At 33.6% G+C, this 55546-nt stretch overlaps 3 protein-coding genes across 3 annotated transcripts; 2 read left to right on the top strand and 1 right to left on the bottom strand.

Moving 5' to 3' along the window:
- Positions 1-29996: 29996 nt before the first annotated feature.
- LOC145619550 (gamma-glutamyl peptidase 5-like) lies at positions 29997-33715 on the top strand. Its single transcript, XM_081674265.1, has 4 exons — positions 29997-30552; positions 32751-32906; positions 33026-33193; positions 33338-33715. Exons 1-4 carry the CDS (start codon positions 30148-30150, stop codon positions 33440-33442), a joined length of 834 nt encoding a protein of 277 aa, XP_081530391.1. The 5' UTR covers positions 29997-30147; the 3' UTR covers positions 33443-33715.
- A 2625-nt stretch (positions 33716-36340) lies between these two features.
- On the top strand, positions 36341-48672 carry LOC145619167 (dynamin-related protein 3A-like). The gene is made up of 20 exons (XM_081673798.1): positions 36341-36879; positions 40884-41166; positions 41265-41293; positions 41379-41480; positions 42797-42865; positions 42975-43034; positions 43135-43248; positions 43468-43516; positions 43606-43715; positions 43892-43984; positions 44092-44184; positions 44262-44399; positions 44971-45084; positions 45167-45262; positions 45450-45492; positions 45621-45766; positions 45854-46000; positions 47005-47057; positions 47155-47254; positions 47929-48672. The coding sequence occupies exons 1-20, from the start codon at positions 36514-36516 to the stop codon at positions 48205-48207; spliced, it is 2484 nt and encodes an 827-aa protein (XP_081529924.1). The 5' UTR covers positions 36341-36513; the 3' UTR covers positions 48208-48672.
- A 570-nt stretch (positions 48673-49242) lies between these two features.
- LOC145620816 (GATA transcription factor 17-like) lies at positions 49243-54787 on the bottom strand. Its single transcript, XM_081675532.1, has 10 exons — positions 54400-54787; positions 53664-53750; positions 53449-53582; positions 52498-52599; positions 52239-52353; positions 52087-52143; positions 51656-51724; positions 51173-51241; positions 50575-50655; positions 49243-49655 (listed from the first exon to the last, which is right to left on the bottom strand). The coding sequence occupies exons 1-10, from the start codon at positions 54667-54669 to the stop codon at positions 49569-49571; spliced, it is 1071 nt and encodes a 356-aa protein (XP_081531658.1). The 5' UTR covers positions 54670-54787; the 3' UTR covers positions 49243-49568.
- Positions 54788-55546: the final 759 nt, after the last annotated feature.

The following is a 55546-nucleotide window of genomic DNA, read 5'->3' as shown; positions in this document are numbered from 1 at the left end:
ATAATACAAGTAACCATTATAATTTTGAGGTTACATGTAATGGTTTTATGGTTACTTGTAAGATGTACACTTACAAATTTTAACAATAGTTTTATGGTTACTTGTATAGTTTAGACCTGACCATTACTTATAAATTTAACAAGTAACCATAAACTTTAACAAGTACCTATTACTTATATACTTTTAACCAGTAACCATAATTATACTTTTATTCTTAATTATTTGTATTCTAAACCATTACTTATAAATTTGAATTTACATATATGCTGGGATTCTATGATTGCCAAATACAAACTTGAAAACAATAAATGGTTTAAAAGGTTGTATGGTCTGAGAGAAAAATGGTGTACAACATTAAGTAAAGACTTTTTTTCTGCTGGTATACTATCATCACAAAGAAGTGAAAATGCAAATAATGCAGTTGGGTTTAAGGCCAACAAAAACACAAGCATGACAGATTTCTTCAAAATTTTCAATCAAACAGTGAAGAGGTGGAGAAAGAATGAGTCTGATGCTGATTTTAAATGTTCAAATTCAAACCCAACTTCAAGTATTCCTTTTATTGGATTACTTAAACATGCTTCTGAAGTATACACACAAACTATTTTTAGATATTTTGAAACAGAATTCATGTACTCAATTGGATGCATAACCTATCATCATGGTACTGTGGGAGATTTTTATCTTTATCAGGTGCAGATTGAGTATGATGACAGCAACAGGCAATATGTTACATTTAACAGAGCTGAAAACAAAATAGGATGCTCTTGCAAGAATTTTGAAGAAATTGGATGGCTTTGTTATCATTGTATAAAGATTTTGCATCATCATAATGTGACAAGAATTCCTAGCATATACATTTCATCAAGATGGTGTAAAATGGCAAAAGCACATGTTTGGAAAAAGAAAGATGATGATGCAGCAGGAAAAGAATCTCATTCAGACAAATTAATGCCTTGGAGACATACAATGGCTAGAAGAAGCTACAATATACTTTTACAATGTCAAGAGCACAAAGAAACGGGACAATTGGTTGAAGCACATTTCAGAATGATAATAGAGAAGGCAGATGAATTCAAAAAGGAATTGCAAAAGAAGAAAGAGAAAGAAACTTTATCTGCTCAACAGGAAGCTACAAGTAATCCACAGAACACTTCAACTGATCAGCAAAATGAGGAAGAAATTCCTACAGTCATGGATCCTGAAAAAGCAAACACAAAGGGAAGAAGCAAAAGAATAAAGGGGCACTTTGAGAAGGGCAAACAACCTAAAGCAAAAAAAACAAAAGCTATGCAAGCCAAAGGAAATACTAGAGAATTTGGAACAATAACTCCAATTCAAAATCCAAAGTTATTTTAGACTCCTACTGATGTAATATTTCTAATTACTGACTTACAGGTTTTTGTTCAATTTTTATATTATAGACATTTTGAATTATTGAGTAAACTTCATTATTTGAATCATATGTATCACAGGTAACTAACTTCAATCCTATTTAAATACAAGTAACCTATTAACAAAACTTTTACAAGTAACATTTCTCATTCATAACTTATACAAGTAACTAATACATACAAGTAACTCTACTATTATTCATATTATATATGTAAATAAAAAACGAGTAACTCATAACAAGTAACCCTAAAACAAGTAACTCATAACAAGTAACCCATAAAACAAGTAACTTCCAAAAAAAGTAACACCCAAAACAAGTATCCCCAAAACAAGTATCCCCAAAACAAGTAATTCCAAAACAAGTAACCCCAAAACAAGTAACCTCAATTGCTGAAAAATAAATACTATTGCACATGTTGTTTGTCAGCAATAACATCAAATTTGTCAGGAAAATAAATTATTTCTGAAAAAATTCAATTATAGATCTGAAAAGAATAAATAATTGCTGAAAAAGTTATACAAAAACAACAAAAATCATGAGAAAGTTAACTAAAATTGAAAAAGTAAACCCAAAATCAAGTAAACCCAAACAAGTAATACACAAAAGAAACCACAGAACAATTACCCCAAAACAAGTAACCACAAGTCAAGTATTTTATAACAAGTAATTGCAAAAGAACAAGGAAAGGAAATCTTATCTGATCATTAGGAAGCAACAAGTAATCAACAGCAAACTTCAAATGATCATCAAGAAGCTTTACCAGATTCAGAAATTCCTGCATTCATGGATACAGAAAAAGCAAACACAAAAGAGAGAAACAAAAGAATAAAATAGAAAAACAAGTAACCAATAATACAAGTAATGATGCAAAACAAGTAACCAATAATACAAGTAATCAAGTAACTTCTAATACTATTAGCCAATACAAGTAACCAATAAAAGAAAACAAGTAACAATACAAGTAACCAAAAATACAAATATCTACAAGTAACCAAAAATACCAGTAATCAAAAATTTAAAAATATTTAAGCAACCACAACATGTAACCAATAAAAAATATAAGTAACCATAACATGTAACCATAACTATATATATACATAAAATAATGTAGTTTTAATAATGTAATTACAAACTTTACTATAAAAAATTTAAAAATAAAGTTTTCAACATATAAAAAAAAAAATTGTTCAATATTAGTAACTGAATTTTTTTTTTCAGAAGTTCTTACTTCTTTCTTGCAGCAGCATCTTTAATCTTCTTTGCCATTTTCTCTCCACCTATAGTTGCAGCAATCAAAACTGCTTCTTCTCTCTTCTCTTTGGCTCTGATTTCTTTTTCCTTTTCTGCTACATTCCCCTGTTTAGCCATCTTTGCCATTAAACTCCTCCTCCTGCTTTTACTCTGAGTAGCCTTCTTAGCCTTCAAACTTTGCTGAGAAACCTTCTTAGCTTTTGCAATTTCCTCATTCAGAATGACTTCAGCATAAATCTCTTGATTGTTGTCGCAAAAACCATCCACACTTTTCAAAACATCAGTTCGACACAAATTCAAATTACATAAAACCAGAGATGCACATATTTCTGCTCTAAAACGACGTCTCTCCAATGCCTATAAAACAATATACATTTAGAATAAATAAGTATTAATGCAAATAAAACAAAATAAAATAAAACAAAAAGTAAAAGATAAATATTTTACCTGAGTCAAACTTTTACATTTAAAAGGTTTCCCTTCATAAGTGGCACAATGGTACAAACAAAAAATTCCACAGTCATTTGTTTCAGAAGCACACTTTTGAGAATCAAGGGGAATCATACGAATCTCGAAATCCTTGACAAATTCTCCATTATCATGGCCTTTTGAAACCAAATATTTTGACATATAAAGTCTCTGGAAAAAAAAATATATATTAACTACAGTTTTGGTAAAACTGATGCAAACTAAGTAATCCACAGTACAAGTAACCCTTTAAGTAAACCATATATGTAACACATATATAAACCTATGACTTATACAAGTAACACATTCTTAAACCTATGACTGATACAAATAACACATACATGTAATAAGTTCTATAACTGCTACAAGTAGTCCAAATACAAGTAACCACTGTAATTCCAAATATAAGTAACCCCTAAACCTATAACAAATACAAGTAATCCCCAGTACAAGTAACCCCAGTTATTCAAACATATGACAAGTAATACATATATAAAATTATGACTGATTCAAGTAATCCCCAGTACAAGTAACACCTAAACCTATAACAGATATAACTAATCCCCAGTATAAATAACCATAGTAATTCCCAATACAAGTAACTACAGTTATTTAAACACAGGACAAGTAAACCATACAAATAACACATACTAGTAATATCCCTCAAAAAAAAAAATTATACTAGTAATACCCAGAACAAGTAACCACAGTAATTCCAAACACAAGTATTCAAGTATTACTTTAAAATCTTACCAAGTGCCATGTGAGAGTATAAAAAGCAATGTGAAATTCATCAAAATTTGTTGAAATTCTGAATTTTTTGGCACCCACTGTGTTTGCACATTTCCCTTTCTTTTCCTTATTTTCAACTTCTACATGCATTGAATATGTTTGATTGTCCAAGTAATCAACAGTTTGAGTGTAGAAATTTATACAAACAGCTGAATAATGATTGTCGTAGTAGATTGGTATGAATATCTACACAAGAAAAAACAACACAACTTAAGTATCCTATACAACAATATAAACAAAATTCAATCAAGTGAGAAAACAGTAAAAAGAGAAAACATACCAACAATGCATCTACTAGTTCACAACATTGAACTGATTCAATCCACATATCCCATGCCCCAAATATTTCATTATCATAGATGCTGCCTTCTCCATTATAGATACAACACAAAAGGGGCAACTGTATAAAAAAAATATATATAAAACTTTGAAATAGAAACATAAATAAAAAAAAAAATTTATATCAAAGTAATATAAAATTACCATATGTTCACCACCAAAAAAGAATCTTGGTTTTTCATTATCTTGTTTAACCTCAACATAGTTCAGCAAGATAAAAAAACAATCCAAAATTCGACTTGAAATCAATTCCTTCTGGAACAATGTCAAAAATTCTTCTCTAGGCAAACTGTAAAATTCATTATAATACACGAGAATCTCCCTGTTTCAACATAAACAATAAATAAGTAAGTAACATTACAAGTAAAAGTAGTATTCATAACAAATATACAAGTGATTCTAGAATAACAAGTAACTCCTAAATCTTAGAAGTAACCCTAGAGCAATAACCTTAGTGAACTATAACAAGTAACTCTTACAAGTAACATTAGTAAATTCTTACAAGTAATTAGTAAATTATTACAAGTAATTAGTAAATTCTTACAAGTAACCTTACAAGTGGCATTAGAATATCATAACAAGTACTCAAGGGGTTCTAGGATTAAAAGTAACACCTAAAACTTAAAAGTAAACGTAGGTCACTAAACTTAGTGAACTATAACAAGTAACCATAAGGCACTAACCTTAAAGACCTATAACAAGTAACCCTACTGAACTATAACAAGTAACCCTTAAAACTATAACAAGTATTCCTAAGGCAATTTAACTAGTAATCCTAAGGTACTTTAACAAATAACCTTAGTGAACTATAACAAGTAACCATAAGGCACTAACCTTAAAGACCTATAACAAGTAACCCTACTGAACTATAACAAGTAACCCTTAAAACTATAACAAGTATCCCTAAGGCAATATAACTAGTAATCCTAAGGTACTGTAACAAGTAACCTTAGTGAACTATAACAAGTAATACTAGTGGAATATATCAAGTAACATTAATAAAATATACAAATAACCACTAATTCAACAAGTAACATTAGTAAAATATACAACTAACCCCTAGTGCAATATTTAAAGAAAAAATGATAAAAATGACTTACGACATATCCACTCCGGAATAATTCTGAGCAAAACAATAATCTGCAACCATCAACCGTAGGCTCCTCATAGTTGATAATCTCTTGCAGTTAAGCCTTGCAAATTTTGATATTAACTGTAATTTATAAGCACCATGTGCACCACAGTCAATATCACAGCTAATTATCTCAGCAGATTGTACTGCACTATCATCAGAAGTACTTCTCATCTCCTCAACATTAGGCACCCCAGCTTCATCAGAAGCCTTTGTCTGAGGATTATTCTTCTGAGTATTCATTTTCTGAGGAGCATCATCAGAAGAAGTAGCAGGTTTGGCAGACACCTTTTTCTGAAGAGAATCAGATTTGTCACTTTTCTTTATTTCCCTAATTTCATCAAGATATTGTTCAGTTGTCATATGAACCACTTCTTCAGCATTTTGTTGACTATTATCTTGAGTTGAAATAGGAATAACTTCTGAAAGATCCTCAGTAGATGGATTAAACTACTGGCTTGACACGCCAATAATCTCAGTTGGAAAAACATCCTGGCTTGACAAAATAATCTTAGTTGAAGTTATGTCTTGACTTGGAAGGGTAGCAAATGTTTCAAGACTCTGAAAAATATCTTGACTTATCTCAACTTGGCTAGTTGATACAAGATTCTGGCTTGAGACAATGGGACTGAAGGGAACTATTGCCATTAAATTAACTGCAGGAACAGAAGCAACAACAGATTTTTCTTCAACAAGAACAGAAGAAGATTCAGGAACATCTGATTTAGGAACAACAGAATCTGTATCAACTTACATATCTGAAGTTCCGTCTTCTGCATTCAAATCTTGTGCATCATTAGTTGGTTCACTATCATTAATCTCTTGAAGATTAATACTTTTTAAAACATCTTCAACAACTAATTTTGCACTATTAGCACCCAATGAATTATCAAGAACAGAATCCTCTTCAACTGGAATTTGTTCAGCACCAACATTTTTCATAGTATTCTGAAAATCATTAACAGGTAACAGATTTTCATATGTACCAAGTTGAGGATCAGTTGAAGAAAAGAGATTAAATATTGGCATTTCATCAACAACTTTCTTCATTTCAAGATTCTGTTTCACAATCTTATCAATTTGATCCCAAAATGTCTGATCATTATATATCGGATCTAGCTGAGAAAGCATAGGAGATTTCTCCTTTTCAGGTAATTGAGAATTAACTTCAACAGCTTTCCATTGCTGTTTCATTGACTCAACGTAATGCTCAAATTGAAAAGACATTAACTTCATGTCCCTCTGCATTAGCATGTAATTTTTTTTCCACATCCTACAAATAAAATAGATTCATAAATTAAAACAAGTAATACCACTGAATACCTAAAACAAGTAACAATATATACAAGTAACTCAAATTAAAACAAGTAACATCACTTTAATACATAAATCAAGTAACTATACATACAAGTAACCCCATTATAATCTATAAAAGGTACTGTAATACAGTAATCCCATACAAGTAATCAGTACAAGTAAATATAATAAAACATAAATAAATACAAGTAATCAATATAATTAACTCTAAATACAAGTAACCAATACAAGTAACAAATACAAGTAACCAATACAAGTAACTCTAAATACAAGTAACCAATGCAAGTAATCAATAAATATACAAATAAAAATAATAAAACATAAATAAATACAAGTAACTCTAAATACAGGTAATTTCTATTAACATTAACAAAAATACAAGTAACAGTAATAGAACATTCAAGTAATCCCATACAAGTAACTCTAAATACAATTAACAGTAATATAAATAAAAAGTAACTTCAAATACAAGTAACTCCAAATAAAAACAAAATATACAAGTAACTCCAACAGCCTTTAAAAAAAAAAAAGTAACTCCAAATTAAATCAAAAAATATAAAAAAACATACATATACAAGTAACTACATATACTAACTATAAAAAACATACAAGTAACTCAAAAAACATACAAGTAACTACATATACTAATTCTAAAAAGCACTAAAAATAATACAAAGTAACTCAATATACTAACTTCTCAATTTACACCAATAATAATAAAAAAAAAGTTAGAAAACTCACATTCTTTGCAATTTGACATATTTCATCATTTGTCTGAATTTCAGCAGGAACTTCAAACGAAACAAGACGAGAAGGACCACCAACTTCTAAATTATGAGAAGTACCAGCATCCAAACCTTGAGAAGCAAACTCTTGAAAACCAAAATCTTGAGAACTAAAGTCTTCAAGTCCAGGATCTTCAGCCAAACGCCTTCTCTTCATATCATTGTCTTCGGCCTCAGTAACATAAAAATCAGCTTTCCTTAGAAATCGCCTTCTCTTTTTTTCTTTTGGTTGTTGTTCTTCAGCAACAACAACAGCATCAGCTTCAGCAACAACATCAGGAACCACATCCTTTTTCCTTTTAACACTCTTTTTCTGTTCATCTTTTTTCTGTTCTTTTTTCTCTTCCACTTTCTTTTTTTCATTCTCTTCCTTTTCCTTTTTTTCCATTCTTTTTTTCATCTTTCTTCTTATCTTTCTTTTTTTGTTCTTTCTTCTTATCAGCTTCAACAACCTTCTCAGCCTCAACAACCTTCTCAGCCTCACCAACCATCTCTTTCTTTTTTTCTTTCTTTTTCTTTACTTCTTTCTCTTCTTTTTTCTTAGGAACAGAAGACATTTTTTCCTTCTTTTGCAGCTTCTTAGAATCTACTGCCTCATGAACATCAGTTAGGATAAGTATTTTCATCTAACTGTCCTTCACCATACTTTCCATTTTCCTTGCCCAGCCTTTCCCTAAAAATTTCTTCAGTCCAATGCTGAATTAAAGGTAATGAACTATGCATTACACTCCCCTCAACCTGTAGTCTATGGAAATAACATATCTGCAGCAACAGAACACATCCAGGCAAAAACTTTTGTGTTAGAGAACAACTTGATAATTTTTCACACAAATCATCTAACACATACTGACACCAATTCAAATTATGGATTTCTTTAACATTGTCCAAAGCCAAAACCAATTTGAAGTCAGCAGATCGATTTGATGTAGGAGCAAGCAATGTAACCATTACAAACATGACAAAGCATCTTTTAAAATCATCATTGCCCTTTTTCATCCCATCATCACTTGTCATCTTATTCAACAGAAGAGGGACTGATATGTCTAGATTTTTACTCTTATACATTGACCTCCAAGCAGCCTTCAGATCAGAATTCTGTCTTTTAAGGGAAATAGGAACTTCTGTTTCTCCCATAGGAATCATGAAAACATCATGGACATCAGCAGCAGTAAGCTGATAGCTCTGTCCAGAAGGCAAATGAAACTGACAAGTCGATGGATCAAAACAACTGCACAGCCATCGAATCATTTCTGTTGGAAATGTATCTAACTTGATCAATGACAAGCTCTCAAACCCAATATCTTGAACAACTTTTCTTTGATCTTTAGTTAACTTTTTAAACAAGTCTATAACACCATTAGGTCTACATCGTAAAACGATAACATTATCCCTACAACAAAAAAAAAGTAATATTTTAAATTAACAAAATTTACAAGTAATCCATAATCACAAAACAAGTAACCACTTAACAAGTAACACTCATATAAAAACCATGAATCCAAAATCACAAAACAAGTAACCACCTAACAAGTAACAATCATATAAAATCAGTAACCCATTTATTCTTACCCACTACAAATAACAAGTAACCCATATATCACTTACAAGTAACCACCTTACAAGTAACACTCATATAAAACAAGTAACCCAATACCACTAAACAAGTAACCTATTTATCTTTACCCACTACAAATAACAAGTAACCCATATATCACTTACAAGTAACCACCTAACAAGTAACACTCATATAAAAACCATAATCCCAAAATCACAAAACAAGTAACCACCTAACAAGTAACACTCATATAAAATCAGTAACCCATTTATTCTTACCCACTACAAATAATAAGGAACCCCTATATCACTTACAAGTAACCACCTAACAAGTAACACCCATATAAAACCAGTAACACAATATCACCAAACAAGTAACCTGTTTATCCCTACCCGCTACAAATAACAAGTCACCCCTATAATACTTACAAGTAACCACCTAACAAGTAACACTCATATAAACCAGTGACCCAATACCACCAAACAAGTAACCTAATTATCTTTACCCACTACAAATAACAAGTAACCCCTATATCACTTACAAGTAACCACCTAACAAGTAACATTCATATAAAACCCAATATCACAAAACAAGTAACTTGTTTATCCTTACCCACTACAAATAACAAGTAACCCCTATATCTAACCCCTATATGACTTACAAGTAACCACCTAACAAGTAACACTTATATAAAACCCAATATCACCAAACAAGTAACTAAAATAACAAGTAACAATAATAAAAGCAATACATTTAGAAATATAAAAAACCTTAAACAAGTAACCTAGCAAACAAACTACACATGCACAAAAGAACAATAAATAAATAAATAAAATAAAAATCAGTAATGTTCATACCCTTCTTCAACTTTAACAACTTCAATAACTTGACTAACTTGACTAGAAGTTCCAGCAGGTTTACGACCTTTACGCGCTCTAGTAACTTTTGGTTTCACATCAGGTTTAACATCCTCCTCAGCAATTACATCCTTTACTTGAGGCACATCCACTTCTGCATCCATTTCTGCATTCTCCTCAGCTTTATCCTCAGCATTATCCTCTGCATTCACCTCTGCATTCACCTCTGCACACCCCTCAGCATTCACATCAGCCTGAGCATTCGCCTCATCCTCAGCATTCACCTCAGCCTCAGCATTTACCTCAGCCTCAGCATTCACAACATTTGCTTCAGTATTCAGAGCACTCAAATTCTCATCATTCAATTGTTCCTCTGGTTCTATATCAGAACACAAATAAACAAAATCAAAAAGCAATAAATAAAGCCAGAACACAAATAACACAAATACAAGTAACACATAAAAGACACTCAACTTTTACCAAAATTAAGAATTATCCTACAATAACAAGTAACATTATTATCCTACAACAAAAAGTAACATTAGTGTAAAACTAATGTTACTAAACATAGCAATTAAACTCAACAAACAGACAAAATTAGGCAATTGAAACAACAGAATACCAGTAACCATGATATACATACAAGTAACAATAAAATGAACTCCTAAACAAATAACAACACAAATGAAATCAATGACACAATCAAGTAACCCTAGAATTCAACAAAACAGAACAAATAAAAACATTTACAAGTAACCCTAACTATCGCAACACAAAAATACATGCAAGTAACAGTAATAGTTAATCCTAAACAAATAGCAAACTAAACAAAATCCACTAATCAAACAAGTAATCCTAAATTCAACAAAATGAAACAAAATAGAGCAGTTACAACAAGTAACCGTAAAAATCACAACATAATTCCGAAAACAATAAAAACCCTAGCATCAAACAAGTAACCCTAAAATCCAAAATAACACACATCAATTAAGAATAAACACAAAAAATGATGAAATTAAAATCAAAATTTAGATTAAAGACTAAAAACCTAGGTCGAAACACTATCAAAATCAACAATAATGTAAAAATTAAAAAGAAATACCTATAATTTAGATCAAAACAATTAAAAAACAACGATCAAAACACTCGAAAAACAACAACAAAGAACAAATTCTTTAAAAAGTACAAATTAAAATATTACCTGTTTCATTAACATTTTTACAAGTAGACGATCCTTTCTTTCCCTTAGGTTTGATGATCTTCAATTTAACCATTTTTAATCCGTTCAATAATTCAGGAAATAACTAGAATAAAGAAATTTAGAGAGAGAAAACAAAGAATTTAGAGAGAAAACAAAGAATTTAGAAAGAGAAAACAAAGAGAAAACAAAGAATTTAGAGAGAGAAAACAAAGAATTTAGAGAGAGAAAGAACGAAAGAAAATGCAGAAAGAGAGAGAAACTGTAATTATGGCGGTTGATTAGACTTCTCGTCGATAATAATGGCGGTTTGGAGAAGTGGGAAATATAAACTGGCGTCGTTTCAAAAAAAAGAAAAAAAAAAAAAAAAAAACTGGAGAATTCAAATCAAACGGTTGAATATGTAAAATAACGGGGAAAGAAATGGGCCCGTTATTTTTGTATTCAAGTCCCGTTATTTTTTTGGGCCTTATTTATATGGGCCCGTTACATGTGCTGGCCACACCATGTGGCCAGCCACATACAAAAGATTGTGATATATATATATATACCCTTCTTTTGTTACCAATTTTAAATTTCGACATTTTCCCTCTCAAAAAAACCCTAAATTTTGCTCAATTCTTAAATTCTTATATAAATGCAAGCATTGTAATTACGGAGTACTTCGATATATTATTGATAATATAGAGTTTAGGCATTTAGCAAACTAAGCAAAAAAATGCAGCAATTAGGATTAATATGTGATTTACGGATGGTGTTACAATTAATCACTTCATTTTCCTCTAAAACATGCACTTAAAGTATAGCCTCCAAATCTAAACCCAAATCCAAAATCAAATCTAATACCTCTAATTCAAATCCTAGTGCCACATCCGTCATTTCGTCTCTAAATCCACTAGGACCGCCACCATCACCATCATCGTCACCACCATTGCCAACACTATTTATTCCGAAGAAGGGTACGACTACGACATCGTTGCCTAATAATCATTCACAAAATTCCTTTACTTGTACTCCTCCAACTACACCTAAGTCAAGGTATGTGTCTCAGTTCCCTTGGTCATACCCACTGCCACATTCGTCATCGTCGTCATCAACATGTTCGCTACCAACCTCATCTTCATCATCACCACTGTCGTCGAAGGGTACGACAACAACGACGTCAACGACAACGACGACAACATTAACGACGGATGTTTGTAGGAAGTCGTTATGGCGTGCCATGAAGACTAGTTGCATGGCTTGTTTTAAGCCCAACAAACGAAAATCATGTAAGAAAATTTGACATAATGATGATAATAATCATGATTTGAGTCTTAATGAGGAAATGAGAGAGCAGAAAGTGGGGAGCAATTTAAAGTACACTAGGTGTACAAAAGGAATCTTGTACACTACCTTCCCATTGGTTGATTGAGAATATTCTTTTTTTGTGGGCCACCTTCATTTTCATTTGAATTTCAAACCTTGTTTTTTAAATTTTAACTTTTGAATTTCAAATTTATCAAACATTTTATCTACCTAAATTAATATATTATATAATCCCAAAAAAAATTAACTCTGATTTTTTCCCCTCATTTTTTCTCTCTCCTTATGTTTCCCCTCATATTTATCTATCTCCATAACGAATGGAGAACACTAAAGAAATCTTAATTTCTTAATTTCTTCATTGAATAGTTTGACCCCGGTGTGATAGGTATTGATTTATCCGGTGAATATCTTAACGTCGTCGGTCAATTTTATGTATTCTTCCTGTCGTTTCCGGCCGTACTCGCGGTGGCTTACAATTATTAAAATGATTTTTAGTGATAATATATATGAAGCTTCATACAATACTGTTAATTACATAAATTTATTTGAATAAAAGTTTTGTTGATGTGTGAAAAACAAAAATAAATTTAGAATTATATGTTGCAAGTAAGTAAATTTGGTTAATGTTGATGTTGTAAAATTTTTGTATAATTGTAGCAGGCACATGATTTAATGTTTGCTGCCGGAAATTGAAATTTGACACAAAAAAATTTGCCGGAATTGTAATTGACATCAAAGTTTCGCCGGAACGCTGATAGATACATTTTAATAAATAAATTGTTTTTCGCATAATGAATGTGCTGATACCCCTTAGTCCAATGGTATAGAATTAAAGCTACCTGTGTATACAAGATACCACAGTTCGAACTCTGTGACGGTATATAATGTATTTTTTTTTTTGGTTTTACAATTTTTTTCACTTTTACAGAATCATAACTAATTTTAAAATATCAAAATAACAAAAACATAGTTTTAATTTTTTTTTTTAATTTCTGTGAAGGAAACAAACTTATACGTTTAGATATAAATTTTTTATATTTAATAACCATTTTATTAAATTTAAAAAGTATGTTAATAAGTTAAAATTTTTCAAATTTGATTAGATATAAAAAGAGGACCTATTGGTAATATATGTTTATATGCATGTAATCCAATGAATGTGCTGATACCCCCTTAGTCCGATGGTCTAGACATTATCAAAATATTGTATTACTGAAAGGCATTCAGTGTTCGAACCTTGCGACCATGAAAAATCCTTTTTTTTTTCCCTTTAAAACATTTATTATTTTAAAGAATCATTAATCTGTTTATAAAATCTAATTTAATAAACGTAATATATACTTTGAGATCTCCGTACAAAATGTTTTAAATTCTAATACACACTATAGTTTTAAATGAAATTAATAAAACTAGTGCTATATATTGTGGAACATGTGGACCAAACTTCAAACTGCCATCACCTCCCAATCCACTTTGCTGTTTGTTTCCCTATTACATATTTTTTTTTCTCTATTTCTTAGATTACCTGCGAATACTTGAATTTCAAACCTTAATTTTCCAATGGTCTAATAAACAAACCCTTTGAGTAATGATGGATAGTCATCTTGTGTTCGAATCTTGTGGAGGTATAAAGAAACATGTTTTGATTTTTTATTTTTTATAAATTTTCATTTTAAGTATCATTTTTGTATTAAATAACTCAAAAATAATTATTATCAATTTTAAAGGAATCATATTTGTATTTGTAAAATCAAAACTTACACAGTATTTCAAAGTCGTGAAACTTATTGGAACTTTGTAAGAATTTATCAAACTTATTATACCGTATTGAACTTATTAAACCTTATATTACTGAACTTATTCGAACTTATTATACCTTATTATTACTGGTATCCATCATTCGGATTAAAATCGAAATTTAATCAAATCAAAACTGAATTATTGGTTCGGTTCAGATCCGAACTTTAAATCAAATCGGATCGGATTGAATTTTGTTTGAAAATTCGGACGTTCGAATTGGATTGGATTGCCTTTTTTAATCCAAAAAACCGTAATTAATTAAATATAAATCGTTAGTTTACCAAATAATTAATGTTTAGGGTAAAAATACCACATAAACGTGGTTCAATCCCGTACTGACACGTGGCCCAATCAAAGGGTGATACGTGTCCCTATGGGAAGATGATGCGTGTCTAATGCTCAAAAGAGCACCTAGCATCAGCATAAACGGACCTTGTCACATCATGGCCCAAATCCCGAGAGATACTCCTTGAAAGTCGCAAAGCAGTGCCCCCGTAATACACGTGGCACCTCCTGATTGCGCAGCCAATCAGGTCACGGAATTTTAGGGTACAAACCCTAAATGGGCACAAACTCCCACCCCTATAAATACCCCAATCATTTATGATAGATGGGAGAGGTGGATTGTGACATTACATTAAAAAGAGCACTCAATAGCTTCAACTTCTCTCTACTTTCTCTCTTTAGCCTTTCCGTTTCAGATCTCTAACTTGATCGTCGGAGGTGAATATTCCGATAAAGGAATATTTATTCATTTTGCAGGTGTCCGAGTCTCATTGGCTGAAGAGCGTGACCGGTATCCGAGGAAATCCAAAAATCACCCGAAATAATTAATATACATATTTCACTTTAGTGGATGTGCTTGAATGTGATGAATTTAATACATGTATGATTTCAAACCAAACTGAAATAAATGAAAACTATATACTAATGGATAACATATAATTTATATAGGGAATACTTACAATTTAACTCTCTGTTAATACATATTATTAAAAGAAACGTACAATTTGAACTCCGTGGTAATATATAAAACGTACAATTATAAGTTACTAAACGAATAACACGCTTTTTTAAAAAAAAATTTGAAATTTCAATCCTAAACCCTTATACCAACCCTAAGAACATTTATATGCAACAATATTCAGATCATCATAATATATTATTAAGTGTCCTATTAACATTTAAGGAATCGTATTGTCTTTAATAGAATCATCCAATATATTTGACATAAATATAAATAGTACAAATAAATAAATAAATAATACGATAACATACGTGTTAATACCCCTTGGTGTAGTTGGTGAATGCTTACGTATTATGCATAAGTGATATGTGTTCGAATCCAAACTACATCAATTTTTTTTTTGGTTTTATTTTAGTTTTCATTCACATAATAGCCATAAATACTAATGTATCCCAGTTTAAATTAGACTTTTAAATACCAATGATACTAATTATCAATAAAACAATTCGAGTCATGATTGATTTAAATTCAATATACTAATTATTATTATTTTTGTTTGCATTTTATTTTTCATTCACCTATTAGCCATAAATAGTAATGTCCTGATAAAAATTAGTACTTTTAAATACTAATGTCACCAATCGTCAATAAAACAATTCGAGATCTGATTTCTCTAAATCCGAAATTATGAAACTCCCACTACAAAACCAAAACCTTTTCATATTTCTGAGTATCAAATTTCATAAAACAACATCTTTATAAATTTAAACAGCTTCAAAATAATCTTAACAGGATCAATATAAATATTTGCTTACTGATTCATATATGATTCATACAAAATACAAATGTTTTCTCAAAGGCATACATATGGCAAAACCTTGTAAATTCTTCACCGCTTGCATGCAAAATACATACCCACAGCCGGAGCACGACAGGCTTGTTCTTCTCCGTTTGACTGATTATGGAAATCATGTTCATTTATATTGTTATTAACCTCAACCTCTTCATTACCAATGTTATTAACCTCAGCTTCTTCATTAAGATTGAATGGCATTGTTGCTTCTTCTGTTACATCGTTTGATTTTGCATCTCCGATTAAGCTAATCACATCGTTTATCACTTCATTAAGATCAATGTTCAAATGAGGGGACATGTTTTCGCTTTCCATTTTACTGCCACAATGTCAAACACACTACTGTATTTTATTTCAGATTCAATAAAATAAAAAAAGATACTGTAAAATTATATTTTTATTTAATATTGACAAAATGATCCTACGTATAAAAAACGGATCTTATCTAATTATTGACAGCAAATAAACCTCGATTCCATTTAACAAAGCTTCCATTATAATGGAACCCAGAAACACTCCTTCAATTAAAAAACATCTTACTAGAGACAATTAAAAAGAAACAAAACCAAAGACAAAATACAAATCAATATATTAATCTAAATGATTTACCCTTTCAATTCAATGTTTGTAAACCCCAATTTTTACCCAAAAATCATTTACTTCAAAATCAAACAATGAAACCCCTAAATTATCAAAATCATCAAATTGAAATAATCTAACTACAACAAATTTAAATACCTTTATCATCCTATTATATTTAACACCCTAAACCCTTAATCCTAAACCCTTACTACAATAATTTGCACTAATAAAAGATCATATTATATTTAACAGTATCATACAGTATTTTAACGGTGTAATGAAATTCATTTGACATCCGCACACATGGTGTCATACATAAAAATATATATTTCATTCAAAACACGTGTTATACCCAGTACATGGTTGGTTTATAGAATTATTGTTTGCTACGTGATCCAAGTTCGAATCCAATCCAAAGCTATTTTCATAATTTTTTCATGACCATTTACTTTAGGCCTAAGCGCTATAAAAATTGAAGCTTTGAAAACAAATTCCCAAGGCATGTAATTTGAACGTGACAAATGTAATAATTCATATTAATTTACATTTTTTTTATATAAAAATAAAATTATTATATCATACTCGTATTTGCGGAATCACATAGTTTTAACTTTTAAGTTTGTTTCCTTAAAAGTAGGGTGTTGTATAAGTTTACATTATATGTAGAGACTGTTCCTCGCTAGCCAATTAATTGCCACAAATTTCATCTCCTTCAAATAATGTAATTATGATACTACAAAAAACATAAAAACCCTATTAAAAAATAAATACTCCGATTTTTCATTTGTTTTTTTTTTTTGACGAAAACCTAGGGAGGTATATTAATTACAAGTAGTAGACAAATTGTCCACGAGTACATACGGAGTAATATCTTCTGGACAATGATTGACCCATACTTATTCAACCTCGAATGTACTATATCTAAATGATGAGCTACGAAATTACCCTCTTGCTTTACATTAGACCAAGACCAACCCACAAAATCGAAAGACATACACAACAAGAGAATATTTTCTAGGATATTATCAAAGTCAGTAAAGAAAATAGATGCTTTTGTCTAGCCTTGAAACAATAGCTTTGCAATCTAATTCCACTAGATTTTTTGTCACATTGTAGCGTATACTAGCGTTTCCCAAGCCTTTGCCCAAATTCAACAATATCAGGTGGCTTGTAACCACGAAGCCTCTTGGAACCCGCAAGGCCGCAAACAAGTGAAACAACACTTATCCCCTGACATTGCTAGGTGTCTTCGCCATTGTTGCTGCCATTGCTAATCCTCAAAAAAAAAAAAAAAAAAGCTCCAATTAATCTCAACTTCAATCTTTTTCACTTTTAATTGCAACAATATAAATTCTTTTTTTCTTATTGCAATTCTATCTTTATAAAATCAAAACCATGACACCCTATATTAATAAACATTCAATTTAATCGAAAACTTAATCGACAAAAAATTACTTACCTATGATTTTTTCTTTAACAGAATTTCTTTCCCCTTCGTATAGTTGTTATATTCAAATTGTCATGTCGATCGAAATAATTTTGGGGAAGAAGATGAATGTTGCCTGAGATATTCATAAGAATTTTGGGAAAGTTAATTCTCTATTTCACATTAATTGTTTGCTGTAGTTGCCGCCCAAGTGAAAATAATACCGCCACAATCTGTATAAGCGGTAAATGGGTGAAATTATTCCCGCCCAAGCTTCCCTCTTTTTCCCTCTTCTATTTTTAATTTCCCTCTTAAGCTAGCTGATTTGGCATAATTTAATTGGTGGTGTACAAAAGAATATTGTACACTTAGTGTACCTCTAGCCTTTTACCAGAAAGTGAAAGAGGCTATCCTCTATTGTAAACATTCTTGTAACATTAATTAAACTCTTGTTGAAACTTGAGATGTCTAGCAACTTTTAGGGTTTTGACTTTTTTAAAATACAAATTTAGGGTTTGACTTTAATTTACTTTTTTTAATCTTTATTACTATTAATTTTAATTAGTTTGTTTTTTAATGTGAATAAATGCATAATAATTTGTGATTTATATAATTCATCAGCTCAGGACATTGGTGGCTCCTCAGTAATTGAATTATGTACATATTGATTCATTCTGATTTTTTTTTTTTTTTTTTTTTATTGGCTGTATTATATACACACCATAGAAGTACTAAGTTGTGCACCCATTATTTTTTTTACTCATTTTAATTAAATGAGCAATTGTTATCAAAATTAGCGAAATGCATGTCTTTGGAGTACCTTGCCTTCAAGTGCAAATAACAATCCCTAAAAAGTAAAAACTTTAAGACTCTAGTGTTTCAGCTAGATAATACAAACCATGACACGCACCATTCGTCCAACAATTCTCACCAACAATATATTAGGAATTTGAAAATCAATGGTATACTATAGAGTATGTATTTATGGCCTGTTCTGATTGATTGAATTGAACTTATTGGAGCTGAACTGAACTGAATATTTTATGAGAGAAGAAAATTAAAGATAAGAATTGAACTGAACTTATTGGAGCTGAACTGAAATGAAAATAAGCTGAAGAGAACAGACCCTTAGTTAAGCCTTTAAGGAGTGTATTAATTACTTAACTCATGCGCCTGGTGCATAGGACATGGAAAAAAAAAAAGGAAATCGGGCACGCACATGTTGCAACTCATTAGGAATCCAGCAAATACTAAACTGTTGAGCATGAATTAATGCTGAAATTTAGAAGTTATACATCACCTTCTCACGATTAAAGTAAGTAAACTGACATGTTTATATTATACTCTTCTATAAACAGTTCTATTAAACAATTTCAAGGTTTTTCTAATTTTCTTGTATATTAAGGCATGTATAGGATTATTGTGGCCTTAATTTGGGAAAAGTTTAACCTTAAATTAAGGCTTAAATTGGTAAATTACTAACCTCTAGTAGCCTAGTACGTAGTATCTTTCTTTTTTTGGTGTAAATTAAAACTTTCAATATTTAAACTCTTAGAGTTAGAAATTAGAATAGACCAACCCTACAAGCTTGTTATTCTCCATAACCACACAAATTAATGACAAACTTTGTTGGAGTTAATAATTAAGTAACAAATTTGGTTGACGAAAAATTAAGTGATTCATCATTCACATCTAACAGAATTATATTATTATTGTTGCTAATAGTTTGATATTTAGACGTTATAAATGCTTGCAATACTAATTAATTGACTAAATGGAGTATATATGTTTTCATTGATTAAAGACAGCAAAGTACATAGGGTTATATGGAATTTGATAACTGTACTTTTGAATTGAAAGCTCCACTTTTAATACTACCTTCGGTCCAATTTACTCGCAACAAAGGAATATTTTATGTCTCACAAATAATACCCCTTTGTTGCGAGTAAATTGGACCGGAGGTACTATAATGCTTACAAAAGCAACTCTATTAGTTCATGTTTGTTGTTCTTTAGTGACTTTAATTTTAATAATTTGTCTCACAAAAAGTTTTCAAATGAACAAACCACAAATAAAACTGTGTGTCAATTTGAAAGGTAAAATAAAATAAAAAATACTACTGTTGTATTATAGTATTTCTCCACAGTTGCTATCGTTCTGAATTACGGACATTACAATTAGAATATGGAGAGCCGGATTTGTATTATGTATATCAACATATCGTACATACAATCCTTCAATTTTTATCAATAATTATTCTATACACAAGCCTACAGTCTTTGTCAATAATCTTTCATGAATACTCAGTACTATAAATATAAAATGTCACATAATCACAATCATTAATCTTAACGAGCAAATTCAATAATTTGCAATCCTACATGATTGTTCTCAATAACATGACACGTGGCTCCCATATTGTGGTCATCTCTTCCAAGATCATTATTTAAACAAAGAAACAGATTACTACAGAAATATATTTACCTTTTCTTATTGGCCAGTAAGTTCAAAGATTCTTTTGTTTTTAGCCTGACCTTTTTAAACTTTGCTATTTAATAATTCATATGATTTGTTTCGTATGACATATACTGTACATTTGTTTCATTATTGGCCAGCTGATCACGATAAGGTGCATTATTTTATTTATATTATTATGTAAATCTTATGATAACGTAAAGATAATAATTTAGTATAAAGTAGACATTCATTATAAAAGATTTTCCATCTTTATATTTGTCGATTAGATGAATTAATTGAACAAGCTAAATAGAGTTACGTGATTCCACTCATAAGATTCACAACAATGTAAATTATGTAGAGTATTGAGATCCCCTCTCCTCCCCAAAAAAAAAGAAAGTGGACTATCAAAAAGAAACGAAGGGAGTATTTAAAAGATGCATGAACAAGGTTAATAATGTTACTCAATCACTACGTTTGCTATCTAATAACAAGACACACTTGTATTCAAATTAACTTGGATCGTTTGAAAAATTGCAACGATGAAGGGAAAAACTTTTTTGAATTATTGTGTACAATCACAAGGTTGACAATCGAAGAAATGGTTCATCAAGCACACGACAAGGCTTCAATGAGATTGCAATCAACCAATTGTATGATGTTTCTTTCATATTTCCTCATCATAATAAAATAAATAAAGAGGACAATTTCCCGTGATAGCAAAGGATATACTTAATGTGTTGAATCGGGATATTTGTAAGTGTACTCTTGAATCTATGGTACTTTAGTAACTTTACCTATACTTATATGATAGGTTAGTTTATCAAAACGAGCTCAATCTATTTTTCAATAAAAAAAATATGATGTTATAAAATTAAAGATAAATGCATCTGGTACCCACACGATTTCTCCAGCTATTATAATTTTGGCTGATATAGGTGGTACGTAGTAGGTGATATGATTTTCAAACGTGGGTCTTGGATATACCATCATTTTGAGGCCTCAATAGTTTAATTATCAATCATATGAAAGGTACTAATCCATGTACAATCTAACCTAATAAAGTTATCCTACTACAACATTAAATATTTGGGCATGAAATCACATTGATCCAAAAATATTTGGACATAAAGAAATTAGTTCGAAGGGAGGAAAGATTGGATAAAGAAGGTGAGACAAACGTGGAAAATTATTAAAGGTAAATAAATAACGAGGGACCCAAAATTTATAGGTACTACTCGTAGTAATTGGTCCCAAATATCTGCAAAGTTATTAGAGTCCTCCACTTTTTTTGTTAAACTCAAGAATATTGTGGAGAAAACGGCTTAACCTTTGTATTGATCATACTCACATATATATACACAATACATAACTTGCCTAAAACTCCTAAAAGATAAACTTGCCAAAAATACAATATTAACATATATATAACAAACCAAACTCTAATACTCCCCCTCAAGTTGGAGCATGTAAATCACGAATGCCCAACTTGCGTAAGAGAAAACCAAACTACTGACGTCCAAGAGCCTTGGTGAGAATATCTGCCAACTGATTACCTGTCGAAACATACGAGGTAGAAATATTACCGTTTATCAACTCATCACGAACAAAATGACAATCCACCTCTATATGTTTCGTACGTTCATGAAACACCGGATTCTTAGCTATATGCAAAGCCGACTGATTATCACAAAACAACTGCATGGGCTTTGAATGCTTAACACCAAGAACAAATAACAACATTTTCAACCATTTCAACTCACGAGAAGTGAGAGACATAGACCTGTATTCGGCTTCAGAAGAGGATGTGGCTACAGTAGGCTGTTTCTTAGTCTTCCAAGAAATAGGGGAACGACCTAAGAAAACAAAATAACCTGACAAGGAACGCTTACTCAACGGGCATGCTGCCCAATCACTATCACAAAACGCCGTTAATCGTAAATCTGTCGTAGGTCGCAACAAAATACCCTGCCCTGGACTACCTTTAAGATAGCGCAGGACACGAATGGCCGCATCCCAATGAGAAACCTGTGGAACACTCAAAAACTGTGCCAAAACATGCACTGAATAACTCAACTCCGGGCGAGTAACCGACAAATAAACCAAACGACCAACCAAACGACGACACTGTTCCGGATGAGCGAACGGCTCACCAGAAGCATGTGCAAGACGATGATTCTGCTCCATCGGAGTATCAATGGGTTTACAACCCAACATTCCTGCCTCGGTCAAAATATCTAGAGCATACTTTCGTTGAGAAAGAAAGATGCCCTCGGGACTCCGAGCAACCTCAATGCCTAAGAAATACTTGAGCAAACCCAAATCCTTCATATAAAAGCATTTGCTCAAATAGGCTTTAAAACGAACAATAGCATCATGAGAAGAGCCTGCAATTATCAAGTCATCAACATATACAAGAACATGCAAAGAGACACTACCCTGTACATAGCTAAATAACGAGTAATCAGCATATGAGTTTTTAAACCCAAAACCTCGCAGAGCACTTGACAGTTTTGAAAACCACTGTCTCGGGGCTTGTTTCAAGCCATATAAAGATTTTTCCAACCTGCAAACTTTGCCAGGTGTCGGAGTGCCGTACCCTGGAGGAAACTGCATATATACTTCTTCATCCAAATCACCATGAAGAAATGCATTATGAACATCCATCTGATGCAACTCCCAATTCAAAGATACTGCAACGGACAACAAAACACGTACCGTAGTCATCTTTGCAACTGGAGCGAACGTCTCATTATAATCAACACCTTCAACCTGACGGTTGCCATAAACAAACAAACGAGCTTTGAGACGTTCCACCTTAGATTTGTCGGTGTACTTGATTTTATACACCCAACCACTACCAATAGCCCTCTTGCCTGGAGGAAGATCCACAACGGTCCATGTGCCATTGCGTTCTAGAGCATCAATCTCATCTTGCATAGCCTTACGCCAACCGACGTCTTTAACCGCCTCTCACCTGTGTCTGTTAGAAAAACGATTATATTCAACATGACAAGCTATAGGGAAAGGTTTACCTGAGGAATGTGATTGAGGAGGGACAACAGTTGATGTAGATGGGTCTATATTTTCAGTGATGATAGTATGAGTGACATAATTCCGATGCCACGAAGGAGGACGTTTCTCACGATGACCACGTCCCAAATTATCCGACGAACTCCACCTCAAGTATTCCGGATTAAGAAAAATATTTTCACCATCTAATTCTTCCTCAACAACAGTCGAAGAGCGCACATTACCATTACCGGAACGAGAAGATAAATCACTACGATCAAGAGTATCCTGCTCAAAAACCACATCGGAGCGGGAACCATCACCGGAACCACCTCCAGCAGGCTGACCGGAGCCCACCGGAGGCACCACACGCCTGGCAGTCACCTGCCCAGGCTGGGCAGCAGTCTGCTGCTGCGTGCAGGCCTGCTGCTGCTCGGCAGAACTGCCAGCACTGCTCGAGGTGTGCTGGGCAGACTGCTGTTGCTGTGCGTCTTCACTGCCAGCTCCTGCTGGTCTGCCAGCGCCCCAGGCAGTAGCAGCAGGCTGCTGGGGGTGGCCAGGACCAGCACCTGCTGTCCTCGGCGTGCGGGGGTGCTGCTGGGCTGGATGGGCAGACCCCTCCGCGGCATGGCTGTGGCTGGGCTCGGTCTGCCGCGGGTGGGTTGCGGACCCTGCTGGTCGGGATGTGTTTGCAGCAGCGTTTTCCGCATCAAATACTAAAGACTCGTCTTCAACATCATCCCAAATAGGGGGATTTGCAAAGTATCGTTCCCACTGTGAACGACGTGCATCGGGGAGCGATTCAAGATACGGAAAACTTGTCTTCAAAAAATTGCACATCCCGACTAACAAAAAACTCATTTGTATCTAAATCATAGAGACGCCAACCCTTCTTTCCATGAGGATAACCGACAAAAAACACTTCCGGGAGCGAGAATCAAATTTATCTTTAACCCGAGGTCGATTAGCAGCATAAGCAAGGCAACCAAAAACCCGAATGCCATCATAAGACGGCACTTGACCAAACAAACACTCATGAGGGGTTTTCCCACGAAGAACCGGGGTCGGAGTCCTATTAATCAAATGAACAGCAGTCATAACACACTCACCCCAAAAATACTTAGGCAACTTTGCCTGAAATCGAAGAGCACGAGCCACATTGAGAATGTGACGATGTTTACGTTCAACTCTACCATTCTGCTGAGCGGTGTCAACACACGACGTTTGATGCAAGATGCCCTTCTGTGCAAAGAAAGGACCCCAAACTGAGAAACTCTTGACCATTATCACTACGAACAACTTTTACCTTACGACAAAATTGAGTTTTAGCCAAAGCACAAAACTCACGAATCAACTGAGAAGCTTCGTATTTTCCAACCATCAAAAATACCCAAGTAGCACGAGAAAAATCATCAACAATGGTTAAAAAATACCGAGCACCACTACTAGACAAAATCTTATTCGGACCCCAAATATCACAATGAATCAAATCAAATATACCAGATGCTCTATTCGTACTCAATGGAAAAGAATTACGGGGTTGCTTCCCCATAAAACAAATATCACAATCAAACGAACAACCAGAAGAACTACTATGATCATGAGTACTACGAGAAACTCCCGGAAGGGAACTAACCACTTGCATTGATGGATGACCAAGACGTCCGTGCCACAACAAACTCGCATCTGAAATCACCACTTTGTTTGCCTGAGAAGGCCGAGTACGAACCGGACGAAAAATATAGACCCCATCACACTGCTCCCCCGCTCCAATCAAGTTCCTCAAACTGCGGTCCTGAATAATGCATAGCTTGTCAGTGAACATAACAGAATAATATTGTTTTTCTAATAACTGAGACACAGACAACAAGTTGCATTTAAGAGCAGGGACATAAAGAACATTATGAAGAGTTAAATTATCAGATAGAATAACTCTCCCTTCTTTTGTAGCAGTAGTGCTCTTCCCATTAGGCAAACCAACAGGAGACGAAATATCAGATAAATGTGTAAATAAATCAATATTACCAGACATATGATTTGAAGCTCCAGTATCAATGAGCCAATCGACAGAATTATAGGTGCGAATGGACGAAGAACTCGAGCACTGAACAACAGAAAGAAGTTCTTTCCATTGCTCATCAGTGATAGTAGGAACACTCCTACGATCTGCGTCAGTAAGACGCTCAAATGTACGGTTAGATTGAGCTCCCATTGAAAGAGAACACCAAGCAGTTCAAAAACACGCCAATCAAACGATAGCACCAACCACACACCAAAAAACAAACAAATAACCAAACTAGCTCGAACAACCACCAAATATTGTAGTGCAACACAAATACCACCAAATACACCAATACCACCAAATATAACCAAACCGCACCACCACAATGCACAATAAAAAAAAATCCAACTTGCTCCCACCAAACTATAAACTAGCAGCAAGTATAAACCAAACAAAGAGCCACTAAAAATAATAGCCTTCTTGAATAGCACACAAAAGAGCACAACCACAAATCAACGAGTGATTAATAGGAACAAATACTCAATGCAAGACAACAAGTAAATATGGCTGCCTTGAAAGAAATAAAGAACAAACTCCAACGTCAAGAAAGCTTACTCACAACCACGCAACACAGAATAAGCGGAACAAACGCCTATTGCCCACGAGCAACTCCAACACACCAAAGTTGCCACACACCACTAGACAGCACGCACAAAACCAAACCGAAAACGCAATACCCCTAGCACCAGAAAACCGTGCAAGCAGCTCCACACTCCTTGCACACACCGCGGACTAGCAGCACGCAAACCAAAACAGAACAAACAGAGCAGCAGCACGCAATTAACGCACCACACAAAACACACGGAGCACTACAAAAACGCAGCACCCAAACACACACGCAACAAAGTCACGCAAACACAGCACCACTACACGCAGCACTTGAAAATACCACGATATGCAGCACCAAATACACGCACGAAAAACCAGAAAATTAAGGTTTGTGAGCCTTAATTTCGATAAAACAAACCAGAAAATTAATTAGGGTTTGTGAGCCCTAATTGGAGAAAAATTAAATTTCAAACAGAATTGAAGCCCTAATCTCAACAATTAATTGCGGAAGGAATTAAAAAAAAAAAAATCGAAGAACAAACCAAGATCGTAAAATTCTCTAGAAATTAAATGGTCTGAATGGCGCAATAATGATGGAGTTATTTGCAACTTTTGTGTATGGGCGGATGAGATTCGAACCCGTGACCTTTGTGTCACGCTGGCTCCGATACCATGTTAGTGGACCAACTCAACCAAAAGCTTAAGCTGATGGTTGAGGCCCAGGAATATGTTTTATACTCTATCATATGGGATGAGTGGTCATAGATAGAGTATCCATAGATTACGCGTTGATTCTACTAGATATTGGTTAATCTGTATTCGAGGCAAGTTGTATTCCAATATTAATGTTGTTCTTTTTCGAAGGTAGCTCAGTGACTAAATATCACACTTTTGGTTAACTTGAACCACAAATACTTTCTTACCAGTACCATTCTTATTACGAGATACTCCCTTGGACCTTACTAATGTTATATATGCTAAGTATGTGTTGGTAAGGATATATAATATGATGAGTTTTACTACCGAACTTTCTTGGAATTGAAATTATTGTGTTTTTTTTTTTTTTGGTGAAGGAGAGGGGCAAAGCCCCTAAGAAAACAGAACAAAAGAAAAAGCAGGAAAAATAAAAAAACAAAAAACTAAACAAACTGGAAGCTAACATAATGCCATAGAGGCACAACTAAGCAACCTTATTTTGCGGCACCATACGAGGCAGAGCAACACCCCCCAAATCCTCCAATAAAATGGTCTGAAGGCCCTTCGGGACCGCCTCAAAGAGAATAAACTTTGGCGTTGCATCCACACCATAATTCGCAAGCCAATTATTGTAATACTCCTATTAGTGATTGAGCCACATATAGAACTAATCTTTTGGTTATTTTGTACTCTATATTACATCCTTCAAAGTAATCAAAATGGCATGATTATATTTCCTAGTTTTTGGGTATCATTAATTAACAAACTTTCGTTTTGAAGCTGGTTAATTAACAATTTGTTAATTTAGCTACTAAATTAAAGTGTCTTAATTGCTAGAAAGATGGAGTACTTAGGAAAATGATTTATTTCGGAGGTAGCTGTAATGATTTAATTTGCAAGACCATAAAATAAGTAATGTGTTATGTGTGTATGAATCACGTGACTCAAATGCTTAGATTTTTAGTTGCGGTAGAGTACACACTACTGTAATACACTATATATAAGAATGAGACATGGGAGAGTCAAATGACAAATATTCCGGAGAAATATACTCGTAAAATGTTTCAAATCATATTTACGTACACAATTATCTCATGACTTCAGAGGGAAAAAAACGTGTTGTATATACTACATGAAATTAAAAAAAATTAAAATGAGAGTTTAGATTGATTAATATTGTCTTTAAAAAAATATACAAGAAGTATATACCACGTTAATGACGCTTATGCATTCTTAATTAATGTTTTGCTGATAACTATCTAACATAATCCATAATCTCATCAAGTGCATGAAAGATCTTGCTCCTATATTTCGTGAACTTTTTCACATTAGCCTTTCAAATATTGTTCTACATGATCGAGCAAATTAAATGATTTAATTTGACGCTTTTGTAAGATATAAACATCGTCAACTTTGTAACCTTTTACACGTATAGTAAGATATTAATTATTTTGTTGGCGAATGGAGTTTAAATTAAATAGTAAGTGTACGTAGTGGCTTTATTTTCCATTGTATGTATTGTCAATTGATATTTTATCAGATCATGAAATTGCAATTAGTGCATGCTTTTGAGACCATAGTGCGTGCTTTAGCTTTGGAAGCCACATTATTAAGTTGGCAAAGAAATGAGTCCACACAATTTAACCTATAAATCAAGAATGAATGACCCTTGTGTCTCAATCTACTTTTCATCTATTCATTTTTAGGTCATTTGGCATATCAAGTTATCAACATCATTACGAATTTGTGATTATGCATGGTGAATATACTTGTCCTTTACGTATGATATTGTGCATACTACACATAGAGAACTTTTATTTAATTTTTCAATCACCATGATAAATGATATTATATATTGGAGTTTATTTTGGTTGGTGTATTTTGCACTAATTAGTTGTGATCATCAATCATTCAATCGGTGCCACATTAATCTTATACTCATTAGGTTTGTAGAATTCTATGTCGTTGATATATATATACGCCAAGGAAAATAATTTCATTCTACCAAATTTTAGCATGGTATCCGAGTGAAGTTTATTTGATTTTTACAATTGTACTTTTGTGCCGATTACAAACTTAAATTAGCTACTAAATTTGTCAGTGTACATATCATGAAAATATATATTGAAACTTATTAAAAAAGAACATTACCGAGGTATTGAGTTTTTTTTTTTTTTTCAATGAATTATCAAAAATATACGAAGTATATATATGCATAATGCAAAACTAAAGCGTAGGTTGCAATTATATTTCAAACGGATGAGGTATCACAAATTTGAATATATAAATATAAGGACCATTCCACTTTACGATATCTACCAATGACATTTAATACAATAATGGTTGTTATATATCAGAAAGGGATTGGCTGGTTTAATTTGAACATGCATGGTTTGTATCTTGTACAACTCCATGTCTACATTCAATATATATTCTCATCCCTCACTACCTCGCCTATATATTTAAAAATAAAAAATAAAAAAATAAAAATCTTGACTTAGTGAAGATTTTCTAAAAGTATATATATTGGACCTCACCTTCTTTCACATCTTAACACTGTCCTTCCACATTAATTGCTTCATACAAGTATTAGATAGCCTAACATACAAGGATTGGACTGTGTATATGATATCTTTTTCTTTTTTTAAAAAAAAAGTTGTTTTTATTTTTATAGTCCACGTACTCCATTATTATTCTATAGTATACGTTACAAAAAGCAATATGTTAAAGAAACATAAAGAAACAAATATAACAAAGCACGACAATTAAATTTTAAGTGTTGCAATTAATACGGGACAGAAAGGAAAATTGATGTAATAAGATTGAACATATATTATAGCTCAAAAAATAATTTAATATGTTTGAGAACAACTTCTAACAATATCTAGCAACAAATCATGGTAGAGGACAAGCTAGGAATAAAAGTTTTCTTTGTAGCTCGTATTTTAATATCTTCTCAAGACACTTGTATACATCCCAAAAGATAATGATACGGAGTAAAGTTCATTCTTCTTATGTATAAGTCACATTGTCATCTTTCTCGACCCCATAATAATTAAACGTTACAAATTAATTAAAAAAAAAAACCCAATAGAGCCCACAAAATATTAAGAATAAAAAAAATAAAGAAACCCACCTAAGATTGATGCCAGATCAACAAACAAATAGTCATCAAAGCCAGTTATAAAAGCCCACCTCTTCTTCTCTTTTCTTGCATCAAAAAAATTAACAGAGAAAAAAAACTAAGTTATTGAAGGGGAAACAACCATTCCCTAGCTTTCCCCTTCATCAAATCCCCAAACAAATTAATTAAAATCCCTTCTTTTCAATTCCCTTCTCCAAAAAATGGTGAATCTGATTCCCAAGTCCCCAGAAAATGAACTGACAAACGATGAGTTAATAGAGGAAACAAACAAGGTATTAGGGAAAGGGAATGGGAAAAAACAGGGGAAAAGGTTTGCAGTATTACTATGTGCAGATGATTCAGAGTATGTAAAGAAGAAATACGGAGGGTATTTTGGGGTTTTCGTAAGAATGTTAGGGGAAGAAGGAGAAAGTTGGGATGTTTACAGAGTAGCAGGAAATGAATTCCCTAAAGAAGAGGAATTAGAAATGTATGATGGTTTTGTTATTACTGGAAGTTGTAGTGATGCTCATTCTAATGATGTTTGGATCTGTAAACTCGTTAATCTACTCAGGAATCTCGACTCTTTGAAGAAGAAGGTTCTTGGCATCTGCTTTGGTCATCAGGTAATTTTGTTTTTAATTTTTATTAATTGTCATTATTAATTAATTAATTTGTTTTTCGAGATATGGTCAGAATCATGCTGTTGATGTGTTGATACCATAATTGCAGGGACGTGTCCCCTACAAATAGTAAAAATAAAAAAATTAAAAAAAAAAAAAAAATCGTTAGTGCAAAACTAATCATGTGATCATTTATAATGTGACTATTGATTCTGAATAGAAAGAGTAATTTTTTCTGTTAGTTTTTGGTACATTGCCTAGGTTGTGGAGTAACCAACGCAAATCAATTAAGTTAATTTAACTAGTTTAGCTAGAAAGAGCTAGACGTGTGATGAATATACTTTCAATTGATATAAAATACAGTACTTGTATTGTTTAAGGCAATTGACAGTGCTACTAAAAAAAATGCGTGCATCAGCTCAATTTGCGTTGAGAGCATGTATAGAGCAGAAATTTGTTTAAGGGAAGAATAAATTTGGTGTTATAACAGATTTTAGACAAATTTTAAATGATTTTCTTGCTGTAATATGGGTAAGTTGACGCATAATACCTAACCATGTTGAATAAGAGTGAATTCTATACGTTACATTGTATTATACGGAACATAAAGTAGCAAGGCTTGTAGAATTTACTCCTAATGCATTTCTTTATTTTAAAGGAGTCTTTCACGTTATATTTTAGGCTAGTGTATATAAGGCCGAAATTTATCCACTGTTATTACGATAATTTAGCACTTTTGCATTTTACTCCGTCCATTAGTTATCTTCTCTCCCTCCCTTCCTTCTCTAATTAAGCTATTCGCTAAAGGACCACGAAACTCTGTTATACTCGTGGTCCAATAATTGTACAAGCTGATGAGTTGTTACTTGTTAGGGTAAATTGGAGCCTCAATATTGCTACGTATATTGTATGAAAATGGTCTGCCACTTTCCGTATTGCGTAATAACGTATTAGTTCCTCTATCTATTAATTAAGTGGTAGTACATCTGTACATACATCATTTTGAAAAGCGTTCTTAGCTTATTAAATAATTTACAAAGTATACGTAGAATATGTGTTCAGATCCAAAATAGGCTAAATTAAATAGTCTTAGACTCTTGCATTATATTCTTAAGTCTTGCATACTGTTAGTATGATAAGTAGCTTCTAGCTTAGTGTACCAATTATTATGAATTGATAAGATTAATTTTGCGAGTTCCACTTAATATTACATATTATATAATTATAAGAGGGAGAAAAAAAAAATCAAGTGGACCTTGTTAACGAAGCCGTATATAATTTTTAATTTTTGATAATTTGATATTACTATATTAGTGGTGTAGATTTTGTAGCATGAAACATGAGTGAATTAAACGAGTCACTTTCTAATATTGTAGGGTTAGGCCGTTAGCAAAGTCTCTATCTATCTTACTGGCTCCTATATACATGGTGTTTTTTGGTCACAAATATGATAACACATATCTATGACATTTTAATTTTTTCATATTTTCGTAGAAAAAATTCTCATGCTTGTACATACAAAATGTACATTTCAATATATTATCATATTAATATTATATTAATTTCTTCTTTATAGAGATAGCTAATTATAAAATATGAAGTACATACAAAATTTCTTCTTCTTTATAAATAACTTTTTTTTGACAAGCAATAAATAAATAACTTTGGGGTATACAGTATCAATCTAATTCAAATTCATGTCGGCAAATTAGATCTTGTAATTTGACTTGCATTATTAAAACACTATTGTTAATGGTTTTTAATTGCTTACTTGTTCTTAATTAATTTGCCAGATACTAGTGGGTCCACTTGCTTTCTATGAGCATTTATAGAACAAAAAATTATGGGCTACTTGCTGGATTTCTAACCCTAATACAGTAGGAGAGGAAGATTATTGGCACTCATATTTTTAAATACTACTCGTACATCGGTTTGTGTATCATTCACTTTTCACTTCCAATTTAATTATCGTTGCAGTATATTATGAACGATAAACATAGAGAGTAAAACATAATCATAGTATATTCCTTGATAGAGAAGATGTTTGTGCGAGTTTAGGATTTCTCTACTCGGTATAAAGTATGAAGGAATATACATTCTTCTCTATCATTCTCAATTTACAACACCAAGTATACATTCTTCTCTATAGAGTATACTTTATACTTATGTAACAAACACTTATTGCTTCTTGTGTTGAGCAGATATTGGGCCGAGCATTGGGAGGGAAGATTGGGCGGGCTAGTTCGGGCTGGGACATTGGGCTTAGAACTATTAATTTCTCATCTTCATCAAATAAACTCATTTCAGCTCTCAAAATTCCTTCTACGCTCAACATAATCGAATGCCATCAAGATGAGGTAAGTAGTATTAAAGAAATAATAACTATACTAATTGCTATTAATTAACAAAAAAAATATATCAGTCATTCATTATAATTTAACTAAGGTATTTCATGTAATTTTTTGAAAAAACATAGGTGTTAGAACTTCCTCCCAAAGTTGAAGTGATAGGTGGGTCCAACAAAACTTCGGTTGAGATGTTTAGATATGGTGATCATATGATGGGCATTCAAGGTCATCCCGAGTACAACACGGACATTCTTCTTCATCTTATTGATCGCCTACTACAAAAGAATTTTATAGTGGTATGTTAATTGACATTTTACTTCTTCGTTTCATGATAATAACCTTAAGTATTTAATTACTCCGTAACACTTAAAAAGGTGTTGATAATAACTAACTACGCGTTTATGGTATAATGGTGGCTAACTATTGAATGTGATTGGCAGGATGCTTATGCTAATGAGCTGAGGGCTAAGTTCATGGAGTCGCGTGATCCGGACAAGGAAGCATGGAGAAAGCTGTGTGTCAATTTTCTTAAGGGAAGATTGTAGTTATCAAGCCATGATTTTCATGTCGTAGCAAAATTAAATAAATTAGTGAGGGAAGATCGAATTTGTAGATGTATATATTTGGTGTAATGAACTACGTACTTACTTGATTACTCCTTGTAAGTTGTAACAAGTATGAATTAGTTTCGAGGAATTAAAATGAGACCAGGTCACCAATTTACCATTTGGTGTCGCAGGTTACTTAGGGAGTTTTCTCTGATTCATAAGTGTAATATCAAATTATTTTGAAAAACTTACCTATGAAATTTCCAGACTCTTAGCTTGTTATCACAACGTTAGCCATATATGAAAGTTTCTCATATTCTTACCGTACTCTTTAAACATTCTCAACTTGACGGCTATATAGACTGAGTAAGTTTGAATTTTGGATACTTTTATACTTCCTATAAGATAGATTAATACGATGCATTGCATGAAAAAAATTCTTTAACTTGTGCATAATTAATTTCACTTGTAAGATAAAAGTGGTGCATTTATTTGATCAAGTATACCTAATTATATGACCAAGTCATTTAGATTAAGCAAGGCAAACTTGAATGGTCACTATAATATCGTCCAAATACAAATTGTTGGCTTTGATTGCATTAGCTTGCATGCTTTAATTTGACATAAATTGGTAAAAAATTTAATCAAAGATTACGTTGAAAATGTGACATGTGCATCCAAACACGTACGGAATGGAATAATAATGAACGTATTGAAATTGTCAATTTCCCCAATTAATAGCATTATATCACCATTATGTCTATTTTCCATTCTAATTAAGACTAAGCATCACTTAATGTAATGATTATGAATAGGTATAGTAGTCAAATTTCTAAAAAAAGTCCTAGTTTTTGGCCAATTACAAGCGTTGAAATTTAATATTGCATGGTCTTAATCAATATTCCTTTAGTCTACGACCTTTTCATCTTCATTTGTAAATTTGAAAAACAATTTTTTATAATATATATATGTTGTGAATATAATCTATGGATTGAAGGGAGGCTAATAAACATTAGACTCAGTCTCTTATGCTTCAATAATTAATTCATTGACTTGCTCATTGAACACTGGTTTTCTTTCATAATTTCAAAGTTTCAATTCCTTTTTGTTTCTTTTGTTTCGTTTGAAAGGTCATTCTTTGCAGAGTCTACTGGAATTATTGAAATACCACAAAATTTAATAATCCACAAAATACATAACTTTTCGGTCATGACTTTTATTGTTGATAGAATGTGACTCCTTACCATATCATATCTGGAGTGAATAATTAATTAATTACGACATGACTATATCCACCATCACATACTCTCCCTCTATGTGAATTTTACCTAATTAATTTGACGTGTTTCTTTATTACATCATTTGTTTTTAATATGATTGCAATGCAATATGCTTCATAAACACATACGGAGTATTATGATTCTTTTATTTGTGCTCAAATTATTTTAGCTAATTTAATTATTTATCTCATAATTAATATTACACATGTCATTTTATCATATCATTATAATTATTAGGATTACTATGCATCAGATGGTGTAGTGATCGAATCCTAGACTTTTTATGTAAAATTGTTGCCTAGGAATCAAATGCACATCAAATGATAGGAATTGATGGAATTTTTTGTTTGTTTTAAAGTGGGGGCGATCAATCGATGACAATGATGGACATTTGCAAGATCAACTTTAAATATTGGTAAATTACTTGTAATCCATTGTCATTTGTTCCATCAAACATACCTACATACTTAGACTAGCTGTAAAACTGATGATCATCATTTGGCTGAGCTAAAACAGCCCCGACAAATGAAAATATGGTTAAAATCTTTGTCCTTAAACAGTCCAAAAGAATGCAAGCAATTTTTGTTCTTACTCACGTTTGAACGAATACCACCAATGAATTTGAAAGAATGAAGAACTGAATTATGGGAAGAGTGAGTAAGGTATACACTATACAGGGCCGTCTCAAGTATTTAGGAGGTAGGCCCTGTGCTAATTTTTAAAATTAGGCCTTTTAAAAAATAAAAGACAATTTGATTTGAGGTATACATCGTAGATTTGAATCTTTAAGTTAATAAAAGAAATTAAATAAAGAAAATTATCAAGGAAAATAATTAATTATTGAATTTTTACTTTTTAAGAGGGGATAACTGCTAATTTTCATGGATTCAAAATGGTACTTCGTAGTTGTAACATTTTAAAGGTAATTATTGCAATTTGTCAAATTCCATTAATGGGGAAAATAAAGAATAGTTGAGTTCTAAAAATAAAACAAGTTAGGGCCTGATCTCTTCAGCTTAATTTCAGTTCAGTTTAATTTAGCTGAGTTTAGTTCAGTTCGGTTCTTAATTTTCTTTTCTTATAAACAATATAGTTCAGTTCCTACTTTCCGTCTCTCATGAGCAATTCTGTTCAGCTCAGTTCAGTTTAGTTCCTAATTTCTTTCTCTCATAAACAATTAAGTTCAGTTCAACTAAGTAAATCATAATAGACCCTTTATTAAGGACCCTGTGCCGTGGGCCAGGATGCACATACTAATATTCGGGACTGATATAATATAAAGTTATATTTAATAAATCAAGTTCCGCTAAAGCAATTATTTATGGAAAAAAAGTTACTCCTCATTTGGCCACTAGCAATTTTTGTACGAGTACTGCTTTGTAATTGTAACTTGGTACATCATTTGAGTTCCATGATTGCCCAAAAATATTCTAGGGTTGTCCAACACATAGTGGGCTCGTAACACCTAAGAAGCACATAATCACATCTCTTTTTCGTTGTTCCCTCCCAAACTCAAAACGACACCCATATCAACCAAAAACGACACCCATCCCTTTCCTCCACCCCAAGAAATTGGCGAAACCAAAAATCTCCTAAAAAAAAAAAAAGAAAATCACAGTAGTAACACATCACACATTCCTCCCTGAAAAATTCCTAATCTCTCTCTTTCTCTCTCCTCTTTCTTCTTTCTTCTTCCTGTAAATTTTTGAAAAACCCCTCTTTCTCTCTCTAGGGTTTGTTTCCATTTCAATCGATCGATTTCTCTAACTTTCTCTCTCCTCACCTCCAATGTCATCAATGGCGGACGATTCAATCCCGCCGCCATCGCCACCACCGTCTACGGCGTCGTCGTTAGGGCAGTCGGTGATTCCGATAGTGAACAAGCTTCAGGATATTGCGGCACAGCTTGGAAGTAGTCCTGCGTTTGATTTGCCGCAAGTCGCCGTCGTTGGAAGCCAAAGTAGTGGTAAATCGAGCGTTCTAGAAGCGCTTGTTGGCCGCGATTTCTTGCCGCGAGGTTGCGATATTTGTACTCGTCGTCCGCTTGTGCTTCAGCTCTTGCAGACTAAGAGGAGTGATGAGGAGTGGGGAGAGTTCTTGCATCTTCCTGGAAAGCGATTTTATGATTTCAATGATATTCGGAGGGAAATTCAGGTATATTTATGTTTCTTTTTGAATTTAGTAATTTTTTTGTTATTTTTTCGTGAGAATTGGATGTTTTGATTTGCATTTTAGCTATGTTTATGGAAAGTGATTGGTAAATCATTTGTAGAAGATGCGAATTTGAATGCTTAATTTTGAAATTGAAGTCATTAGAATTGTATGAGTAAGAGTTGAAATGCTGCATCATAACCTGATTTTCTTTGATTGATAACGATAATGGCAAATGATTGATAAATCATGTGTAGAATGTGAATTTGAATGCTTAATTTCGAACTCGTAGCCATTAGAATTGTATGAGTAAGAATTGAATGTTGCATATTCTGATTTTCTTTGCCTATTTATGAGGACAAAATGAATGTGACTAATTTGTGAATTAAGGTATTAATTAAGTGGATAGAGTACAGTTTTGTTTACCTGATGGTTTTTTCGAAGCAGGATTGCCTCTTTAGTGTTATTACCCTGTATGAATGTCTGATTGGAAGAATACTGAATACAGGTGCAATTGGATTTAACTTAGTGAAGTTTTGAGGCTTATTGATCAAGTTACATTTAGTCCTTTAGTTCTTAGTAGAGTGTTTAAACTAGTGTTGGGAGGTGTTGATATTTTTTTTTTTGTTTTTGTTTTGGCGTGGTCAATTTAAGCTTTTAATGGTGGTAAACAATGGTACTATGTGCTTTGGGGTTCAAACCTAGTGTTTTGCATAATGGTTAGTGACAGCAGCAAGTATGAATATTACGTGTAGGTGGAATGTACCTGAAAGTATGTCTTCTATATGCGTGGTTGTGTGAAAGGCTTTTGATGTGTTTTGGATGAAAGAACCAAGCAATGGACAGGTCTTAATAGACAGCACAAAGGGAAATATTTATAAAGAAATAAAAATTTGTCATATTTTAGATTTACGAGAGTGTAAATCTAAGGTAACATTATATCTTACTTATGAGCGCAAAGCAAGACTAAATTGGAATCAATGGTCAATGTTCACACACAAAGTAAAACCACTTGTACACCTTCAAAAACTAACATTAAATATTACTTAAATTAAATATGCATGAGCTCTTAGAGAGTTTGGATTCAGGATTTACTCCTTAAGATATCTATACTGATTGGTAAAACCAAGTTTCCTTATAATTTTGAGGATGGCATTGTTTAGTATAGGTTGAAAGTAGTGGTAATTTGAATGACATTCAGTGGTATTAGGATTTAGTTCTTATGATCTCTATTGATTGGGAAGAGGAATCAATTTGCTACTTGACGCTTTAATTCAGGATGTGAGATGATTCTCACAGTTTGGGCTTCTACTTGCTAGAAGGAAACACATATGACTCCCTTGCTAAGGTTATAGGTTCAAGAGGCCTCATGTAGTATTTTTTCATTTCCTCCTTTCTTAAATATGCACTAGTCAGTAGTGAAATTATGAACAGATCAATCTATTGTAGTTAGCTGGTACATGCTGTGTACTGTTGCTGTAAAGTGAAGAGTTTTTATTACTACTATTTTCACCCTCTTTTTGCATCATATTAAATTTTCTCTCTCCTATTTTAGTTTTTTTCCCCTGTTTTTATTATTATTTAGGAAATTTTGACAATTACCACCTTCGGTTATGTCCATTTTAGCAATTACCACCTTCTATTTTCAAAAACATCAAAAGTTACCACCTTCTTGCCTCCCAACTACCACGTGACGTCATTTTGGGCTCATTCTTTCCATTTCCTCCCTATTTCTCTCCCATTTCTCTTCCATAACTCGATTCTTACCTTCTCATTCACTTAATTTCCCCCAAGAATTCAGAAACTCTTCAATTCACTCCTCTAAATCAAAATTGACGAACAATTATTGGTGGTTTGGGGGAAAAAAAGTGAAAGGGGAGATGAGAATCCAAATAGGAATGAGAAATGTGAGGGAAATAGGGAGGGAAGGAAAAGAATTGACCCAAAATGACGTCACGTGCTAGTTGGGGGGCAAGAGGTGGTAACTTTTGATGTTTTTGAAAATAGAAGGTGGTAATTTTCAAAAAAAAAAAATAGAAGGTGGTAATTGCTAAAATGGACATAACAGAAGGTGGTAATTGTCAAAATTTCCTATTATTTATTGCCAGAGTAGCATTTACTTGCTAAAGGAACTTTGAAAAAGGCTGGATTTTTTATTTAGTAGCTTTTTGCATTGTCAAATGCACATTTATACCGATTAATGGTCTTCTTTTTTTTGTTCTGCAATTGAAATCATGCAAGGACTCAGTTTAGAGAGCGTCCGTTGGCCTTTTTTTCATGGCACTAGGTATTGATGTCTTGTTGATGAGACATTCATTGGAGTCCTTGTCAATGCTTTTTTTTTTTTTTTTTAAAAGTTCTTTGGAACTGAATTTTGTATATGCATGGGTCACCCCATCTACAATAGGGTGAATCAGGCCGGTGGGGGGGGGGGGGAGAGGGGGGAGGTTAAAGCTATGGGGTCCTCAAAGGAAATTTCAAATTTATATAGCCACGGCCAAAGTTTTGGATGAACTATTTGCTCATGGTTAACAAAGGGCCGATGTTGCTTGCAACGAAGCATTAGGCTACAACCCTCCCATCTTACAAAATCCTGAAAAAATGGAACTTGCTATTTTAAATTGCGGAGCACTCTCAGCTCATTCCTTTTAAATGTATGATGAACATTTTCATGGAAATTTTAACGAACTTGTACAACTAGATTGGCCTGATTATGTTCCATTCGTTCTTCAGAGTCTCCATGCATCAGATTGATGCGATCAAAACTTTAGTATGACATTGACTTTAGCCAGTAGAGTCGTCTTGGTTTGATTTTTTAAATTATAGTTATGTTGATACAATTGTCTGCTGCATTGTGTGAGTTTTTTTAAGTAGAAAAGGAAAATGTTTAGTTTTAGAGTTTATGGTTGTGCATTGTTGCACATTATGCTTCTGTCCCATTCTATTTGGAGTAGTGTATAAAAAGTTGCACCTAGGCGCCAGGCGATTAGGGTAGCACCTATTTTGCTCTAGGCAAGGCGCATTCAAAGAGGGGCACCAGAAGCGCATATAAGAATATTTCTCTAGCTGTTTTATACTGTGCGCCTGGCGTACCGAAGCGCGCTGTAATAGACTAATAATCTGACTTTGTATTTCTGATTTAACAAGGCAAATGAGTAAAGATTAAAGCTTGATGTTTGATGGATAATGGAAAAAGATGTTACAAAAGATAGGTTAATAGCTTTAGGCTATCACTCTCTAACAATGGCTTTAGACCATAACTCTCCAAGGGTTCCCAATGCAAATTTCTGCCTATCTTCGTGTTACTACTCTCTACCTATTTATACTACTTAGCTAAGCAAATACAACTTTAATTGCTACCTTTAATAATTCATGTCTTCATCCCTAAAAGCCAACACAACAACTACTGCAGCACTAAGGTACTGTATCTAACAAGCCAACACAATGACTACTACAGCTTTAAGGTAGTGTTTCTCCTTGTGGTGGCGTGTTAGCCTACCCCTTTTTTCTGCCACTTGCTGCCAGAGGGCCAGTGTGAGGATCAGGTGGTGTGTTGGCCTGATTCGTTACACGTGCCCAAGGTGCACCTAGGCACAGCAGTACCTTTATTGCTCTAATTCGCCTGGAACTTTTTTATTCATTGATCTGGAGGACCAAGGTTAAGATATACGAAGTATATTTTCACCTCAAATACAGCATACTGACCAGATAGAACCACTGTCTACTATACACCTGACCTTCAGCTTTGATGTTTGAAGATAGCCATCTTGTTTGCAGCTGGTTTGTTTTGTGCTCCACATTCTGTAACATGTTCACATGTATATTCTTAATTAATTAGTTCAAAGAAAATTTGGTTGGTATCACTCCTTCACCTTGCTGTTGCTCTGTTTATATTCTCTACTTGCTTTAATACCATATGTGTGATAGCTCTTAGAATTGGCCTATACTAGTAGGACTGGAAAAATCTAATGACTAATAATTATGATTATATGCTTTTTTTATTGCAGGCTGAAACTGATAGAGAGGCTGGAGGAAACAAAGGTGTTGTTGACAAGCAGATTCGTCTGAAAATATTTTCACCTACTGTTCTTGATATTACTTTAGTAGATCTCCCGGGGATAACAAAAGTTCCAGTTGGTGATCAGCCATCTGACATTGAAGGACGAATAAGAACCATGATAATGTCCTACATCAAAATCCCTAGCTGCTTAATATTAGCGGTCACCCCTGCTAATTCTGATCTAGCAAATTCAGATGCCTTACAGATGGCTGGCATTGCAGATCCTGATGGTAAGTTAAGCGAAAATATTTCTTGCTCATTTTTTTTTAATCAATCAACTTGTGACTTTGCAACTATATTCATCAATTTTTTGGCTTTTTTTGGGCAGGATATCGAACAATTGGTGTAATCACAAAGGTGCATAGCATGTTAGATAGTCTATTTTACGTTAAATGATACCGTGATATCTGCTAAGATGTTGGACTCTTTTATGGTGTTTCAGCTAGACATTATGGACAGAGGCACAGATGCTCGCAATTTTCTGCTTGGAAAAGTTATACCACTACGACTTGGTTATGTGGGCGTTGTGAATCGTAGTCAAGAGGTATATTTTACTAGCATATAGTTTGATGGCTTTGACCATATTTGCAGAAACTATGCTTTAAGAATTCTGGATGTTTGGTCCATTCATCTTGTCTTATAGAGTTCTATATATTGCCAAATACTCCTTATTGTTGGGAGGATTAGTTATTAGGTTCCTGGACTCTTGGCTTAAGGATTTGTTTTTAATGAATTCTCAAAAATCATGTTTTAAGGAATTTTATTGCTTTGAGTGAAATTTAGGGGTTTTTTCAAATCAAGTTTTTTGCATGTTTCAGCTAACCCTGCTTTTGCTGCAATATGCTGTATCTTTGTTGAGCTGAATCAGAATTGTCTTAATTCCTCATATTGGTGGCAGATAGTGGATGATTTTGCCAATGAAATGGTTCATAATGATTTGACGAGGAGCCAGAAGCAAACAAATTTATTAAGATTGACATTGACATAGTCATATATTTGTAATTTACATGATAAAAAGGCTAAAGAACATAATATGGTGTAGTTAGAATGTGATTGATGAGCTTTTAGAATGTGGCTGTATGGGGTGGTTAATTGGACTGAAGAGGACATTACACGAGAATTGTTTGTTAATTTTAGGCGTAACAATAACTTATTGTGTGAACCGGATCTTGCTCTCTGGACTCTTTAGAGGTGAAGCTTACCATACTGCTTTACCCTCAAGGTTGGGATTGCACAGAACTTTCAGCAAAGTAGTTTTGGACAATTTCAGTGGAAAATGATGGTGGTTTTAGTGTAAATGTGGAATTAACAGCTGTAATGATAAAACTATGGATGATTAATGTAGAAATAACGATGGTGCTGATTGTAAGAACGAAAGACAGCATATTTTATTTAGTTAAACACATATTGGGCACCCATTAGTGGTTATGATGGGCTGCTGTCTTATGGAGTATATATCTGCGTCACTAAAGGTTGTGTCAGTTATGTGAAATACCAAACAAGTTTTGTAATGGCTGCTAACAATGCTCATGCGTGGAACAACTTTATTCAAAGCATGTATCTAAAATTCATCTTTGTCCTTGTTAATGACTTGATGTAATTTGTTGTTTGATTAATAAGGTTAGTTGAGTTCGTTGACTTGTATTTGGTCTGTAATTGGTTCCAAAAGTAAGGAATATTTCTTTTTTTTTTGTCAGTTCTATTGATAATGTCTATTGCATTCAGGCATTACTGGAACACCAGACTTTAGTTGCTCCATGTGTTTGATCCTGCGTTATATAAAGTTATATTATTTCACAGCTTTCTGTTATCAAGTCGATTATATTTTTTTCATCACTGTGCTGTGTCTTATCAAAACAGGACATCGCGAACAACAGAAGCATAAAAGATGCCCTTGTGGCTGAGGAGAAGTTTTTCCGTAGCCGTCCAGTATAGTACCTCTACCCTTTTGTACTTTTACTCATTTTGCTTATTTAATTGAGTTGTAGGTATATTTCATTCCTGATCTTTCTTTTGGGATTTCACTTGGGTTATGCAGGTGTACAATGATATTGCGGATCATTGTGGCGTTCCACAACTAGCCAAAAAGTTGAACCAGGTAAGAACAATTTAGTGCTACTGTATCTTATCTCTGATATATTTGGGTTTTAAGCCTGATGGTTGGGTTTCAATTATTTATTTATTTAATCATTTTGAAGATTCTAGTACGACACATCAAATCAGTTCTTCCTGGTCTGAAAGCGAATATTAGTGCTCAACTTGTATCTGTTGCCAAGGAGCATGCCAGCTATGGAGAAATTGTTGAATCTAAGGTATGATCATTATGTATCCTGATTATCTGTTGGAAAAGCTAGAATATTCACTATCACTTGGTTAGTTTGTTTATAATTATGCAGGATATCTTATAATATAGCATTGGATTGCTGTTGGAATTTCTGCTTCAAATTAGCAGTTAGACTAAATGTAGTGGACCTATAAACTTGCATGTTGCTAACTTCTACTTAAATGTCCTTGCTTTTCGTTGTTGCTAGGCTGGTCAGGGCTCTCTCATCTTGAACATTCTGTCTAAGTACTCAGAAGGTAGGTCTGCTATATGTTTGTCTGTACATACATCTTATTTACTTTCTTGTTCATAGTTAATGCTTAATTGGTAAGATTTGTTTGGACAGCTTTTGCTTCTATGATAGAAGGGAAGAATGAAGAAATGTCAACATCTGAGTTGTCTGGTGGTGCCAGAATTCATTACATATTCCAATCAATATTTGTAAAGAGTTTAGAGGTTCAAATTCTGACTTTACTCCTTCCCTCTCTTTTTGGATTTCTGTTTCTATTGTTAATGTTTGTGTCTTTCTTGCTGTGATTTCCTGTTTGAAAACTTATTTTTATCTAGTCGTAATTTCAATTAATAGAGAATTTTTATCAATTACTATATATTATTAATAATCTTTATTCTAGGAGGTGGATCCATGTGAGGATTTAAGTGATGATGACATCCGAACAGCTATTCAGAATGCAACTGGTCCTAAATCTGCATTATTTGTTCCAGAAGTAAGTTCTTAGGTTTGATTTCCTTTCAAGTGTCCTAACATCAAACATTTTCTTATTATTTTTTTTCTGGCTTTGAAACTTTTTGGATTTAACTGTGGAAAATTTAGGTACCATTTGAAGTTCTTATCAGAAAACAAATTGCTCGTCTGTTAGATCCAAGTCATCAATGTGCGAGGTTTATATATGACGAATTAATAAAGGTAGTGAAGTTTTTCTGTATCATCTGGCTTATAATAAATTCCAGGTGCTAAAATGTTATAGAAAATTCTTCATGTAGATGAGCCATCGCTGTCTGAACAGTGAATTGCAGCGCTTTCCTTTACTTAGGAAGAGAATGGATGAAGTCATTAATAGCTTCCTGAGAGAAGGCCTCCAACCTGCTGAGGCAATGATTGGGCATATTATAGAAATGGAGGTAATTGCTGCTAAAAGAGTGTTAATTATTTATCTTCAATTCATTGGGTATTTTCCTTTTTCATGTTTGTAGTTGTCTCTATTTGTATGTGCTTCAATTTAAAATTTTTGTGTACTACTATTAGTGACTTCACTTCCTGTAGTCCTTATTCTTTTTGTATTGGGTGATCTGTAAAGTGTGTTGCTTATTCTTTCTTGTACACTAGTCTTCGCTGAGGATTATCTGTCAAGAGTAGGGTTGCTTAAGTGGAAGCTAGATTGGAGTCTTATCTGACTTACTCTAGTTTTTTACTTGCATTAGTGATCACTGATTAATTGAGTGCTATAGAAGAATAATCTAGGCTATCTAGCTAAACAGTTTGATCTGCTCTGTTACATAGCTTATGCTATTACTGTTGTTACATTATTAAGATAATATTCATCATTTCCTGTATTAAAGTTAGAGCCACCGTTTTATGTTAAACGTATGGTAAATAGTTTAATACATCTACAGAGGAGTAATTTGCTAGTGGACTAGATCAAGCCCCCAAAAGTCCTTGTGGTTAGACTAAATTCTTGTTTAAATTTCTTAGATGGACTACATAAATACTTCACATCCTAATTTTCTTGGTGGAGCCAAAGCTGTTGAGGTTGCTTCTCAACATATCAAGTCCTCAAGAACTTCAGTATCTATCCCAAAGCTAAAGGTATCTGTCAAGCCACAGTTAATCAATGAGTTAACGTTTATTTATTTATTTCATTACATAGTTGGTGCATATTGGCTATTAGGATGGTGGGGATACAGATAAAGCACCTGCATCTGAAAGGACCATCAAAACACGAGCTATTCTTCCTCGAAATACAAATGGAGTCATGACAGAGCAGGTATGAAAACTCAGACCTGACTATATCTGCAGGGTACTAAGTTCCATTTTCCTTTTCTAGGTCATTTAATTAATTAAAATTAGATTGTCACAAACTGATTGGCTAGTAAGTAGATTGAGTAGTAAGTACTACAGAGTAACTATTTACTTGCTTGATGACTTTATTGCAAATTTTGTCTGATTGACAGAGCATTCGGTCTGTAGTTGACAGTGAAAAGCCTGCTCATCAGGGTAAGATTCTACCCATAAATATTACATTAGATACTTCAACCTAGTCAAATTGAAATAAGACAATAGTTACCTTGTTCAGAGGAAACCATGGGTTTTGTGAGTTTGACATATAGATAATGTCTGGACAGGAGGTGCAACCAACTCTAGTTGGGGGATTTCATCAATTTTTGGTGCTACTGACAACCGCATATCTTCTAAAGAAACCAACATTAACAAGGCGAGTGAGCCTGTTCATATCTTGGACCATGCCTTTTCGATGATACATTTGAAGGAAGTAAGTGTTTTCTAAATACTGATAATGCTCCCATTTTTGCTTTACTTTGTCTACTTTGAAGTAGTAATTTACTTTTCTGTCTTGAAGCCACCAGCAATACTAAGGCCTGCAGAGACTTGTACAGAGAATGAAGCAATTGAAATTGCTGTCACCAAATTGTTGTTGAAGTCATATTATGACATTGTCAGGAAGAACGTGGAAGACTCTGTGCCTAAGGCGATCATGCACTTCCTGGTGAGATCTTGACTACCCTTAATCAATTTCCACCTAGAGTTAGTTTTTCCTTTTGCATCAACTCTAATATGGTTGTAGATGTGTAATTTTTTAAAGTTTGTAGTTTGCATTTGCTCTCTTAGCTATATGTGGCTTTGTGAATCATATAGACATATATAGCTGTAATTTGGTAAGGATCTACCTCTAACCTAATTTATAAGTTTCCTTCCTTTTTGGTGTGTGGGAGCTTCAATCTTTAGTCTATTAAGTGGAGAAGAGAAACAGGTGGATTACAGATTTGTCGTTTTTTGTAGACTTTTATCTACTTCAGATGCCCTTGAAAGTCCTGATTATACAATGGTTTGGTTTGGGCATTGGAGTATTGGACTTCTGTTACTTTGTTGTACTAGTTTGGGAATTCACTGCTTTAAATGGTCTATAGGCTGCTAACAATATGAGTTTCCTTCTTCATGGTATCGCATCGATGTGGTATACACCATCCATGTACCACATGTGGTTTCCTTCATCATGGTATGAACGTTATCATTTCAAGGATGGTTTAAACTATGTCTGGGAGTGCTTTATATCTCCTATAGTGCTTTGGTTGAAGAGCTATACCAGCATGAAAAAGAACACTCAGTGGCCTTGCTTTTATAACTCGGTCAAGTTGGAAAATCTAATTAATTTACCTCAAATTTTTTACGTGAGTATTGACTGTTGAGTGAGGCTTCTGCAGTTCTGCTGGCCTACTTTGAGGTTGTTCTCTTCCAGAAAATATATTTAATTGAAAAAATATAGCATGTTTGTTTATTTTGCAGTGACTTGAAACATAATGTTTCCTAGTTTGAAATATGAAATGGACTATAGATTGTAAAAGCTGTACTTCAGTCTGGCTTTTCTGCTTTATTATGGTCTACTTATACTTTGGCATAGTAACAACAGCTAGTTGTAAAGTGGGTTATTGGCTTATTGCTGTCATTATCATTCTAGTTGATATATGATTTTGTTATATGAATATTGTGCAGGTAAACCATACCAAACGAGAGCTTCACAACGTGTTTATTAAAAAGCTCTATAGGTAAAATTGAAGCTTCCACAAATTGTTAATAACATATAGCAAAGCATAAAGATTTATTTTGAATAAACCTGATGACACTGATTTGCTCATGATACAGGGAGAATCTTTTCGAGGAGATGTTGCAAGAACCTGATGAGGTTGCAACAAAAAGGAGGCAAACTCGAGAAAAATTACGCATTCTCAACCAGGCTTTCCGGGTAAGTTTCTATGAACATTAGGAAACCCTAATAACTTGTACATTTGGAGACATTATCAATATGCCTTTGATGCTGTCAGTATTTGCTTAATAAAATTCTCTGTGGATGTGTGTGATGTTTAGGAATTGTTGATATGTTTTTCAAATTTGAGTAATTACAGCATAATTTGTCTTTCTGTGTGTGGAAACTTTGAATTAATGCTTGTAAATAAATAAATAAATGGACTTTCCAAAAAATGTGATTCAATTTACAGTCCAGTGCTTTAAAGATTATTAAGTGGCATCAGGTTTTTTGTTTTCTGGAGATGATCATCATGAATTGCACTTAAGAATTTTGGTAGGCACAGGAGAATTTTTCGTTATTTGGAGGTTATCATCATGAATTGAAGTCTATGTGGTCCTTGCTCTGTATAGGATGCCCTGTTTTTTTTTTTTTTTTTTTTTTTTTTTTTCCCCATGTTTTATTCATGGCTGCCAAAATGTAATCAGCTACTTGTTTTTACCTGTATGTTTATGTGTTCTTGGTCTCTAAATACTAAGTTTGCAAATTTTCGTTGTCTGTCTACATCCACTTGGAACTTGACGAATTTCTTCAGCTGTTAGTGTTGAGAGGATGAATTTCTGTAGACTTCTAAGCATAATTTTTCGTCTTGCATTCTTGTTTTTCAACTGCAGGTACTTGATGAATTGCCACTAGAGGCGGATACAGTTGAGAAGGGATACAGTTTAGGTACTGATGCTACTGGTTTGCCAAAGTTTAATGGGCTCCCGTCATCAACGTACTCAAACAGCAGCCATTCAAGTGATTCCTATTCGGCCTCTCCTAAAACCCACAAGTCAAAAAAATCATCCCACTCAGGTGAACTACAATCACCATTTTATGGTAATGCTGATTCTAATGGTGGTGGTGGACGTAGCTCTCTACCTGGTTTGTATCCAACTGTCCATATGTAGTTATATGGTCAGTCTACTCAATCATCCCAATTTCATTCATTTCTATTGGTCTATCCAGTATCATTGAATCTTCGGTGAAAGAATTTCATAAGAAGCCTTGCACTGTTTTGTCAAGTTTCATTTTAGTGATATTAAAAGTAAAATGAAATCCGCATATTCTTGTAACATATATCCTTATAACAGCCCATTTATTTTTTCACTTTTGGCCTATCAGTCAAACTGGTTTTTTGGTGCATTTAATTTTCCGTCATATCATATTTTTGTCTTAGTTAGTACGTTTAGCGGTTTAGGTATAATAGAGGGAATGTTCTACCTCTATTCAGTTTTGCCATACTAATAATTTGTTTGTTTGCCATTGAAAGAAGATGCTGGAAGTATTGATGGAATGTATATTCTGAAGTCCTGTAATTGAACATATACTATTGCATTGAAACTATTATACTTTATGGTCTTTATGATTTCTTATTAGCTAGTGTCTTCACAATTTGCCCCTTATTTTATCTTTTAAAAACTTTGCAATCCAGGTAAATGTAATTTAAAAATTGTTTTCAATAATCACGTCTTGATACCCATTGTTCGGGTTGCAAAGTGGGCACTAGTACATACGTACATGGTACTGAAATCCTTGAAGCTGACCATTCTCTGAGGTACCAAAGTGCTTACTAGTTCTGAGTATTGTGATGTTAGAGTGCAAAGCACTAGTTTATATTGATGTAATGGAATGCTTCTTCCTTTCCATGACTAGCTCTTGCATGGTTAAGGCACCTTTCCTTTAATGAGTCCTTGTGAAACCTAAAACTCCCATATCACTTGATTTTTACAAGCCCTTCTAATAAAAAAACATTCTAGATTTTGCATATCAGTGATATCACCGTTCCAGTTCTGAAATCATTACCTGAGGTTATAAGTGCCCAGTCTTGAGCTTGAAGGATCATCTAGATAGAACAAGGAAAAATACTCCACAAATATCATTACTTCATTAGGGTCCAAAGGAGATGCTTGCCTGTCTTCCTGCAAAAAATTACAACGGGGGAATTGGAGTAGAGAAACCTTGCTATATGCATCTAGCGTCAATGACCAAGAAACACCTGAAGCGGAAAACTTTTTCACAAACCTTTAGGCTCAGTATATTACAGGTTAAACTTGGTACGCAAGTTAATCTTTTGTTGTTACATACAGCCTTAAATCTGTTGTTTGTAGCAAGGGCAGATAGTCCTCTTACAAACAACAGATTAGAAAATTTGCTTCACAATCCTGTAAGTTGATGAGGTGTTAATAACTAAATAATTACATGTACCAACTCCTTGTGCAGTGCTTGCTGTCGTAACCCAAATGAAAAATGTGTTCCCAATAAGTTTAAGTCAGTAAAAAGCTCCCATTGACTCATCAAAGCCAGAAGGAATCTCAAACTCTGTTCCAGAACCATTGGTAACTTCTTCTATAGCCTCCTACAAAATAGAAGCAACTTCAGGTGGTCATTGATGGCCATGAAAACGCATAAACAACGATTACAAAGTAGTGTATGGGAGCGAAGGAGAAAGCACTGGACTTGTACTATATACAACAAAAACACAAATTACAGCACAAATTTCAGGACACAAGTTTGGTTGAAAGTAAGGTTATCCAAACTTCCACTCTCATCAATGCTCAAGAGCTGCAAAAGTGCAAAGTCTAGGTTTAGTTCACATACTGTTCACATATTCCCCCTTTGTTGTACGGAAACAACTTAAATACAGTAACTACTCCATCTAAAGTTCAAGTAGATCCAGTGATCCAAAAGTCACTAAAGTGTGGAAGGCTAATAGTTTCAACGTTAATTACTGAGCCTTCTCTCCCAGTTAAAAAGTTTTCTTTTGATTAGTTATCGTATTAAATATAAAAAAGAAAAAACTTTTTCAGAAGAAACTAAACCTTTTCACTAGTAAATAAACTTTTTCCTCATTAAAAGTAATCCCTCCCTTTCAGAAGAAAAGGCATCCAAGCTTTCCATTATTGTTGTTTATTTATAATACTGAATAGACAGCCAAGGTTCAATCTTGAAACGTGAATGCTTAGTTTAAAATAGTATGTATTACTTCAGTATCTACTCCGTATGGGAAACCTACTTTTCAAGCTCTATTTTTCCTATATACTCCTAATTTCAGATTGCCACTTCGATCCATAAATATGCCAACACTTCAAAAACCTATTTGGCCACATGGGGCACATTCTTTCTTCAAATCTATGCTTATTATAGGGAAATAACAGTATTCCTACTAGATGACGTCTAATAAACATCCTTAGTAGTATTTCATAATATTTTGTCAAGGGAGTTATACCTTCCATACGCATTCAATCACAAACGCTATTAAATGTAAATTGAACTACCTGCTCAGTAACACTGACTGATGCATTTTGCAATGAGACAGCAGAATCATTTGTTACTGCTTCGTCATTCTCCAGCAAATCCTGTACAGAAACAGAAAGTTGTTAGTACTTGTAAACACAATATCCAGTGAGATATCCAATAAACTATCCTATTCATGATACTGGCTCCACACTGAACTAAAGAAAAACAAAATGAAAAGGGGATTGTTTGCTGATGTGGTCCAACCTCCTTTAATGCAACCATGATTAAGCTTTTCCCTTGTGTGAATATGATAATCAAAACTAAACAAACAGGAGATAAATTGAGGACATTTTTTTTGAGTTTTGACACACAAGATGATCTCAATGAAGCGTGGTAATGATGTCATCAAGTTGCAGGATAACAGGATTAACTCAGGTTCAGAACCTAGAGTCAGACTTTCACTTGGTTACACAATCAAAGAGAAAAGAAAATAGGGCTGGCAATCTGGCATGAATCATTCATACCTCTGATCATTTATAAACAGCCTCGTTGCAGATGAACAGTTATGGTTACAAAAACCTATTATATACAAGCATCCAACCCAGAAAACCCAGATTTTCATTTAAGAATTTGTACCTGTTCATCCTCCCTCGTCGAGGTTTTTCCTGATTCAGAAGCGAAAGGCTTTGCCTCCTCTGGGCTTTTCTGCAGTTAGATTTTTATCAACATGACCCATGAGTATTTCAGGATGCAGGGCTTTGTTAACACATATATTCAGAAAAGGTGAACTTTTAGCATGTCCTAACAAGAAAATGACAATAGGCCAGCTTTTTAATTGGCCCTCTTATTGACTTATAACTCACTAAAGCCTTTAAGCTAAATTAAAAAAGTTATCATTTTTACATATTAACAGTGGTACCTACAGCAGACTAGAACAATGAAATCAAACAGTTCTACCAGTTCTTCAAACAAGCCAAGTGATTCGGCCAAGTTGGTTGCCTACAAGAACTGCTTATGCGCTAGGATAAATTCGCTCCCTAGCTACCAAATATTGACCTGGTAATTGGATGCAGATAGGGGGTGCTCCTTAATACTATAAATTGTAAAAGGAGATATTACCTGCGTTTCTTGATTGCCATAGGAACTGTCAGGCTCGATGGCTAGAGGCTTTACATCACTTGGAGTGTCCTGAAAATGCATCATCATGAAATCTAAATAAAGCATACTTACTTTCTCAACACAGGACAAAGGTGCATTAAGAACAGCTACACATCTCAACAGGATTCATGTAGTAATAAACCCAGTAATTACAACGTTTCTCCTCCAACTTACTTGAACAAGTTACAATAATAAATTAATAAAAATAGAAGATAAATTAAGCAGAATAAGTTAATATTAGAAAATGTTAAGCAAAATTTCAGGAAAATATTTCAAGCCCTCAATTAGATTACCACACCACTAGTCTCATATATCTAACAATCAATGCAGGATAAATAAAACAAATTTTACATTAAATACTAAAGAAAATGTAGAAGCTACAGATTACATACCGGATCACCCTGAAATGGTATAATCCTCCCTGCCTTTGAAAGATCTCTCAATGTACCCTAATCAACAAGCACAGATGTCTCAAGCTCTAAATATAAAAAAATTCATGACAACAAGTCTTAAGCAGATTGATGGAATAAAAAAAAAAATCCACCTTATTTGCCCACATAAGCCCACATGCATTACAAAGGGTTCTTGGACCAGATGGGCCTCTACGCATAGCTGGTGTAGACTTTTCATTGGTTCCACAGTGCTGACAACTGCGTGGGCTGTTTGGAAAAGCATGCTACTATCACTTAATAATAGAATACTTCACACGAATATGGCATCTTCCAATAACTTGCAAAGCCCTTCGGCCCTGCCCCGCAAAAAAAAAAAAAAAGGAAACGTTGTAGAGGTTGATTCAAACTTACACACATTCTGGTGGCGGTGTACCATCATTAGGATCCCAATTTACAGCAGCCAAGTTGTACCGATCCTTCAATGATACAAATTGTCCATTTTTCCGATGCATCCTATAAGATATTATTGGTACCCATATTTAGCAATTAGCATAGCACCATATTTTCAAATCACAAACAAAGCTTTTAAAATTGAACAATTTTTTTTATTTAAAAAAAAATGCTTAGCAACTATTTTAAATCGATACTCTTACTATCTTCTTCAACAGACACACCATATTCACATAGTCCAATTCATAAAACAGCATGATAACTTTAAGGCACTTTTTTAACCAAAAATTTTAATATTGCAATAGTGTGTTAGGCCCAGGTTAATGCATCCATCCCACGAGGGAAAGGAAGGGGGATTTCTCCTTTACATAAATCAACAAACAAGAAGCAACAATTGAGAGAAAATTCTTAAGAAGAAAAGAACATCCCAAGGTAAAAGCCATACATTGAAAGAGTAAGCCTATCAGGTAAGCCAATTGACAATTTAAATATTCTAAAAGTTGAACCCACAGTTTCTTGTTGAATAGAAGGCCATACCTATTTACTATCTCCAATTTCATTTTTGCATGACAAAGAGCAAAACGTCTTTCAAAAATATAGTGTAGGCGTATAGCTGCACTTACCACTAAAATGTTCAGCTCTAGAATGCGTGTATGTCCAGTAGAACCAAAACAACGATTCTAGGAGGAAACCACATCCTGACTTTCTATAATATACTTCATATGAAAATTTTAAAAGCAGCCATAATTCCAGTAATAAGATTTAACCCAACTAGTACTACTTATCACAAGCAACAACAGAACTAAATCTCTCGAGTGCATTAAGAAACAACAAAAACCTATGCTAGTCAAGGTTTCAGAGGGCAAAACGAAAAAAGTTCTTGATATGTCAAAAAGGACAAGAAAGGATCACCTTTGAGCAACTTCTTTCCGGCATGTGTAGCGAATTTTCTTATCATAGCATCTTTCTTTCCTCTTTTCTCGAAATCTAACCAAAGACGCAATTCTATGAGAGATTTTTTGGCCACATGAAGGATCACCTAGTGCCTGCATCATTTTGCAAGCATATAACCTCAATTAAATTGATAGAATAACATATAATTAGTACACACATCGCTTCGCTTATACCATATGATGCTGCTGGAGTAGAAACTCCGATGTAGGTACACTGGTGGATACGTCACGCCCTCCCAAGAGTAATAAAACAGCTTGCACCTGTCAAAAACCACATCACAAATTCACAACATAATCAAATAACCATTTGGAAGCCTACATAAGAAGTGAAATACATGCTCAAAGTTGCAGGTAAATCAACTTAAACAACTAAATTCAGTTTGTAAATTAACAAAATTACTTTTAAACTATCCAGAAAATCACATGATCAATAGGTTAAAAGTTGAATAGCTAATCTCACAAGTTCACTTCAAAAATCATACCATCAACATAAACTTCTTAAAGTTTACCAGACATTCATGCGATAACATTGCATACTATACTGATACATTCCAGTATTTCCACTGTTACGATCCAAAAACATCAACACCTATTTCTGATCATCAATTAATTCATTATTATATCCACTGTTTAGACAAAAATAGAATGACAATTCCAAATCATCCAATTCATTACTTCGAAATCCGAGAATGTCTATTAAATGTCTATTATACACTCGAGTGTGGTACGCCTACCTTCGGCTCTACCTAAACGAGCTAAAAAAAATCGCCTCGAGTTTATTAAACTCTAGGTACACCCCGGTGTATAATCGAAATCATTTGTTGCATGTACTTAGAATCACTAATTCTACAATTTGCTTCCAAAAACACAAAATCAAACCAAAAAAACGAACGAGGAGAGAGAAAATCACCTTATCAGGTGTAACAGCAGGGAAAACATACACTTCGCCTTCGAACGCGATTGTAAGCTCACTAGTTCTCCTCCGAATTAGCGAAGATGAAGATGAACACCTCACTGCAGCAGCAGCAGCAGCAGCAGAAGAAGAAGCAGGTCTACTCGCATTACCAGGAATCGCTATGCTAACATGCGCATCTTCGCCGGCGCTGAAATCGTCGTCGTCGTCTTCCTCCATAATCGCAAGCTGATTTTGATCTTCGAATTGCTTCGTTGATACCTCCATTACAGCAACATTCGAAGAAGCATAAATCACTCTGTAAAACCCTAATTCTCAGGAATTTGGTTTTTTTGAGGAAGACGAAGAAGAAGAGAGAGAAAGTAGAGAGAGAAGTAGTGCTAAAAATGGATAATTATAAATATATAAATGAAAAAAAAAGGGGGAAATTAGATTTTGTGTTGCAGAGCAAAAAGTCGTTTATGAAGAGACCATTTTACAGGTTCTCAAGGGACAATTTTCTGATTTTTTTTTATTTTTTTATTTTTTTATTTATTATTTTAAACTCTTTTTTTGTGTTTATGGGCATATGGCAGAAGGAAACAATTGACTAAGCCTTTGACTCTTTTGTTACAAACACATTTGAAAAATAAAATGGAATGTACATTTAGGGCCTGTTCACATTTACTTAATTTCAGTTCAGTTCAGTTCAGCTCAGCTCCAATCAGTTCAGTTCAGTTCAGTTCAGTTCAGCTCTTAATTTCCCTCTCACATAAAATATTCATTTCAGCTCAATTCAGTTCAGTTCAGTTCCAATCAGTTCAGTTCAGTTCAGTTCAGCTCCAATCAGTTCAGTTCAGTTCAGTTCAGCTCAATTCAGTAAATATGAACAGGCCCTTAATTGTATGCTTGTATTTGTGGACTTAATGAGTGTTAATAAGGGGACATGGGGTAGTACTTAAGCCTTTTATTTTGGGTGCAAATTTAAGATTTTGAAGGAAATGTAGGGTGTGTTCTATTCACCTGATTTTCACTGATTTGAACTTATCTTAATTTATCTGAACTTATCTGATAACCTGAACTTATTAGACCTTATCAAAACTTATTTTAGTAGTAATTTATACTTGAGTAACCCTTATCAGAACTTATCTAAACCTAATTGAAC

This window comes from Chenopodium album, chromosome 27, assembly GCF_948465745.1.
Source record: "Chenopodium album chromosome 27, dcCheAlbu1.1, whole genome shotgun sequence".
Lineage (NCBI taxonomy): Eukaryota > Viridiplantae > Streptophyta > Magnoliopsida > Caryophyllales > Amaranthaceae > Chenopodium > Chenopodium album.
This window is presented reverse-complemented; position numbering and strand designations above follow the sequence as displayed.

Excerpts from the sequence above, each read along its gene's own strand:
- LOC145619550 (XM_081674265.1), top strand. The coding sequence starts at position 30,148 with ATGGTGAATCTGATTCCCAAGTCCCCAGAAAATGAACTGACAAACGAT. Across the intron at positions 32,907-33,025 it reads TCGAATGCCATCAAGATGAG|GTGTTAGAACTTCCTCCCAA; the intron begins GTAAGTAGTATT and ends GAAAAAACATAG. Across the intron at positions 33,194-33,337 it reads TACAAAAGAATTTTATAGTG|GATGCTTATGCTAATGAGCT; the intron begins GTATGTTAATTG and ends TGTGATTGGCAG.
- LOC145619167 (XM_081673798.1), top strand. The coding sequence starts at position 36,514 with ATGTCATCAATGGCGGACGATTCAATCCCGCCGCCATCGCCACCACCG. Across the intron at positions 42,866-42,974 it reads AGTTTTTCCGTAGCCGTCCA|GTGTACAATGATATTGCGGA; the intron begins GTATAGTACCTC and ends TGGGTTATGCAG. Across the intron at positions 45,085-45,166 it reads TATCTATCCCAAAGCTAAAG|GATGGTGGGGATACAGATAA; the intron begins GTATCTGTCAAG and ends ATTGGCTATTAG.
- LOC145620816 (XM_081675532.1), bottom strand. The coding sequence starts at position 54,669 with ATGGAGGTATCAACGAAGCAATTCGAAGATCAAAATCAGCTTGCGATT. Across the intron at positions 53,751-54,399 it reads CTGCTGTTACACCTGATAAG|GTGCAAGCTGTTTTATTACT; the intron begins GTGATTTTCTCT and ends GGTTTTTGACAG. Across the intron at positions 51,242-51,655 it reads ATGGCAATCAAGAAACGCAG|AAAAGCCCAGAGGAGGCAAA; the intron begins GTAATATCTCCT and ends ATCTAACTGCAG.